Consider the following 53373-nt stretch of genomic DNA (forward strand, 5'->3'; position numbering starts at 1 on the left):
TGGTCACGGCCGACAACTGGTCTTCCAGTGTCAGCCGTGGATCCAGGAGGACCCCCAGATTGCGCACCCTCTCCGAGGGAGCCAAAATTTCGCCCCCTATAGTCAGCGATGGAGTCAGCTGACTATGCCGAGGCGCCGGCAGCCACAGCCACTCGGTCTTGGAAGGGTTGAGCCTGAGTCTGTTCCTCCCCATCCAGACTCCTTTTTTTTGCAGTGCGCGGTCTAGTAGTATGGCAGAAAAAGATCTTTGGGCACACTTGGGTCACAGAAGTCTTGCTTTGCTATTCCCCCCATTTTTGGGGGGGAGCAGAAAGGTAACCTTATAGATCCAGCCAAGCACAGCCAAAATCAGCATTTTGGTGCCCTGTAGCAGAGGGACAGGCTGTTTCGTTCTTTTTTAATTTTGCTTATTTTATTTTTTATTTATTTTTATTTTGCCTCTACTTCTGCACAGGCCAAAGCCAGCTCCATAGACCCAGGAGAATGCTGAGGCCTATTTAAGTTTGCTTTGTGGTGGGTTTTTTTTCCTATTTTTACCACATGGAGCCCGCCCCAAACGGCCCAGCAACTAGGCCGAGTGGGCAGTGGGAGCAAGATGATGGCAGGTGAGGTAGGGTAGTAGAGCTTAGGGCAGCAGGGGGCAAAAAGACATAGATGGCGGGAGCGAGATAGGTAGGTGCTAGGAATTGTAGCACCCTTGTGGCCGTAAGCGCAGATGGGCTGCTATGTGCCCTGATTCTGGTCATGTGACCATCGGTAAGGTGACCAATCGTCCTCCTTTAGGGAGGACAGTCCTTCTTTTGTAAGTTCTGTCCTCTGTCGAAAATTGTTCTCCTACATGTCCTCCTTTTCGATATTTGAAGACTAATCTGTAAATCTCCGTATTTGATCGATGCCGATCCGATCCGTTGCATGTGATGTGACATATTTGTATTTGACATGACGATTCGTCAAGGCTCAGTACAGTGCGGCGAGATGTGATTATGAGACGCATGCGCTCCACACAGAATTGTTTTGAGACAGTGCGCCGCGCGCAAGAGTGCGCCGTATGCAAGTGGCTTTGTTTACTTCTTACCGAAACACGACACGGCACACACGCACGCATTAGACTCACTTTTTTTTCTTCAATTTATTTGTGTCCTCCTTCTCATTGTAAAAAAGTTGGTCACCTTAGTTATGTTGTGTATCCCTGACCTTCTTGTAAGCACAATTTTAGCACTTTCCTCCCTTCTTCAAATTTGCTGATTTATTCTACAGCAGTGATGGCAAACCTTTTAGAGACCCAGTGCCCAAACTGCAACCCAACCCCCCTTATTTATCACTGGGTGCTGGGTGGGCATGGCCGCGGTGGTCATGGCAGACTGGGTGAGTGGGGCCTGGGTGGCGGAGGCCAGTCCCTCACCATCTCCAGGGCACGGCACGCATGCCCACAGAGAGGGTTCTGAGTGCTGCCTCTGGTTCGTGCCATAGGTTCGCCACCACTGTTCTACAGCATTTTAAAAATATTTTTTGTAAACTATTTAAGCCATTGTGCAAATGCACATTCATATTGAAATAGTATGTCTGTGTAAAGAGGAAACAAATAGATTAAAATCCCTGCGGTGAATGGTTCAGGCTTCAACTCATTGTAGTTAAATAATGCCTGTTATGTACAGGTTGTTGTTGTTAATTGCGAAGTCGTGTCCGACCCATCGCGACCCCATGGACAACGTTCCTCCAGGTCTTCCTATCCTCTACCATCTTCTGGAGTCCATTTAAGCTCACGCTTACTGCTCCAGTGTACAGGTAGTCCTTCTTTATTGACCACAGTTGGGACTGGCAACAGTCATTAAGCAAAGTGGTCACTAAATGAATCTATTACTGTGCTTAAGATCTTACTTTAGTTTCCTTTCTTTTACAGACCTTTAAAGGCCTTTACAGTCACAAAGTTACTTCGTCATCATTGATGTAACTGTGAATGGTTGTTGAAACAAGAACTTCCTGAATTGCTACGATGAAAATGAATATATTACCAAAAATATTATTTTTATTTCAAATGATACCTATAAAACTGGAGAAAAAATTCTTTGAAGATTTAAACTCTCTAATTCAAAAATTTATCTGGCAAGGAAAGAAAGCTAGAATTAAATTGAAAATGTTACAAGAAGCCAAGGGAAATGGAGGCTTTGGCTTGCCAGATTGGGTTTTATATTATCAAGCATCAGTGTTAACATGGATAAAAGAATGGATAGCTCTTAAAAATAAAAGATTGCTATATATGGAGGGACATGACCTGCAACTTGGTTGGCATGCTTTTCTATGATACGGGAAAAATAAAATACATAAATACTTCCATAACCACTACATTAGAAATGCATTATTATTAACTTGGGGAAAAAATAAAATGTAAAATTTATTTGAAAATTCCAGGATGGCTTTCAACAATGGAAGCATTCATACATCCAAATCTAGTCAGTCTCGATAAAATATGGACATACAAGATATTCTAAATTCTGAAGGGAACTTAGGCAAGAGATGGAAAATCAGGGCTTCGATTTAACATGGTGGTCACATTTACAAATGCAAGTCAGATATGATAAAGATATTAAACAGTATGGATTTTACAAAGAATAGACTATGTTTGATCAGACATTATTAACTTCTGATGAAAAGTTAATTAAAAATGTACAATTTCTTATTAAATTTCAAAATGGAAGATGAACAAGTAAAAGAGACAATGATAGTATGGGCAAAGAATTTTGGATATAATATAGACTTAGAAAAGTGGCAAAGTTTGTGGGAAAGAAACTATAAATTGACAATGTCAGCTTCATACAAAGAAAACGTATATAAAATGTTTTATAGATGGCATTTGCCACCAACAAGATTAGCAAAAATGTTTAAAAACATGTCAGAGAAATGTTGGAAATGTAAACACAAACCAGGTACTTATTATCATGTGGTGGACATGTTTAAAGCAAGGAGATATTGGACAATAATGCACACTTGGTTAGAAAAAATGTTAGAGAAACATATAGACTATAAACCTAATTGTTTTTACTAGGTATAATGCAAAGTACATATTTGATTCTATATGTGATAACAGCAGCAAGAATTGGAAGAACAAAGAAATACCACCAGAAGAAATAATCAAAAAAATATTAGACTGTACGGAAATGGACAGACTTACTTTAAGGTTGAAAGAAAAAGAAGAAACAGAATATTTTCAAACTTGGGACCTATTTTATCAATGGTTAGAGAAAAGATTTAGGGATTAGGAATTTAATTTGTATTAGTGAATAAGATACTCAGACAACACGTTTTTGTTGAATAATTATTGAACTCTGTTAAAAATAATAATAATAAAACTTTAAAAAAAAGAAACAAGAACTTCCTGCAGTTAGAACAGAGGTGTCAAACTTGTTGCATCACGTGACATGTTGCGACGTATCACGACTTTTTTCCCATTGCCGGAACTGGGGTGGGTGCGGCTTCCGCGTGACGCATCCAGCCCACGGGCTGGTAGTTTGACACCCAAATTAGAATGTGCAGGCTGTAAACCTAGATGGAGGGCCTCTCCCTTTGCCAAAATATAAATAAATCAGTTGCTATATTTAACTTTCAGCAGAAAAGCAATGCTTAGATAGCATTTGGAGTTGCCAATAGAGGCATCCCATACTTTCACAGTCCCAGCCTGATCAACACATGTCTATATACAGTAACTTTTGACAGGAATCAATTTTAATGCCATTTAGTTTTACTACATGGTACAAAGAGCCATGGAAAGATACATGCTCGGCATTACAAGACAAGATAGAAAGACCTACACATGGATTAGAGAACAAACAACAGTATACGATATCATCAAGAGAGTAAAAGAATTGAAATGGAAATGGGCTGATCACATAGCAAGAACTGAGGGCAGGTGGACCATGAAAAAGACCTAAAACAAGATGGATCGGCGACATCAGCAAGCATGGCGGGCCCAATTGGCAAAAGAAAGCTCGGGACCGTATATGGCTGGAAACATGCGGAAGATATCTTCATCCTGCAGTGGATAGACAATGGCTAAAATGATGATGATGATGAATTTTACTACAGAGATGAGAACTCTTCATGAGCAGAATGCTCTTTTCTCAAAAGCTCAAGGCCACCCAAGTATTTTATAATCCAGGAAAGGACAAAGTGCTCCCTTGCTCCCAATTCCTTGAATCAAAACAAAAAGCAAACAATTAAGCCTTAGAGAAATATGAAGACTAATTCTTTTGACAAGAGGATACCTAGATAGCTGAGGGGGAAGGGGCAACGTGCTGAATGGTGGTGCTCGGCCTGCATTCATGCTCCAGGCAACACAAATGCTTTGTCTCCTCTATATTTTGTCAGGGAACATGTGGGCATACAAATGCCAGTGGAGGTGCTCTTGGTGTCATGTGGTTGTGGGCAGTCATGAAGAATTATCATCAGAATCAGTATTATCCAGTGCAGAGTAGAAAACACTCTGGCTTGGCCTCATTTCACAAATATGGATGGGGAGGGTAGCAAGAGCTGAAGAAGGAAGCAGCAACTCTGAGCCCCAGTTCAGACAGCTTTGATATCCTGCCCCATATATGTGCATGACATCTGGTCAGACAATCCTGGGAATGGTGTAACCGTCATATAGGCATTTTGTAAGATCCTGAAATATCCTGGTCTCAGCCATGTTTGTGTCTTAACCTCACCCATGGTACTTCACCATCCAGCCCACTCAGTCCCCATCACCTCCCCCTCTGAGTTAGTTGTGATCCCTGTCATCTAAAGCAGTTCTCAACCTTTTATTCACCATGGACCCCTTTAAATATCTTTTGTGGTCATGACTATGGCCACAGACCAGCAAGATTTAACTCAAGATTTAACTCATAAGATTTTTTCAAGCTTTGGCAGACCCTCTGTGACAACATCATGCGATGGAGAGGAGAACAGGCCAGCTGCCCCTGGGACCCTTTTGTCATATTCTATCTAGGACATTCCTATGTAAAAGGATTCAGATATGCAAATGGAATGATTTCCCAAACAAGTTTCCTCAGGGTATTAAAAAGTTGTTCTGCAACCATGCATGCAGAAAAGCTTTTCACATTTAATCAAAATCATAGAACTATCAGTTCCTAGTATTGTCTGCAGAGAGCATAATAATTCAAGATCAGAGAAGACAGCATTGGTGGTGGAGGAATCTTGCTGAAAAAAAGAAAATGCTGGAGATTTTTTTTTGTCACGAGCCACTCCCAAATTAAAGCAGCAAAAAAATGGTGCCCGAGTACCTGCTTCACCTCCTCAAATCTTCTTCCATGGCTGCAGATTATCCAGCTGTATCATTCCCTTGATTTCATACACTCCAATTGTGAGCAGTAGGAACAAGGAGATAGGACAATTCTTTTAGGAACAATACATTAACGCTGTACCCAGGGAAGTGTGTATAATTGTGTTGTTGTTAGTTGTGAAGTTGTGTCTGACCCATCGCGACCCCATGGACAATGTTCCTCCAGGTCTTCCTGTCCTCTACCATCTTCTGGAGTCCATTTAAGCTCACTCCTACTGTTTAGTGACTCCATCCAGCCACCTCATTTTGTCGTCCCCTTCTTTTATTGCCCTCAATCTTTCCCAGCATTAGGTCCTTCCTTCTCATTAGGTGGCCAAAATATTTGAGTTTCAATTTCAGGATCTGGTCTCTTAAAGAGCAGTCAGGGTTGATCTCCTCTAGGACTGACCGGTTTGATCACCTTGCAGTCCAGGGGACTCGCAGGAGTCTTCTCCAGCACCATAGCTTAAAGGCCTCAATTCTTTGGCGCTCAGCCTTTCTTATGATCCAACTTTCACAGCCATACATTGCAACTGGGAAAACCATGGCCTTGACTATACGCACTTTTGTTGGCAGGGTGATGTCTCTGCTTTTTAGTATGCTGTCTAGATTTGCCATAGCTTTCCTCCCCAGGAGTGTCTTTCAATTTCTTGGCTGCAGTCCCCATCTGCGGTGATCTTGGAGCCCAGGAAAATAAAATCTGTCACTACCTCCATTTCTTCCCCATCTATTTGCCAGGAATTGACATTTACAATTGTATAATTGTAAAATTATACAAACATAAAAATTTCACTTTCATACATTTCTTTTGAAAAGTATAAGCAGCTTCAGGAATGGAAGTGTGAACAAGTGTTTGAAGTGGGTTTTTTTGGAAATTGTTATTGTATGTGGTATATAGTATCAGTCTAGCCCAGGGGTAGGCAACCTCGGCTCTTTTATGACTCATGGACTTCAACTCCCAGAATTCCCGAGTCAGCTATGCTGACTCGGGAATTCTGGGAGTTGAAGTCCATGAGTCATAAAAGAGCCGAGGTTGCCTAACCCTGGTCTAGCCATTCCCCCCTTCTTTCTGTTTTCTGTGCCACTCACACCATTGAGCGCAGATTTATATATTATTGGGGTGTGGGGATTACGTGTTAAGCAGCCCAGAAGCTTTAATAAGTAAAGCATTAAACGTCCTTCAAAATATCCTGATGGGGGTCACCCTATGACTAACCAGATGGAGAACCCGAGATGAATTCACCTTGATGAAGAAGTAATTCTGCTGGCTTTCAGAAGGAAAGCTGAGGTGAGCAGGATGTAAGATCTCAGTGGGGTGGATTTGGTTTGAGCAAAACAAAAATTGCAATGCATATTTTTGATTTACTAAATGAGGCAGGAAAGTGTGATAGTTGAAAGAAACGAACTGCTATAGACGTTTGAGATTGTTTCACATTACAGAGGATGGTTAGTTCTATGGAAAGAAGACACTTGAAATCCAATTCCTTGTAGTAAGGGATAGGAGACTACTCTTCTCATACTCAATGTGTATCTTCTGCTGCTTTGTTCAGGACTAATAAGATGTAATGGTGCAAAAGAAAAAGGTTTTTGTGTGTGTGTGTGTTTTTTTTTTTAAAAGCTTTTATTTTCCAAGTACCTTCCAATAAAATACTTGCTTGGACCAAATAATACAAACACAAGCAGGTTCATGTATAGTTTTCTCAAGACATAAACATATTACCTGAGTAATCATTTTTCTGGTAGTTAATATATTTGTTTATGTTTTCTAAACTGAAATTCACCCTTTTATACTCAGTGCATACATTTTAGGTCCCATAAGACACAGCCCTATATGCCCTAAAAAGTTTTATTTTTTTTTTAGCCCAAATATCATGGCTAAAAAAAATCAAACATGCATTTGTTCCTTATGCTCAACATTATCATACTTAAATATGACAGTCTTTGTGTGCAACATCTGATTTCTTCACTTGTTCACCAGCCCACCTGTACCTATACATTAGCAAACTAACCTTTGTATTTCCGTCACTTTTACGTAACAGGTTCCAGCCCTGTAAAAATCTTCTTACATTCCAGAATCTCACCTCTTTGAGCAAAAGGGTCACCGATTCAAGATTCTGTGAGACCTAACACATTTTTGCACATCCTCACTGTACAAATGATCAAAAACATTAGGATGGAGCTTTTTTTTTTTGGTTAAATCTTAGAGCCTGTATATAATTACCATATTTGAGTTGCCAAAATCTGGATGACCATTAGATGGGAGCTATCCTCTAGTGACCATCCTGATTTTTGCAGCTCAAATATGACAGCCTCATCTTTTATCTACCCAAGGACAAAGTCCCAAATTCACCCTTTCAAGAAATCTCACTAAATGTCCAGATATTTATAACATTTAAAGAAAATAAAAACAACAGTGAGAAACAAGGACCACTTAGTTACAGAATGCGTATTAAAAATTTCTACTAGTTAAAAGACGGAGAATGTGTGATCCACCAGATGTTGTGCAGCTATAGTATAAATTCCACTGCCTATAATATGGTTAAATTTGGCTGGAGTTCTTGGGAGTTATAGTTCCATAACAGCCAGTTGGGTGTAATTCCTTTACTTTATGCTATAAAATGGCTGAGGTTTGGACATTAAAAACAAAAACAAAAAAACAAACCTCCCAAGATTAGAGAGGAGTCAGAAGTAAAATTTCCAAACTGTATGGAAACAGAGTGAAAGCCAGAAAGAAACTAACAAAAGAGAGAGTCAGAACAGTATTTCTCAGCCTCCACAACTTTAAGATGGACTTCAGACTCCCAGAATTCCCCAGCCAGCATGTGAGTTAAAGTCTATACATCTTAAAATTGCTGAGGCTGAGAAACACTGGGTTAGAAGTTAGGATTTGGAGACGTTTCCTCAGAATCCCCTGGTGTTGAGTAGAATAGCCTAGGTGGCAATATTTTTAGGATGTCCAAATCACCTTGTCACAAAGCAGACCAAAAGTAGGGATTTCTGAGTTCAATCTCGGATTACTTCCTTCAATCCCCACCTAGTCATGACATATATCAAAATTAAAACTTAAACGGAGTCTTATTTGTTCCCTTAGCCTCCGGGGCCTATGATAGGGTTCCTTGCTATGGCAACATCACTTTGCCCTCTCATTCCTGCTGCTGGGGGTTCTCTGAAGCACCCTGTTTGCCTTTTGGGGAGCCCCATTTCCTCTTGGCCCCCAACACTGTTCCCAGCATGAGGAAAACCACAGCTCCCACATGGATGCAGTAATAGACTGAGCTCCAATAGTGAATGGTATCCTCAAAGGTAAGCAACACAAAACCCATACACATGTAGTCATAAGCCCTCATCTTCAGGAACCACTGTATCCAGTCACCCCAAAGACGCCCCGACGGGGAGAGGTGCCTCAAGAATCCACTCTCCATGGCTCCCTCAGCTGCTAAGCAGAGCGGGATGGTAAGGAAGCTGAGGTAGTACCCAGGGTGGATCCCATGCCAGTAGGCCGAGATAAGCATTGTCCAGGCACTCCTGAAAAGAAAAGAGCCTGGTCAGACCTCTATTCATCCCCTCAAGCAATCCAAGCACCCACCTATCCCCAAATCCTTCAAATGCCTGCTGATCATTTCCAACTCTGCTATGGCTCTTATTAAATTTAGCTACAGAAGTCTTGAACTTCAAGATCCCGGTCAATCTATGTTGGCTTGAGAACAATGGGAGCTGAAATCCCTATAGAGTCACCAAAGATGGGAAAGGGTGATGATGCAACATTTGTTTAATTTATGAACTGTGACTCAGTCAGTCCCATAGTCTTGTAGCGTTTATCTCAAGCAAGAGTCTCACTTAGATTTTCTGACTTATTCCTTCCCTAATAGCAGGTCGTTACTCTGTCTCGTCCCAAATCTGCCCAGTGTTCACCATGAGCCTTCAAAACAAGTGGCTCCTGTCCCAGAATCCTTGTTTCCACAAGATTTCTACAGCTTACTCTCATGCCAATCCAACTGACCGCGCGCCTCCAAGTTCACCTTCAAGCCCAGCCTATCACTTCCTCTTCAAAGACTATTTCTTGCCCTCAACAACACTTTATTTGAATCCAATGTCACTTGACGCACCTCAGGACGTAGGAGTGGAACGGTGCGCTTTTGTAGATGTATTGTGCCAACCACCACTGGACAGTCATGTTCCAATAGCGCATGCCATCCTTTACTTTGACACAAAAATCTGTCCCGTGCGGATCAATGTTTTTGATAGTCTCATAATCATAGACAACACTGGATGCTTCCCCGTCAGTTGATCTGCTTGCAAGAGAAGAGAAAACCAATTCTTTCATGCATTTTTCATGTCCAGAACTGCTCTAAAAATGTTCTCTGTATGGGGCTGACCTTAAAAATGTCAATTAGTTTGTTAACAGGCGGAATCTGTTAATACCTTTTCAAATGAACCGATTCTGATTGGGATTATCATAGACCAATGCAGCTTTCCTCCTACTGTGTTCATTAATGGGGTAACCTGCCATCTGTTTTGAACACCTTGTCTTTTGGAAGGGAAAATGGTATTGGCACAGACAAAACAAAAATCTGCAAATTTATATTCAGCTATTTAGAATCACAGAGTTGAAGGGACCTTGGAGGTCTTCAGGCAGGAGTCTCCATTTTTCATGGGGCGTTTAGCAACCGGTTGTAAGTGCAAACAGGTGCCATGTGGCTGAAATGTGGCAATGTGACCATGAGTGGGTGCTGTGAAATATTTTACAACAGCCAGAAGTGTTTTACAGGCTGTCAAGCACCATTCTGAGACTGCCATAACTTCAAATGGTTGTTCAACGACTGGTCATAAGTCAAGGACTACCTCTAGTGTCATGGAAAGGTTAGCTCTGTTAAACTGTGTTGTACTCTGTATTACTAATGAGTCTTTTGTTTGTGATCTTCAGACTTCTTAAAAATAGTAAATGAAGATAATTGTCTATGCAGGTAGTCCTTGAGTTATGATAATTGACCCCAACATTTCTGTTGTTAAGACATTTGTTAAGTGGGTTTCGCCCCATTTTATGACCTTGCCACAGTTGTTAAGTGAATCTGGCTTTCCCCCTTGACTTTGCTTGTCAGAATGTTGCAAAAGGCGATCACGTGACCTTGAGACACAGCAACGGTCATAAGTATGAACCAGTTGCCAAACATCTGAATTTTGATCACATGATCCTGGGGATGCTACAAAGGTTGTAACTGAGGAAAATGGTGGTAAATCACTTTTTTCAGTGCCGTTATAACTGAACGGTCACTAAATGAACAGGACTACCTGTACATATTTGGCAGTAGAACTTAGTTTTTACTTTTGGTATGGTCCCTAAGTAAATTTGCTAACCTAAAGCAAAGGGTGCTAGTCCTGCGCAACATTGGATATAGCTTCTGTCAATATGTAGCAGTTTTCAGCAGAACTAACATGCAAACAACCAGTGCTATTTAATTTCTCTCTCATAAGGAGTTCAGATAGTGGTTGTACAGGTAATCCCTGAATTGTGAACGTTCAAAGTTACGCAATAAGTGCCCCCTAGTGCTTACGAGCAAGTCCCGGAATTACAAATGTTGCCACACCACGACAGTTGTTCACCCTTATGAACGACCGCAGTGGCACTGCAACATTCACCCTGGTTATTCCCTCCCTTCCCCCCTGCCCCGGGTCTCCCTAGGCCAGGGGTAGGCAATCTTGGCTCTTTTATGACTTGTGGACTTCAACTCCCAGAATTCCTGAGCCAGTCTACAAGTCATAAAAGAGCCAAGGTTGCCTACCCCTGCCCTAGGCACTAGGCCAGGGGTAGTCAACCTTGTCTCTTTTATGACTCGTGGACTTCAACTCCCAGAATTCCTGAGCCTGCACTAGGCCTTCAATACTCACCCTGCGAAGAACGAGATCCTTCGCTTTCTTGGTTGCTCCAGGCCTTCAGTGAGTTTGCAAAGAACGGAGGCCTAAAGTAATGCAAGATCACACAAGATCAGTGGCGCCAGATCTCATGCTACTGATCTTGCGTGATCTCATGGTACTTTAGGCCTCTGTTCTCTGCAACAAAGAATGGAACTGAAGCCAGGGGGCACTTCCATGTGCCTCAGGAGGCCCGATCCAGGTGTCGGAGGCCTTTTCCAGGCTGCTGCCATCCAGATGTGAGGCTGGGGGACACTTCCACAGCCCTCCAGAGGCCTGATTCAGGCATCGGAGGCTTTTTCCAGGTTGCTGCCATCCGGAAGTGAGGCCGGGGGACGCTTCTGCGTGCCTCCAGAGGTCCAATCCAGGCGTCGGAGGCCTTTTCCAAGCTGCTGCCGCTCAGAAACGGGCCTCCGGAGGCACATGGAAGCATCCCCTGGCCTCAGATCTGGGTGGCAGTGGCCGTGAAAAGGCCTCCAACACCTGGATTGGGCCTCTGGAGGCACGCAGAAACGTCCCCCAGCCTCAGATCCGGGTGGCAGCAGGAACCGCAGCCAAGAGGAGACGGATCTTTTCAAGGTGAGTCTGGCGGGGCAGGAAGAGAGGGGGAAACATGAGGTATCTTAGTGGGGCGGGGAGGCCTTGGGGGCCTGTTCCATCACTAGGCCCTCCATGGCCTTCCCCACCCTGAGATACCTCATGTGCAGTTAACGAGCCACGCATTCACCCATGCATGTGGGCGAAAGCAGGGAGTAAATCCCATTCAAAGTACGAGAATCCTTGAGTTATGAATGGAATGAGTTTTGGAACAAACAGTATGTCCAGGCAAGCTAAGGGCCAGGAATTAGACCAATGTTGTACTACAGGGACCTCAGGTAAGTTTCATGCAAGAATCAGAACTGAGTTTTAAGTCAGTTACAATCATATGAACCAGAAAGAGATCAGCATCCTGAGAGAACAAATATATACCCCATTTCCATGCTATAATTAGTACACTTATTATTTGAGAAGGAACTTCTCATGACTCCAAAATTGGTCTGTAGAACTCAAACACACGAAGGCCCAATTTGTACATGTTCAATGAAAAATAAAGAGAAGGTGGACATAAAGCTTCTGCAAAGATCAGTGTGTCTGTTTCCCTTAAACTGTCCCAACCCCACAAATAAGGCGGAATATTTTAGCGCTGCTATATCTAAGGAATTGGTGGTGATTCTTTTGGCGAGAAGTGGCCCCAGGAAAGCACTTCTTATGAAGCCTGTGGTAACAATTCACTGTTATTAGTGCTGTGTGAAAACCAGAAGTATTTTAGAGAAGGCAGAGGCAAAGGAAGAGGTTCCTGACTTACCGACTTAAAGGCTCATATTCCACTGTAGGTCCCCCACCTGACCGAGATTTGGCAGTGACTGGATAGGCACCAAAAGCAGCAGCGATGCAGGCGCACTCGGCGCAAAGCCACGCAACATAGAAGCGCATCCGGAAGACGAAGAAGATGGGCACCATGTAGAAGAGGCGAAAAGGGAGTCCTCTCTCGTAGAAGGCGTTGCTTCGGACGTAATCAAGGGGGAAGAAGTGGGAGACAACCAGGAAAAATATTCCAAAGATCGGGATCATTCTGGATCTGGAAAGCATCGGCCGCCAGCTAGGGATAACAGAAGGCTCAATCTGGCTCAACCAGTCATGGTATGTACGATAGCGATAAAATGGGCCTGGGTACCAAAACAGAAAACAATGAAATATTAAGATCAAAGAGCAGAGGGAGAAGTATGCTTGAGGAAAAATAAAACAAGGCCAGAGAAAGCGTCACACATACACAGTTGAATTACTTAAGACACTGTTTCCATACCCTGATTTCCTCTAGTTGTGTTCACACTATTTCTCTTAATCCAAAGCCACTATAGGTAGTCCTCCATTTATGATCATAACTGGGGCCAGGATTTCTGTTGCTAAGCAAGGCAGTTCTTAGGTGAGCTATGTCCAATTTTATGTCCATTTTTGCTGCGAACCACTGAACTTATTACGTGAAACACAAGCTCATTAAGTAAATCTAGCTTACCCCATTGACTTTGCTTATGGAATGGAAGCCAGCTGAGGTCGGAAATAACAATCACCTGGGATGCTGCAACTACTATACACACATGCCCATTGCCAAACACCTGAATTTTGATCAAGTGACCATGGGAACACTGCAATGATCGTAAATGCAAAGACCGGTCGTAACTTTTTTCAGTGCCATTGTAATTTTGAACCACCGCTAAATGAACAATTGTTAACTTGAGAACTACCTGTAATTTAGTGGAGGGTTGTGAGAGATGGTATCCAACATGTTTTTGGGGCTTCTGTTTTGGATAGGCTTGATAGATTAAGGTTGTGTGTGATTTGGGAAGTACACAGGGATGTGCTAGTTGCACAATTTTATGATTTCCTGCAGATTCTGGCAACAAAAGCATAATGCCTGGTATCTTACTTTTTGCTGTAATTTCCTGTTTGCAGCAGCATTACATGATCATTTCTCATGCAATTCTCACAAAACAAAAAGGAGAAGCTGTAAAAGTGAAGTGTGTAGGCTAATGGGAAGAATAGTTATTTTTGTCTGATCAGCAAGGTAGTTTCAAACACACTTCTGCAAAAAATACAAGAGGCCAAATTTACACACAATGATCAGGCACAATACCAAGAGCAATAGGTGGCTGACATGAGAAGCAGATGAGAAGGTAAAAGTGGAATGGGCTTTATCGTTTTCAACTTGTTCTGATCTCTTAACCACCTTTTCCTTTAAAAAGAAATTGTAACAATACAGAGTAGCTCTTTAGCCCAATATTTTCCCTTACTGATATTTATACATGTGGTGAGAAGATGCCAACATTTTAAAATGTCCATAAAACCACTGCTCATAAGACTGTGAAAGGGAAGATGGATCACAGGTGTTTATACCTGTAGATATATTACACTTTCTATTAGCCAGCTCACCTTACCTGTCATAAGCCCCACATAGCAGTAACAATAGCACAGTATCTCCACCAACCCCGGTTTTTGGAGAACTGCACCAATCATCGGAGTTTTGGTAAAGGTTGTCACTTCCTGTTTCTTCGCCTGAATGAGTTCTTGTACCTCAATGGCTAAGCTCAGCAGCTGGGAGACAAAAGTTCCAGAAAAAAAAAGAACCTTAATTCCCCTTCAAGCTAAACACCCTTCCTTCCCATTATCCCAAGAATAGCCTGATACCTTAAGAGTGAGCAAAAGTTGCACAGCATTGGTGAATGGTGTTGGCTCTGGATAGTTGAAGTAAGTAACAGTGCGGAAAAAAAGTAAGTAGGAAAATGTCCATCCCAGTGTCAGGTGATGACAAGTCCTATTTTTTAAAAAAAGCAAAAAAAAAGCAGAGAGGTTATAATTATTAATTCTTTTTTTCTACACCAGTTTCAAAAGCATCACATGGGTATCCTTGCATTGATTGTCCCACAGAAACTAACCACTCTTCTAACCTACTGTTTCTCAACCTTAGCAACTTTTAAGATGCATGGACTGAAATTCTCAGAATTTTCCAGTCAACCTGCTGAGGTCATGTGGCAAGTGGAAACCACGTGATCTGTTTCAGCTGAGGTTATTTGAACAGACTGAATACAAGATTCTTGTATTCACTTGAGGGCATAGATAACCTTTAGAAACCAGAAATCCTAACATTAGAGGTGTCATAATGTGCTATGTTTGGTTTTGGTTTAGCATGGTCTGCAAAAATAGGGAGCGTGGCTTACAGTTTTATGTAAGCCAAAAAAGTATAGCTTACCACAATTAAGCAAATCACTGCTTAGCAGAATGTGTGAACTAGTCAAAACCTTAAGGAGCTGCATTTATGCAAGTTAAAAAGATCCAAGCAACATTTATTGCTCGTAAAGACATCATTAAAAACGGGTAAGGGAGAGAACTGTCCGATCAACAAGGCATCAAGAACATATGGCGAGAATATACAGAACAGCTGCATGCAGGTAGCAAAGGAGCCCAGTCTCAGGATGACAAGGAAAGAACTGATCGTCCTTGAGAAAGAGATTATTTGGGCAATGATCCAACTGCCAAACAATAAGACTCCAGATTTTGACACTATCCCTGCAGAATTACTGAGACCTGCATCACCCATCATTAGAGACCTGGGCCAGAAAATTCAGGAAACCGACACGTAGCCACAGGATTGGAAACAGTCAAGTGTTCATTCCACTGCCAAAAAGGGTGACTCTAAAGATTGCTCCAATTATGACACAATTGGTGTCATTGCTTGCATCAGAAAAATTTTGCTTAAAATTATACAGCAATGTCCAGCACCAACCATTAGAAGATAATTACCAGTTGTCCAAGCCGGCTTTCAAAGTGGTCATGACACCCATGACTATATTGCAGATCTGCACTGGATCATGGAAAAATCTTGTGAATATCAAAAGACCATTTACATGTGCTTCATCGACCACAAGAAAGCCTTCGATTGTGTTGATCATGAGAAGCTATGGAGAGACCTACAAGGCCTGAGCACATCTGGTCAAGTTGGTGCAATCACTGTAACACAAATCAGGAAGCCACTGTGTGAATATCATATGGAGACACCAATTGGTTTAAGATAGAGAAAGAAGTGCAACAGCACTGCATTCCCTTCCCTTTCTTATTCAAAATTATGAGAAAGTTAAACCCTGAAGAATACAAAATTGGGGTAAAGATTTGTGGAAGTAACATCAACAATCTTCAATATGCTGACAATACAACTTTCCTCTCAGAAACCAAAGAAGGCCTGGGACACCTGATCCAGAAAATCAAAGAAGTGAGAATTTTCTGAACATCAAAAAGACCAAGCTCATGACAATTGCAAGGGAAACATCCAAATAGAAATTGATGATGAAGATAGAAAGTGTGGAAAAAAATCACTTTCCTTGGACCGCAGATAGCTCAAAGCGATGAATGCAGTGCAGAAATAAAATGTTAGATTGCACTGGGTTGCACAGCAATGATGAACATGGGCTGATTATGGAAAAACAAGGACAAAATAGATTAGCTCACTCTATTTTGTTCCCCGTATGGTTGTGAAAATTGGACTTTAAAATAGCAAGATGGGAAGAAAATCAATTCATTTGAGCTGTGGCTCCTGTGTATTCCTTGGAAAGCAAAGGTGACTAACAAATACTGGAGGGCATAACACCAGACCGTGACATGCAGAGGAATTTATTAGAGAAAGCAATTACCATATTTTCCCATCTATATGATGCACCCGTGTATAAGACGCTCTCCGCGCTGATCAGCTGTTCGGTGGAGCACCAAACAGCTGAGTCCAAGTTCGGCGGGCAGAAGATCTTGCCCCCTCCCCCCTCCCGTTAGTGGCAAGCCCATAGGGGCTTGACACTTGCACCAGACGACATGGAACCACACAGGCATGCCCTGGGCTGCGAAGGTTACCATTATTTTTCCGTGTATAAGACGCACCTGATTTTTGAAGAGGGTGTTTGCAGGAAAAAATAGCGTCTTATACACGGAAAAATACGGTATGTTTGTAAGAGTTAGCGGTAAAAGAAAACCAGGCCACCAAGAGCATGATGGCTGGACACCATCAAAACTGATACCAGCCAGAGCATAGAAAAACTCAAAGAAATAGTGCAAGATCAGAAGATGTGCAGAGACCCAGCCCCTAGAATCAACAAGAGTTGGACTCAACTGGAGAACATCATCATCAGCTAAGGAGCTGAGGGTCTTTCTCCAAAATCTGGCACCTGCCTACCTACCTACACACACACAGAAAGAGAGAGAGAGAGAGGGAGAGAGAGTTGGATTTTAGGAAAATTAGGAAAGTTATAATCCCGTCTTTGCTTTTTAAACTCAGAGCATTTCTCTGCATCTGTCAGACCATCTTACAGCCACCGTATTTGTTAGATCACTTTACCTTGGTGAGATATTGATAATAAGCCACGTCCCCAGGATGGTGATAAGGGAGTGAAGGATGTGGATCTGGCAAGTCACCAGAATAAGGGCAAGTCCTACCACAGCTGCCCCATATTTTTTGGTCTTTGAACCTATTAAAAAAAAAGAAAGGAACACATTTTTCCATCGTCTAAAGATGTACACCCTGAACTGTGAGTTTGAGGCATACTTTATTTGCTTGCTTGAATGTACAACCTACCCAGATCTACCGTTTCTAAGAATCTACATCCAAATAAAACTTATAAAATTGCCTATGGAGATTCGCAATCAGCCAGGTCATGGTTGTCCCAAAGGCGCTTTTTCCAAAAGACAAAACGGGACTTTCTTAAGTTTTTTCTTTAAAAACGTTTCGCTTCTCATCCAAGAAGCTTCTTGGATCACGGCAAATAGCCAGGAATGTACAACCGTAACGGAATCTGCCCATTATGGTTGCCAGTCATGATGGCTGTAAAGCAGATCACCTATGTGACAGACCTGATTTTACAACCGCTTTTGCAGCATTTGTTAAGTGAATGCAATGGTTGTAAAGCAAACCCCATTGTTCGCTGTGGATCGTTTTTGCCAAAATCTGGAAATTTCAGTTTTCAGTAACACTGTTATAAAATACAATCCCATGTGACCAGGGAATGCTGCAAAAGGCTTTAAATGTGAGTCAGCTGCCGAGTGCCCAACATGCAATCATTTGACCATGGGAATGGGCCCTGCGGCTGTTAAAAGTTTGGAACCAGGTCATAACTACTCCTGGGGAAGTCCCTCATAACTTGGAACGGTTGCTAAGCCATCAGTCATAAGTCAAGGACTACCTGAAATATGCAGATCCCATGTATTGTTATTTCTCACCATCCCCATTTAAAAGGATTGACAACAGCTCCATTTCACATCCCGTCTTCTCAGAGTTCCTTTGGATATGCGCTTCTTACAACTTGGTTACTCAAACCAGGAAGCCCTTCAAGGAGTTGAGTTAAAGGCAAGGCCTTCTGACATGAACCCCAGGACAGTTTCTTATGAGGTACTGTTCTGATCCAAACAAGAGATTTGCTTTATTCCTGTTTGTCACAGACAGATTAACTCCAAAAACAGATTAATATTCAGATTATTTATTCTTCAGGAATCTCTAAACAATAACGCACAGTTAAGAAGAGTTCTTCTGAGGCACGTATCATAATCTGTCCGATCTTGTGTAAAAAATTAAAGGTAGATTCACCCCATGTTCGTTGGAGCAAAGGGTCCTGTGTCTGTACTACACAAAACTTTACATGCTGGCCCGTAGCCAGGAAATCCTGTCATAAAACATTAAAGTCCCTTCCAATGGCTAATTAAGACATAGAACTGACCAATTAGGACACAGATATAACCATGTAACAACTAAACTACATTTCCCAGAAGCCATCTCTTAAGGAGACAGCATTTAACCCCTTAAATGCTACTTATATCAGCTCTGGCCAGATGGTTATATACATACTGGTCCAGCACAGGTACCTAGCAGCATTTCCTTCTTCAGGTTTCACACTTACCCACTTTCTTGAAGAGGAAGCCAACAGGTATAGAGATGAGAAGGACTGCCAAGTAGACAATTTCATCAGGTGACATTGTAGCTGGCAAGAAATACAGAATTAGGTCAATCTGCATGGATCAAAGGGAGAAATACTGGAAATATGGAGCACAGGGCAGTGACACCGGCTCTGCACTTGATTTTTGAGAAAGAAGGGATATAAAGGGGAAAATAGGAAGTGATCTTGTGGTTTTTGATTGCATATACTACATGCTATGGAAAAGTAAAGCAGGTAGATCAGACCACCTGAGGTTGAGAACTTGATGACAGGGAAAAGGGATTATTATTTTGATACAAGAGATTAATAACGGATTTAAAAAGCAGTACTGGCCCAACAAGTATTTTCAGCAAATGTGTGGTTAACTTAGAGAACCAGTTTTGTATGATTAAAGCACCAGGCGACTGCGAGTTCTAGTTCTCTTAGCCAAGAAAGCCAGCTGCCCAAACTGCAACCCAAAACCCACTTATGCATCGTTGAGTGCCGGGTGGGTGTGGCCCATTGGGTGGGTGTGGCCCATTGGATGGGCGTGGCTGCAGTGGTAACAGCAGACTGGGTGGGGCTAAAAAGTTCAATCAATCAATTCCAACTTTGCAAGATCTTTTTTTTTTCCGCGAGAAGTTGAAATTGACTGATTTTTTTTGCACATGGCAGCGGAGGCCTAAAGCGAAACGGTTTTATAAAACCCAGCTGAAGGCCTAGGACTGGGTGACCATAGAGAGGGCTCTGAGTGCCACCTCTGGCACCCGTGCCATAGGTTCGCCACCACTGGGATATATGCAGTGTTATCTTTATTTTAGATGTCAAAAGGGTCTCTCTCTCTCTCCTTCTCTCTGCCCTTGGTCTGCCAGTCCTCTTCCCCCACTCAACGTGTGTGTGTGTGGGGGGGGGGGGTAAGAGAGAGAGAGAGAGGCACTTGCACTTTCCCCCTCTCTCTTTCTTTCTTTCCCTCCCTCTCTGTCTTTCTCCTCTCCCTCTTCTCTCTTTCTCTTTCCTCTCCCTCTTTTTCTTTCCTCTCTTTCCTCTCCCTTTCTTCTCCCTCTCTTTCCTCTCCCTCTTTCTCTTTCCTCTCCCCTCTCTCTCCTTCTCTCCCCCTCTCTCTCTTTGCTCTCTCTCTTTCTCTCCCTCTCTCTCTTTCTCTCCCCCCTCTCTCCCCCCCTCTCCCTCTCCGATCTTCTGCTCACTTGGCAAGCTGGCTTCAAGTTGTTCAGCAACAGGCTGGCTCTCTCCTCCCCTTCCTGCTTCCTGCAGAGATGTAGCAAAGGGAGGAGCCCTGCCCAATAAGCTTCTCAGCTCGTAGAACTCTTTTTACACACATACACACACACAGACAGAGAGAGGGGGGGAAGCACAAGAGAGGTACTCTCTCTGTTTCTCTCTGCAAATGGCAGAGGAGGCTGGGAGCTGTAGCAGAAGGCTCAAAGAGCCGCAGGTTGCTGATCTGAGGGCTAGTCGCTCTTTCTCTCAGACCACAACATCAGGCTTGGGCAACAAGCCGATTGGTCAATTCCTTTCACAACCAAGTTGATCAACATTTGGTTGATCCAAAATAAGCAGACCTGGCACTTGTGAGGAAACTCTACGAAGTAAAAATAAAAAGGTGTGGTTAATTTAATTTGCACTGTGAGATATGGTGATTATTTACTTATGTAGTCATAAAGACCAACTAAGTAAGTTGAGCAAGGCTAATAAAGCTTCATTCAAACTGAGGCCTCTTCTGAGACAATCCTCCACTTCTCACTGTAGCCTACAGCCCTCAGGCTACCTAAATGTTAATCAGGACTCATCATCTTTTTGGAATCAATTAAAGTAAACCAGTTGTTGCCAACATGCTCTGTGAGAGAAGCATGCATCAATAGCAAATATCACAGTCCCAACTGAGAAAGACTAAGACAAATCAATCAAGACTCAAATGCTGATTGGTTGTCTCCCCACCCCCCCTCCATCTCTGATGCCTCAGATCAGCAATGAATTCTTTTTATCTCCAGGCCTGCAAAAATACAACATCTCCTCTTACATACTTCTGTCTGCTTGGAAATCACTTGGGGTGGTTTTTTCAGCAATGAATCAGCAGGGTAATAAATTCTGTAATAATAAGGAAAGGGAATAAGGAATGCTACCAAGAGACATATGTGCTTTTTGAAATTAGCCTGAAGCATACTTTTGCTAAGACTGATCTTGTTGTATTAAATAGAAAAAGACAACTTAAGGGTGTTAAGAAGAAACATTTCTATTAATCTTGGACATCTTACTTCTCAGGACTAAACTGCAGAAAAGTGGAAAAGGAGAGAGCAGCTAAAAAAAAGGAACACATCACAAATAGTTTAAGACCACACTGTTGGATGTACCGGTGGTAGCAGCAGCAGCAGCAGCAGAGGATACTGAACGTTAAGAGTCAGGTAGAATTCAAGAATTCCTTGAATTCAAGAGAGTAAGAATGAGCAACATTTTCCCTCTTTTTTGAAATCCTTAAAAATATGGATTCCAAGCTTGTCTGCAAAAATCTTTGTTTCTCACTAGTGGAAAGTGATTGCACCCTTTTGGCGGGAGGGGGAGGTTTCAATATATTTTATTAAAAGTTTTACAAAGAACATAAAAACCAAAACTAATAAAGAATAAAAGTAGTAAAGGAAGGACGAAAAAAAGCAAAAGTGAAAAAGGAATAAAAAGAAATAGAAAGCTTCTGATTTCTTTCGTAGCAAATATACTGTAAGTAAAATTACAAAATAACCCTTTACTCTATGATTACAAAACAAACAAGCTCTTTCCTATTATTAGGATTACACCCTTTTGCATGCTCTTGCACAAGCCACTCCACTTCTACATCCAGCCTGCTTTTTCCCCAGCTGTACCTTACGAACATCTGTCTTCCCAAACTTTTGCTTCTCTCCCCTCAGGTCAGACTCCTTGATTTGTGTTAAAAGTAACGGTGCCACTGAATGTACCCAAGTGGCCAGATCAGAGTTCCAGAGAAACCAAGTTACCTTCCACTCATTTCTACCCTTCTCCAACTAGATAACAGTTTGGATGAAGGAAAGTCCAGAGGATCCAACACCCTGTGAGTCACTCAAACAGATTTTATACACACCCCTTTCTCCAGCTGGCTCTGAAAAACTCACTTAATGTAAAAAAAAAAAAAAAAACCAAGCAAGGAAGAAGGGGGAAGTGCCCTGTACAGGCAAAAAGAACAAACTGTATATAGATAGAGACTTTGTAATGCAAGAAAAATGCAAGTTATGGGCCCAGAGGTTAAAGGAAAGTACTGAGTTTGCGTTGCCAAAGATATGTGTCCAAAGGGGATATTGAAAACAAAATGAGAATTTCCTCTTCAGGTTAAATAGCCACAGAATTTGGAGGAATGGTAGAAGCGTATTTAATAACAGGACAAGCAAAACACTTCAGGGAATTTTTTTGCAATCGTATAAATTTCAAAAAGAAATAGAGGTATAATTTTTATGTCAAAGGGCAACGCAGTAAAAACAAGTACAGTATAATTTAAGGCCTGTCAAATTCTTCCTTGCCTGTTTCCAGTCCACTCAGAAGGTGCTCCGGGTCTCAGATTTATGCCTCTGAGGAGGGAGATGTAGAACACATTTTTTCCACAGTACAATAACTCAGTAACATTGGAGGAAAGGGCAAATCTTAGAAAATAATTTCTGAAACAAAATCTTTGATAGCCTGATGTTACTCATCAGGGGTTAAGGGATTCTGTTTACTTATTTATATCCTGCCTTTATTATTTTTATAAATAATTCAATGGGGTATAAACATGCCCAATAATCCTTATTTATATCCTGCCTGTATTTTTTTTTTAATTAACAGCTTAAAGGGGTAAACATGTCCAATAATCCTTCTACCTCCTATTTTCCCCACAACATCCCTGTGAGGTGGGCTGGCCTGGGCTGAGAGAGAATGCCCCAAAGTCACTCAGTCACCTTTTATGCCTACGGTGGGGACTAGAATTTAAAATCTCCTGGTTTCTAAAAATCTAAAATTCGAGGTTGGTTTCTAAAAATCTAAAATTCGAGATTTAGATAACCTAGAAATCTCGTTTAGTCTTTAAGTAACCAAATTTATATCTCGGATTACATAAAAACGCTTAACGCAGTTGTCTGAGCTCTATAAAAATACGATTGGCTCTTCAACAGTTGTCCTACACGTTTCAAGGCAAGCACTTCCCGCCTCTATCCGGCACCCGCCTGTTGCCCTGGATTGCAACATTGGCTGGGGACGAAGGGCATTGTAATCCATCTCATTTGGAGGATGCCGGGAACTTGGAAGGAGCCTGCTTAAATTAATCCGGGGTTGCAACCCTCGCCTAGAAGTTAGGGCCCCCATCCCATCCCCATCCCCAGCGTTAATCCTCCGGGGTTGCTTTCCACTCCACCCCCGATCCCGATCCCCCCCGTCCCTTCCTTAAATCTCCCCGTCCCGCGCGGGCAACTCACCCTGGGCAAGGGAGCCCTCTCCGCAACGCGCGAGCTGTCCCAAAGGGAGGGTGGCGTGGGGGCACTTTGCAGGGCGGGCAAAAGAGGCCGGAGGGTCTCAACTTCGTGCAACATGCAGGGCGAGGACGAGCAGAGCGAGACCCGCCTCCCCGGCTGGGATCCACACGCTTTGATTGGGGATCTCCCGCTCGCCTGCGCGCCTCCTGGCTTCCTGTCTCTCGCGCAATCGCTTCCTTCGCAAAAGCGAGCGTCTCTCTCTCTCTCTCGAGCGTGTCTGAAAGCGAGCGGCTCTTGTGTGTTTTTTTTTTCTCTTTCTAACCGCCCCCCCCCCCCAGTTCTCCTTGTCGTCCGCTCCCTCCTTCGCCTCGCGGAAACCAGCCGGTGGCCTTTGATTGCCTTGCGTATTGGTTCGGGGAGCCGTCCTTCCCAGCCGCTCGGCCGGTGGCTTAAAAGGTGATTGGTGGATTTCTGTAGCTCCGCGGGGGCGGGAGTCGGAGAGGGCCGGGCGGTGCGGTCTGCAAGACACGCGGGACGCTTGCGCTATGGGGGCAGAAGGGGCTTGAAAGTAACGGGAAGGGAGAGAAGCGCCTGGCTACGGTGAGCATCTTTTCTTGGGGGGGGGGGGGGGAAGAAAAAAAAGGCGCAAATCCGAAAGAGGCGCATAAAAGGGGGAGGAACTACGTTTATAACTTCGCTTTACAAAGGAGAATTCAAGAGCAAAACCAACAAGAAAAAAAATTACAAAACGCATATTCTTAATAAAAATATCTGAACTGGGAGCCAACTTGGTTTAGAGGTTAAAGCATCCGGCTAGAAACCAGGAGATTATGATCCAAAGATGTTTTTTTTCAAGAGGCAACTGGACTTTCTTCAGAAGCTGAAGAAGCTTCTTGGATGAGAAGCCAAACGTCTTCAAAGGAAAAACAAAGAAAGTTCAGTTGCCTCTTGAAAAAGCACCTTTGGGACAACCATGACCTGGATGACTGGGAATCTCTGTAGACATCAGGAGACTATGAATTCTTATCATAGTTTTGCCTTAGGCACGAAAACAGGTTGAGTAACTTTGGGCCAGTCTCTCTTTCAGCCCAACCCACCTCTCAGGGTTATTGTGGGGAAAGTAGGAGGAGAAAAGAATATTGGATATGTTCACTGCTTTGAGTTATTTATAAAAAAATAAAGGTGGGATACAAATAAAGCATAAGAAGCTATACAATTATTAGAAGCAAGTATCGGACAGGATTGTTTCTGTCAAACTGCATTTGTATAGTAAAACCGAAAGGTCTAAAATAAAGGACCAATGTGAGTTTTATGAAATAAAGGACTATCTTTTATAGGTAGTCCTTGACTTAAAACTATTTGTTTAGTGACTGTTCTAAGTTACAATGCCATTGAAAAAAGTGACTTATGACTGTTTTTCACACAACTGTTGCTGCATCCCTATGGTCACATGATGGTCACAAATTCAGATGCTTGGCAACTGACTCATGAAGGTTGCAGTGTCCTAGGGTCACGTGATTCCCTTTTGTGACCTTCTGACAAGCTAAGTCAATGGGGAAGCGAGATTCACTTAACAACCATGTTACTAACTTAACAACTGCAATTATTCACTTAACAACTATGGCAAGAAAGGTTGTAAAACGAGGCAAAACTCACTATTGCTATCTTGCTTAGCAATAGAAATCTGAGTTTAGGATTGGAGCTGGGACTGGAGGAACTAAGGCTCTGAGGTTCCCTTACAGGAGGAAATGGGGAGGTAACTTTTAACCCAATCTGATGCATTTTGTGTGGGTTACTTTTTTGAAGGATGGTTAAAGCTCTTCCTGTGATGGAAAACGACAGGATGCCCTGTATGTTTAGTAGAGTCTGCTAAAGTCCCAGCTAAGATGGATTTGATGCAGGGATTAATTGAATAATTTTGTAAAATGACTTATCAAGTAATATAGGCACAATCTTAACAAACAGGTAATCAGAAGCCAGCCCCCGACATTTAATGGCTCTTACTTTCAGGTAAATGTGCAAATTGGGACAATTTAGCTGCAGACACTTCTCCTTTTCTTCCTCCTCCTCCTTCATCTGTTAAGAGGTTAGCATGCAACCAAGCCATCTGGTGCATCCCCCATCCATAAGACTGTTACCTGTGGTTTATTCTTAGCTCTTAGTGGAATGTGTGGACTCCTTTTGATATATCTATTGCCTATTTCTCAGAAAAGAACTTTTGACAAGGCAGCTCTGAGAACAACTGACTCCAGTCTATTCAGCTAAGCCTAACCCAGATTGAAGGGCTCCTTAATAAAAATCTCAAGATCTGCAGTGGCCACTGGTAGCCTCATTAGTGAGCTTTCTAGTGGAAAGGAAAATGAGAGCCTTGTTTGTGTTAAAAACCGCCCTTTGGTTGTAAGCTTACTAGGAAATCCCCAGGAATAGCTGAACCTTCCACCTTCCATATCAAAAATACCTGAATAGCTTGTTACTTCAATCCTCTTCTGATGTTGCAGGCTCAGGCATGATCCGAATCTACCTCTTAGAGGGAAAGGCATTTGTGTGGAACTACGCAGACGCACGGCAAATCAGAGAGGAACATCGCATTGTTGGCGTGCTGGTGGGGGCATTGCCTCGGAAGCCACGGCAGAACGTGAGGCTTGGGCTGCCCTTGGAATTGCTTCCCGAAGAGGCTCGGCTGTTATTGGAAAAGGGGTTGGCAACCCTGGTTAGGAGCCCGACGTCTCAATCCCTTGGTGATGGGAAGAACCAGGTAATGGTTTAACCCACCTTTGACTTTTGACTTAGAAGTGAAGGATAAACTCCCCATTTCCCAAACTTTGCAAAGTGCAGAGATCAATCATCTACATCAGGGGTCCTCAAACTTGGCCACTTTAAGACTTGTGGACTTCAACTCCCAGAATTCCCCAGCCAGCCATGCTGGCTGGGGAATTCTGGGAGTTGAAGTCCACAAGTCTTAAAGTGGCCAAGTTTGAGGACCCCTGATCTACATGTTTCTGAGACATTCCTCTATTGGTAGGCTTTGACTGACAACCACAACTGAGCCCAAAATATCCATTGCAAAGCAAGGTGGTTGTTAAGTGAGCTGCACCCGGTGGTATGATCTTTTTTTGCCATAGTTGTTAAATGAATCATAGCAGTTATTAAGTGAATCACCACAGTCATTAAGTAAATCTGGCGGTCTCACATTGACTTTGCTTGTTGGAAGGTGACCGGGAAGGTCACAAATGGCAATCATGTGACCCCAGGATGGTACAACTGTCATAAATACATGCCAGTTGCCAAGCACCCAGATTTGATCACATGACCGTGGGACTCTGTGACAGTCACAAGTTTGAGGACCAGTTATAAGTCATTTTTTCAGTGCTGCTGTAACTTCGAATGGTCACTAAACAAACGGTTGTAACTCGAAGACTATTTGTAATTTCTTCCAGCAATGAAATTACGACGTAGTATCAGCTTTTTTTTCAACAGCCAGTTATCCCTTTTTTCTGCCCCTTCCTCCCCAGCTGTGTAATAAAGCAAAATAAGCTCAGACATCAGTATAACATCACAGCTGGAATATTCAAGAAGTTAGCACCAGTTTTATGTTTTATAGTTTCTCTTCCTGACCTATTTGTGCAGCAGAATTAAGTACTAATGGGTTTCAAGCTGCCAATTAGGAGCAGTTGTGTTTGTGTTTGGGGGGAAAAAAGAAGCTAGTAAAAATTCCAAAGCAATTTCAATAGACCCTTTTGTTTTATGTTACCTTTCAGCTGGCAGTGAATGTTTCCATGTATGATCCAGAGCAGAGGTCCCCAACCTTTTAGGCACCAGGGACCAGTTCCGTAGAGAGAGGTTTTTCTGTGGACCGGAGGGTTTTGTGTGTTGCCTGCGTGGTTTTGTGTGCTGCCTGCATCCCATGGATGGGGGTTTGCTTGTTTGTGCGGCCAGGTTGCTGGCATGCTGTGGCCCGGTACTGGTCCACAGACCAGGGGTTGGGGATCCCTGATCCACAGGGTGTATGTGTGTATAAAGAGGTACCTCATTTTGCTGCAAATAAGACAAGGCTTATTTTAGAGCTCTGACTTGGATTATTCTGGAGCTCAGAGAAAGGAATAATGTTTGTCAATCATGTCCCCTTCCAGTAACACTAACCAGCATGGCCAACCTGACTGCAAGGTTGCTTATGTTGACCACACTGAGCTTGCTGCTTTTGTGTCTTCAGGACACCTTATGCCCAGAGAAAGCGATTGCCTATGAGAAAGAGCTAGAGGAGAACTACCAGGAGCAGCTGAGGCTCTCTGCAGAACAGAAGAAAACCATACTGGAGTCTCTTGCAGACCATATAACCCAGGGCCGAGCAAAGAAATGGCAACGGAAAGGAGAAGGAGGAGGTGAGCTAATGTGTATATTTGGTTATTGTAATGTTTCATTTGGGGTTTAGGAACCCTGAAAGCCCATAAAACCACTGGACAGGTTGGACAATTTTTTCATTGTTAAATGAAGTTGGTGCTTAAGCAGAATAGGATGTCACTAATGAAGATGAATACACGTGACCGAGGATAATGTTGCAGGATCCAATCTGGATTGGTTACTGAGACCCGAAGGTTTTGCCTTCTGAGCTTTCAGACTTGTGTTGGAGCCCATCCTCAGGGAACTTCTCTTTAGCGGAGTGTCTGTTCTCTAGCAAACTTTGCTAGAAGAAGATCCCCGAGGATCGGCTCCAGCAGGAGTCTAAAAGCTCACAAGACAAAACCTCTGGTCTCGGTGACCGATCCAGATTGGATCCTGCAGACTAGGATGTCCCAAGAATTCTGCCTACATATTGTTAGAGCGAGCAGAGTCTTATTGTGTGAGTAAACAATGGTCTATATTAAACGGTGGTTTATTTTACACTATCTACAATATCATACACCAGGAACAATATACATACACGTGCTAATATAGCAGGATCCAACAAACCACAGTTACAGCAGGAAATGGAAGAGAGAGAACACATCAGCGGAGCCTTCCCTTTATACAAAGGCTCTTAAAGAGACACAGACCCTGCTGAGTCATTCCCATCATTCCATCTTAAATCTTATATAAGTTGGTTAGCTGTTCAATCAATACCTTGACACATATTTCTGCTCCCAAACTATTCTTCTGACAGCTCTTAGCATTATGAGCTGCTTGATGTAATATTCACACCCAGGAGCATATTTTGACCCATCACAGCAGTAGATCCAAGATTAGATTTAGCTATTGATATTTACTACTACTACTACCATAGAACCTCCTGCTCTACAGTTCTGCCCATGCTTTCGCCTATTTGACGTCACCGTTGCTAGCCTTGAATTTACAGTGACAGAGAGCTGGGCATACGAAGTGGAATTTTATTTATGACGAAAGTGACAAAATTCTTATTTTTCAATATTTGATTGAAAAAAAAATTACATACTCCACTAGTTACAACCATAATGAAGCCTGCTCATCATAGTCATAGCGTGGTTGTTTGTGATGGTCATTAAGCAAACACCAGGGTCATTAAGCAAACCAGTGGTTTGCTGTGGACACAATTTTGCTGAAAATTGGAAGTAAATGTCAGTTCTTGGCAAACCTGTCGTAAAATGAAGTCACATGACCCTGGGGCACTGCAAATGTGGCCCAGTTGTTGAACACTCAGTGTGGTCATGTGACAGGGGGCATCCAGATCTGTTAGAACATCGAACGGTTGCTAAGCTATTGGTTGTAAGTTGAGGACTACCTGTATGCAGAGGAAAATATAACTGTAGAAATTTGAGGGACTTTGGTTCAGCTGAATCCTGAGGAAAGGTGTTTTTTGTAAAGCCTATTGTGTCTGTGAGGGAATCTGTTCATTTACTAAAGACATTCAAATGAAAAATTAGATCACCTCTTCTTCCTTTCTTAGATCCCCTTGTACAGCCTGCAGAGTCTGGTTCCTGTTTTGTGTTTCCCAGAGAATCAATGATGATCCAGCTCCCCACTGAACGGACTCAGATAACTCAAGAAGAAAAAATAGACTGGCACGTAGCATCTCAGCTCTGGCCTTATGCTGGTCAAGAGCTTCACGAGATGCGCTACCGCATTTTCCAGGACCTGTGGGAACGAGGTTATTATGTCACAACTGGGAGCAAATTTGGAGGTGACTTCCTCGTTTATCCAGGTGAAGGCAAATTTCTCAAAGAGATTTTACAAGAATGTTTGCATTTGTGGAAACAGTATTGAAAAGTATTCACTCTTCAAGTGAAGAATGATGGCTTAAACTTTTTATCTGTGAGGAAAGGAAGTCAGATACAGCTAAACAGGTGTCCCTTCATTGTTGTCTCTGGTGCAAGTGTGAAGCCACAATACCCTTGGCTCGCCAACCTTTTAAGCTATAAATCATGGTTCGTAGTACACAGGGAATATAAACCAGAATATGGTACGCCAGAGCTACATTATGGCTTATTACAATGTTGCTGTCATTCTGTATATGAATTGTACAGATAGGAAAAGTAAAAAGGATATTGGAGTGGGAATGGGAATAGGGGCTTCACAAACATGGAATGAAATAGACTTCCTCAAAGACTGTTACAATCCATCTTCCTGAATTTGATATTCTCCAGATGTCCGAGACTTTATAATCTAGCAGACAAGACTGTCAAATAAAGGCATTCATAATAGGTGATTCCTCAAAGCTCATGTATTAAGGAATATCTGCCTCCTTTTTTCATTAATTTAACTATCTCTGGATATTAAAAGTTATCTATTTAACTGCCCCTATTCCAGGACATTTTAAAACCTGTGTTTGCACATCCAGATTATGAAGAGTTCCTCAGCAAACTGCTCCAGCAATTTTCTGGCAGGGCAAATAGCGATTAAGAAAATTGTTTGCTTTTCTATTATTGAGACATATGTAACGCAGGTTTTCTTCCATACTAATGAGCCAGTGTTGAAGAGACCATGTTGAGACCAGCCTCCTTGCTTTGCTAACTCTTCCCGCTCCTCTTTTGATAGGTGATCCCATGAGGTTCCATGCCCATTACATTGCGCTCTGTTTTTCCAAAGATGTACCCATCTCTCTGTGTGACATCATCAGTGCTGGACGCCTTGGCACCAGCGTCAAGAAGACTGTCTTGCTCTGTTCAGTGGACCAGGAGGGGACTATAGCATATACATCCCTACAGTGGAGCGGGATGTAGTGAGAGAGAAAAGGCTTGGATCTTAAGATTGCCATTTCCAACAGTGGTAAGGTCTGGCATTATTAAGATATGCTTTGACAACTGTTGTCACCTATTCTTTGTCTTCCAGAGCAAAGTGCCCTCCTAATACCTTGGATCACAATTGCTGCAATTTCTTGACCCATGTCACTTGGTGCTGAAGCCCGCAAGAGCTGTATATCTGTACATCTGTATTCAGGGGCAGTTGTTCCAAGTTGATGGCTGACCCCATCTTTCATGACTCCTGCTGGTTGGGAATGAGGAGAACTACTGCTCAACACATTCCCAGGGCAGTAGCTAGAAAGGCTGATCTTAGGTTAGATAGCACTGCTGCCAGCAACATAAAAGACATTTGGTCTTTTTCAAGTGTATCTTTGTATTTCAGACAGAGAAAGAGAAAAGGATTGTCCTGCAAGAAGCTCAAGCTTGGAATCTAATGACTAAGCGCAGGATGGAAAATAACACAAAAGCCAGCATTTACCTTCTATAGCTGGGGTAGGCAACCTTGACTCTTTTATGACTCGTGGACTTCAACTCCCAGAATTCCTGAGCCAGCATGGCTCAGCTTGGAAACCTCTCCCTTTCTCCTCAGCATGGCTGGCTCAGGAATTCTGGGAGTTGAAGTCCATGAGTCATAAAAGAGCCAAGGTTGCCTACCCCTGCTCTATACCAATGTTTCTCAAATGGGAATTCTGAGAGTTGAAGTCTACACATCTTAAAGTTGCCCAGGTTGAAAAACATTGCTCTACTATGCAATTAGTCCCTGATTGGCAACTATTCATCTAATGACTGTTTGAACTTAGTGACCCTGAAAAAAGTGACTTGTGACTAGTCCTCGCACTTACGAACCATCACAGCATCTCCATGGTCACATAATCAAAATGTGGGCGCTTGGCAACCGGCATCTATTTACAACAGTTGCAGCGTTCCAGGGTCACGTGATCACCATTTGTGACCTTCCCAGCTGGTTTCTGACAGTCAAAGTCAATGGAGGAAGCTGGAGTCCCTTAATGACTGCAGTGATTCACTCAACCGTGTGGGGGGGGGGGGAGGTTGTAAAATCAGCTATGATTCACTTAACAACAGCCTTAGCAATCGAAATTCTGGTCCCAAATGTTGTCGTAAGTCAAAGAATTAAATGTACCAAATAAAAGATTTTAACAGGAAGCATGTTTCCCTTTTCTGAAGATGTATTTCTCTTTAATACCAGGTCTTCAATGCACAACCTTAACGTTTCTGAACATCTGACAAAGCATGGGGGTTTTAATGCATCCATCCCAGCTCTTTCTCAAAACCCAGTCTCGGGAAGCTTGATCACAGAGTTTAACTTCCAAAATAATTTATATTTAAACACATTCTGTTTTGCAACTAGTTTAAAGTAGCTTCCTCCCCAGTGTACATTATGGATATAATACAGGTTCTCAACCTTTTTAATGCCGTGACCCCCAACCGGTCGTAAGTCAAGGACTAAACCGGTCGTAAGTCGAGGACTACCCAACCGGTCGTAAGTCGAGGGCTTTCCTTGCCCGGGAGCGCCGCGCATGCGTGGTTCCGCCCCCTGCGCCGGCCGAGGCGTAGCTGGTAAGCGGCAGAGACGGAGCAGGCCGACCACCAGCTGGCCCAACCGGAAAAGGGAAAAAAAAATGGCGGACAGCCTTGCTTGGCGACCCCCGTGAAATGGTCGATCAACCCCAAATGGGGTCGCGACCCATAGGTTGAGAATCGCTGATATAATAGATATACAGAAGCTGACATATTCACTGGGGCAGTTCTACAGACATAAAAAAGCCTGTTTTGAATTTTCTCTTTTCTATAGCAGAATGATCACTTTTTTATGCATGTATTGCACATGTAAAAGGGTGGCACCCATCTTGACCACCCCTCCCTGAATTTAGGTGGTTGCCATTTTGAAAGCCTCCCTCAGACACTGATGGTTCGAAAGATGTTGAATCCAGACAGGGCGGTGGTGATGAGAGTGCCAGGGCATTGTGGGTGCCAGTGCAGCTCCTTGATATCATTTTCTCCCTGGTGAACAAAGAGCAGCTGGGGTGGGATGGCAGCCAAGGCTGGGTCATCAGCTTCTCCTCCTTCGTCATGTTCCACCGCTAAGTCCCACTGGGTCACTTGGTCATCGGCCCCCGAGGCAGCAAAGACGCCGCTATCGGTGGGGTGCCATTCCACTGATGTGATAGGCGCAGTGTGTTGCTTGAAGGTAGCAACCGCTGAACCTTGCTGTGGGAAGAAAAAATCAAGCTCATAAAAATGGGAGCAGGAGGGAGCAATGTGCTAAGCCATGTTAGCTGAAGCAGAGTTCATTGAATGTCTGGAGATTCTCAGTCATCCAAGTCATGGTTGTCCCAAAGATGTTTTTCACGAGGCAACTGGACTTCCTTGGGGTTTTTTTGAAGACATTTCGCTTCTCATCCAAGAAGCTTCTTCAGCTCTTGACTGGATGGTGGGGAATGGAAGGATTTATATTCCTTGCAGACAGCTGGTCATTTGCATTCTTTTAGAGAGTCGTTGAGGCCACTTGGAGGTTTATCTGTGTCCTCAAGGTCACCTGAGTGGTGCAAATGGGTGTGTAGCCTTTTTGGAACTGCTGAAAGGACTATGTTGTAAACTGAAGATAGATGATGTCGTATCCCTCCCGCTCTGCTGAGAGAAGGCTTTGACACAGATGGCCTCTTTGACCCCTCTTTCAGACCAGCTATCTGCAAGGAGTATAAATCCTTCCATTTCCCCACCATCCCTGAAGAAACTTCTTGGATGAGAAGTGAATGGTCTTCAAAGAAAAACAACGTCCAGTTGCCTCGTGAAAAAGCCTCTTTGGGATAGAGGTCATTAAATAACCCAGTTACTCTGGGATTGCACAACACACTTAAGCCAAAAATTATTCTTTAAATTTATTTGTTGCCTATCTTGCCGTGGGGCTACTCTAGGTGACTCACAACAGATCAAAAGGAAAAAAATGAAAAGAAGAAAACTAATAGAATAATAAAAGGAAAAAGGAAACAATACATCAATATGATAGCAAAAGCCAGATGGGGTGGAAAGCAGAGAGCAAGGAAATGGGGCTTTTTGGCTTGAAGGCCACACCAGGTTTTGTGGGATATGTTGAGAGCCAGGCTCCCAAAGAGGGTGGGATGAAGCCCATTTTGGAAGTTTTAAGGCACAAAGTTTTAAGGCACTGGCAACTGTAAGTCGTAAACCCCCAAATTCAGAAGAGGTCAAATTTTGGACTTAGTATATGTGTAGAAGGTGGGGTTGGGTCACAAAACGAATGTGTGGCTTTTCATGCCCTAAACCATGAAACCCTAAACCAATGCTGGCTGAAGAATTCTGGGAGTTGAAGTCCACATGTCTTAAAACCACCAAGGTTGAGAAACTGCATCATTTCTATAGTAGTTGTGTTCCCATAAGACTCAAACCACCCAGATGGCACAGGGCAAGTCGTGACTGTCCCATACTTTATCTGACTGCAGGAATCCATTGGCTTACCTGGAACTGCCTCAGATCCCAAATCCTTAGGATCCCATCATCGCCACCACTGATAATGAAGGGCTCATTTCGGTTCCAACTGATCACATTGACATCTGCAGCATGCGCCTTGCTGGTGCTCAGCATGCAGGCTTTTCCTGGTGCGGCCCTTATGTCCCAGATGCGGATGGAGGCATCAGCCGAACACGAAGCGAAAACCTAATCCAGGCATAGTACAAAGCATTTCCTTTTCAAAAAGGGGAGTTAAGCCCTCTTATGTCCACAACAGATTTTCTCTGCTGCATATTCATAAAAGCAGATGAGATCTAATTTACTTTTGCATGTGAATGTCTTTAATAAATAAACTGATCTCCCTATAGACACAATGGGCTATTTTTTTTTAATCCAGACTATAGCTGAATTGAAGTTCCCTAGAATCTCCACAATTTCAAAAGGTTAGTGTATTAGTTTTATACAAATATAAGATACACTAATTTTTGGTCTGTATCTACTGCATCATTTTGCCATGTGCTATGAAGTTTATTTAGAAAGGAGAAGAGGGAAATAAAAATACAACTCATTGAGCACAATTAGGCATTCTTTCTCAGAAATGTGTCCTACTGTGTTCAGTGTTCCCAAATAAAAAAAAAAACTATAGGTCCAAAAACGTGGACAATATTAGCTAAGGAATTCTGGGACTTGGGGTCCATAGACCTGAATTTCCAGAGTGGAGAAACAACGACTTAACCAATCAGCTAAAGGGATTTTTTTTAAAAATTAAGGTAACTCTTAAAGTCTTTTGAAACCTCTCCTTTCTCTCTCTATAAGATTACTTGCACACATCATCGATAACTTACTGTAGCTTCATTTGGGGACCACTGTATGTCTTCCACTGAGGCTGTGTGGGCTGTGAACGGCCGCTGATCTATAAACCACGAACCATCCTCCTTGGGTGTCCACAGATGGATATTTTTATTGCAATCCCCTGTCAAAAGAGTGCCTACAAGAAGCAAGATCAAAAATATCATGAACTAGACTTCATCCATTCTCATCTCCTACATCCATCTTTCCCTTCTCTTCCCTCCTCTTATCACCTGGTTTCTTGGGTGACCAATCCATGGCAAAGCCCTCTGACATATGTCCAGTAAATGAAAAGATGGGTTTGATCTTGGCCTGCTCTTCTCGCAAGAAGACTGCCATCGCTTGGGAGTCAGAAACAGCCACTAAGAGACGCTGAAGATCATATATATCCACCTGCCCTTTCTCGGACCAAGCCGCAGCTATCTGAGTCTCGCCCAGCTCTGTCACCTATGGGGGAAAAAAGGGGAAATAACAGGGTAGCATTAAGGGGAAAATATCAAAGGGAGCAAAAATGAGAAAGACCAGCAGGAAACCTTCCATACTCGCACTCTGTTAATCCCTCCATAGTGGGGAACCATGGCCAGCTCTAGCTGGGGTTTCTTGTCTTCATCGTCATCTTCACTCTCTTCACTGCTACTGTCTGACCCAGAAGAATTTTTGCAAGCTGATTTGGTCCCATGGAGATTGTGCATTTTCATCACTAGCAACCTGTGGGTTTATTAGGATTAATTATTTGTCGGGGTGGGGGGAAGGGAAGAAAAAATGTTATTAAATGAATTTATAAGGTTAGGTCACATTTCTTCCCCAAACTTTCCCAATTGTGCTGGATTTCAGACTCCATCCTATAGTGGTGGGCCATGCCAGTTTGAGCAAGATGGGAGTTGAAATCAAATTCTTCTAGTAGTTATCAAGCTATGGAAGATTCTCTTCCTTAAATCATTCAGCTTAGCCTACAATACAGGTAGTCCTCAACTTAGGACCATTATTGGGACCTGAACTTCTGTGGCTAAGCAAGGCAATTGTTAAACGAGTCATATCCAAATTTTACAATCTTTTGCCATGGTTGTTAAGCAAATTGCTGCAGTTGTTAAGTGAATCATACAGTTGTTTAGTGAATTCAACTTCCCCATTGACTTTGCTTGTCTGAAGTCAGCTGGGATGGTAATCACATGACACTGCAACCGTCATAAATATCAGTTGCCAGTTGCCCAAATTTTTATCAAGTGGCTGCGGATAAGCTGTTAACAGTCGTAACTGTGAGAATTGGTTGTCACTTTTTCAGTTCCATTGTCACTTTGAACAGTTGCTAAAGTAATGGTTGTAAGTAGAGGATTACTTGTACTGACCCATCCCAAGCACTCACCTGTTCGCCTGGGCAGTTTCAGCCTGTGTTCCCGCACAAAGGAAAAGGCTCAGTGGGTAGCTAGTTCGGTTGTCTCCAAGGGCATCATGCAAAATGTCGAAGCTCAAGCAAGGCGCCCCTGAATTAATAGCAACAGAAGGACCTCATTTATCTGAACCATTTCTCTAGTTTTTTTATGTTTCATTTTTGCTGTCCTGTTCACAGCTTAACCTCATCTTCCTTCCTAATATGCAAACATTTGGTTGCATTTTATCAAACACAGTGAAAATGTGATTCTATTTGCAATGCAGATTCTACATATTCCAAAGCATTTGGAAGGCACTTTACCCGGCCCTCTGCCTGATACTTCAGGATTAAAAAGAATTTCTATTACAGGTAGTCCTTGACTTACGACCACATTTGAGCACAAAATTTCTGTTGGTAAATGAAATATTTAAGTGAATTTTGCCCCACTTTATAACCTTTCTTGCTGTACTTGTTAAGTAAATCACTGCAGTTGATCAGTTAGTTACATGGTTAAGTGAACCTGGACTTCCCATTGACTGTGCTTGTCAGAAGGTTGCAAACAGTGATCACATGATCTTGGGATATAACAACAGTCATAAATATGAACCAGTTGCCAAGCATCTGAATTTTGATCACATGATCATGGGGATGCTGTAAAGGTTGTAACTGTGAAAAACAGTCATAAGTCACATTTTTCAGTGCTTTTGTAACTTTGAACAGTCACTAAATGAACTGTCGTAAGTCGAATATTACCTGTATTGCCTTTTCCTATTTGATCCTTCCTTGATGTTCTAAAGCAGGGGTTCTCAACCTTGGCAACTTTAAAACTTGTGGACTTCAAGTTGAAGTCTACAAGTGTTAAAGTTGCCAAGGTTGGGGACCTCTGTTCTAAAGTTCAATTCTTGCAGGATAATCCAAAACTCAATCTTGGAATTATGGGAAGTCCAACAGACGTACAAGCCATAGCAACGGAGAAACTATCATCAGTTTTGGACCCCCACAGCTAAGTGATATTGTAAACTTCACAGTTTTCTCAGTAGGATCATAAGATATATTTATCACCAATCCTTTTGTGGCAGAAATAAAAATCCTCAACTAAATTTAGATTGCTAGCAAATGCCCAACCCTAGTTCTCCGTTTGCATTACTAGCGAGTCACACGCCCTGCTTTTCCCTCTTGCCCGCGATCACGTCCGTTTCCAATCTAACGTGAGAATTGCCTGTTTCTTCCTACCCGTGCCTGCCCGATGGTAGAGTCGATATGCGCCTTCGTCCATAACCAGCTCTTCTCCAGGGGCTAGTGGGGGACCTTTTCCCGGCACATAAGCTCCTGCTTGAGACTTTCCTTGCTTTTTCTCCTCTTTTTTCTCCATCTCCATGTCCTCCATTTCATCGCTGCTGCCGCTGCTGCCGCTGCTAGAAGCAGAGTTCTCCTCTTCCCACGTGCAGGATTCCTCCATCTTGAAAAAGGGCGCAAGCTCCACCCATCACGTCGCGCTTTGACTTCAGCTTCGTAGAGATAGGACGCCCGTAAGACATTTAGCAAAGACAGAGATGAAAAACGGACCACGGAGATGCAAAGGTTTAAAAAGACTGGAGTACTTTAAAGAAATTACTGGCTTCCGAAATAGAACATATTTCAAAGATAGAGATGCAGAGGTTTGATGAACTCTTTAGCTCACGGAAAACAGGAGTAACGCAGAGAGTGCAACGAAAGGAGGTTGAGGTGCATCTGTTATTTTTAAGTCCTCGAGTTCTGGAAAATCCTTTGAAGTGACAATTTTGTTGCCAGTGAAATACGCGTGTGTATGTATGTGTGTGATTTTAATTGCAAGCCGCTCAGAGTCGCTTTTCAGAGATGGGCGGCATAGTAGAAATTGAATAAATAAATAAAACTGTGTTCAGTATACATACATATGTAAATAGGAGGAGGTTTCGAAGTATTTATAGTAGAACTACTAGATTCTGTAACAGCTTTGTTCCTTATGCTATCTGTCTTGTAAATTCGCAGGATTCTTTTTTTCGCCATGTATTCGCCATATACATTTCAAATAGACTGTGATGTTTCTCTGTGTCATATATATATATGTGTGTGGGGGTACATGCATAATGGTATTTTTTTGAGAGCTGAATGCAATGAAATTTCATTTTAATGTATGCTGATTAATGTACATTTAAAGCAGGGGTAGTCAACCTTGGCTCTTTTATGACTGGACTTCAACTCCCAGAATTCCTGAGCCAGCCATGCTGGCTCAGGAATTCTGGGAATTGAAGTCCACAAGTCATAAAAGAGCCAAGGTTGACTACCCCTGATTTAAAGTGACAATAAAGGTTCTATTCTATTCTATTCTATTCTATTCTATTCTATTCTATTCTATTCTATTCTATTCTATTCTATTCTATTCTATTCTTCTATAGTTATCACATGCAACTATTTATTATGCACATTAGGCGGGTTTTTTTTAAAAAAATCATTTGACTAGGTCCGAGTGTGGCTGTAATTCCCACTCCTTGGCTTTCATCCTTTGAAGATACTGAAGGCTGGTTCTTGGGTCAAAGTTCGAACAAGGACGTCAGGCATCACTTGCAATCCGACACCAGGCAAGCGTCCCTCTGGCTATCCAGCCTTGCCTCCAGCCCCTCTCTCCTTAGGAGCAAGGCCCAGAGCCCCATTCTTTTCCCTGGCCTCATATGGCCAACATAAATTGAGACGGGCTGGACTTCAATTTGCAGCGGAGAAATGTTGAAACACTTTTCAGCTACATAGGTGAATCATGGGACCATGAACTCTTATGTTTAGTTTTAGAGAAGTGGTGCAGCCCCCGCACCAAAGTCCTCTGATCTTTCTCCATTTCCTGCNCCTACCTACCTACCTACCTACCTACCTACCAATCTATCTATCTATCTATCTATCTATCTATCTATCTATCTATCTATCTATCTATCTATCTATCTATCTATCTATCTATCATCTATCTATCCCTCTGTTTATCATCTATCATCTGTCTGTCTGTCTGTCTGTCTCTATTCATCCATCCATCTATCATCTATCACAGTGTGTAAGCATCACTTAGTCTCCCTCCCTCTTGAGATTCCAAATAAGACTTTCAAGGTAGTACCTTCACATCACTTAACGGAAAAGAGACAGCACCATACTTGTTAGGGCAAACTCTTTGCATGGTAAGTGTATTTGCTCAAGGGAATCACAGGACAATCCTCAAAAAGTCATTGTCTCATCCTTCCAGGAATGAATACTTCCCATTCATTTTCGAAAACCTTAAAACACTACACCATTTTGATTGTGGGCAGGTGGTGCCTGCCTTGTTTTGAAAGGCCGCCATCTTAGAAAAGGGCAGTAGGCAGCCATCTTTGAAAAAAAGGGTTCTGTAATACTTTTACTTTTACAGATACAAATATTCACGGAGGCCATTTTCAATGTGGGCAGAGACAAGAAACGGCATTTTGGGAAAGGGCAGATGATTCCACTGCAACTTAGATACCCCGAGAAGTCCAGTTGGTTTAATCTCCATGGTAACAGAGAGTTCACCTCAGCCATATCAATTAGGTTTAAAAGGGCTGCTGAATGGCTTGCGGTATTTCCCACTTGAGATTTTCTTCTCAGGCTCAGCTGTTAATGTTTTCCAGCTAAACATTTTGCATTAATAATAGCACTAATTATCTGTTTGCTTTAGCATCATCTTGCAGCGGTTTCCTCTCATCTCTGAGCTTGAATGGAAATGCTATATATGTATAATATATACAATACAGCACAATACATAAAATACAATATATAAAGCAAAATGCAATTCTGAGCCAAGGCAGTCAATTATATCATATAGCTAGGGGTTTCTTTGATCATTATTTAGTGGACAACAGCAAAGTCCAGATCAAAGGATTGGGTGTTGCCAAGATTATTTATATGTGTACGAACCATTTGGATAGAAATACAAAATTAACAAACTGCATCAATATAAGTGACAAAAAGCTTCAAAGCTCATAATGCACGCCAGCAGTGACAGAGGAATAGGTGTCTCTGAATATGTACAGCACCGGGTGCCCTTATGCAACCCCAATTTTCAGATATTTTGGAGAAAAAAAACCTATTTCTTCATTGAAGGTTGTGTTTTCTGTGTACGTTTGAACCCACTCTATTACTTTCTGAGAAATGAAGCTGCTATTGCAAGAATGTATACTTAATAAAAGAAAAAAATGCTCATTCTTTTCTACTTCCAGCAAAATCTCAAGCAGCATTTCTCAACCTTATCAACTTTAAAATGTGGGGACTTAAACTCCAGCATGTTGGCTGGGGATTCTGAGAGTTGAAGTCCACCATTTTCTTGTTGCAGTTGAGGAACATTATCTAAAGAATAGCTATCCTCTTCACCATAAAGCCTACCTTAGGCTCCAGTCTTTGCAGTTTATCCAGACTGAGCTGTCCTGATTCATGGGATTTAGTTCTTATAGATGTAAATGCTTTCTTAGCCTCTCACAACTATTCCCCCTTTTCTTGCGTAAAGATCCATCTTCTGAATTCAAGCATGACATATAAAGTGGTTTGTTTCCTGTTGGAGTTATGCTATATTAGGAAACCAGGGAGTTGCCAGTGATTAGGACTGTTTATAAGTAATAGGGTTTAGAACAGTGGTTCTCAACCTTTTTAATGCCGCGACCCCCAACCGGTTGTAAGTCGAGGACTAAACCGGTCGTAAGTCGAGGATTAAACCAGTCATAAGTCGAGGACTACCCAACCAGTCGTAAGTCGAGGACTTTCCCTGCCCGGGAGCGCCGTGCAAGCGTGGTTCCGCCCCCTGCGCTGGCCGAGGCGTAGCTGGCAAGCGGCAGAGACGGAGCAGGCCGACCACCAACTGGCCCAGTCCAAGGGAGGTAAGGCACCCGCCGGAAAAGGGGAAAAAATGGCGGACAGCCTTGCTTGGCGACCCCCGTGAAATGGTCGATCGACCCCAAATGGGGTTGTGACCCATAGGTTGAGAACCGCTGGTTTAGAAGTTATTTGTACAATGTTGACAATCATATTTCTGGATGATCACCTAACCTTGGTTGAATTATAAACATAGACTGAATTAGAGCATTATTTCTCAAGCTGGGTGGAAAATTCTGGGAATGGAAATACACCTATCTTAACGTTGCCGAGGTTGAAAAACATTGAATTAGAGCGTCTGTCTCTTGAAATTAAACACTCTTGGTGCTGAATGTGAAGCTTGTGAAGTACCATGAACCATTACGAACAATCTCCTGTGGTTTAGAGACACTTTGGAGGATTGAAACAACCTTCAGATTTATAGTTTTTTTAAAAAGGGGAAGTTGACTTGGCAAAGAAACAGTTACATGGCAAGTTGGAATGACCAAGGAGCAGGAAAAATTGGAATAAAGGTTTTATCTCTTCTTATATGGACATCAAATATTCTTCTATATGGCAGTCTTAAGCAACTGTTTTTGCTGTTCACATCAACTGGAACAGAAGATATCTTAAGGAACTATGGTCAAGATCATCTTTTTTTCTTCCTTCCATCTTCCATTATTGACAGTTTTAAAGAAGAGATTGGACAGCCATTTTTTCGGAATGATATAGATCTCCTGCTTGAACAGGGGGTTGGACTAGAAGACCTCCAAGGTTCCTTCCAACTTTGCTTCTGTTTTGTTCTGTTCTGGCAATAATGTTGACCATCACCTGTGTTGGGAAAGCAATTATTTTCATGGACTTTTCTTTGGGAACCCATGGATTCAATTGTTGGAGCCATCTTCAGTTGTTTCCCCTCATACTGGATGTTTCTCCATCCAGCAGGTTAACTGAGAAAAGCATACACATACTGTACACCATAATTATGTCTTTTTTTCTGACACTTGCCTAGAAGGGGAAGTGTGGAGGAGGAGGAGGAGGAAGAGGAAGAGGAAGAGGAGGATTGGTTTTACTGGTCCACCATTGGAGGGGGAAAGACCAATTGTTCACTAGTCTTCCTGACCAGATATTGCTTGCTCTAACTCATAAAACACAGCAAGGCTTTATTTATTTGTTTGTTTATAAAATTTATTTGCCTGGCCATCTCGTATCCAATGATTCTGAGTGGCTTACAACATAGAAAGATTGAAAAACATTAAAACCATACATCATTAAAAACACACCAACCCCCCCCCCCCATGAACAGATAAAATCATGGACACAAGATGGCAAAGAGGGGTGCTGGACACATGGGGGGTGAGGTGGGGTTCAATTTAATTAACCTCCTCCAATATGAAGTTCCCCCATCTAGCAGAGCCAGGTCTTCATGCACCTTCCTTGGACACAAACGTCCAAAAATAACTAGTGGGAAGAGGAACAGCTCTATATAGTGACCAATAGGAGGGCAGATTTCCATAAATCAAATTAAAGAAAGAGAGAGAAGTTGCATAGTTCAGCTCCTGCTAGCACAAACTTGCCTAGTGTTAGTGGCTCATACAGACCAAATCCTAACATGTATGTCTTTAACAGTTGTATGACAGGAAGACATTAATTGGAGACAACTTTTCTTTACAATTCAGTGGTGGGGAAAGCTGGCCCTGTTGAATGTCTCCCTGTCATATAATTCTTAAAGTCACAAAGAACACAAGTAGACTGACAACCATTCGTTTAATGACCATTCAAAGTTGTAACAGCACTGAAAAAGTGACTTATGACTAGTTCTCATACTTATGACTGCTGCAGCATTCCCACAATCATGTGATCAAACTTCAGGTGCCTGGCTACTGGCTTGTATCTATGATGGTTGCAGTGTCCCAGGGTCCTGGATTGTCATTTGCAACTTTCCTAGGAAGCTTCTTATAAGCCAGGGGTAGGCAACCTTGGCTCTTTTATGACTCATGGACTTCAGCTCCCAGAATTCCTGAGCCAGCATGGCTCATCTTGGAAACCTCTCCCTTTCCCCTCAGCATGGCTGGCTCAGGAATTCTGGGAGTTGAAGTCCACAAGTCATAAAAGAGCCAAGGTTGCCTACCCCTGTTATAAGCAAAGTCAATGGGGGAAGCCAGATTTGCTTAACAACCAGTTCACTTAATTGTAATGATTTGCTTAACAACCATGGTAAAAAGGCCATAAAATGGGGAATGACTCACTTAACAACTGCCTTACCTAGGGATGGAAATTTTGGACTCAGATGTAGTTGTAAGTCAAGAACTACCTCTATCTATATAAATAAAAATGTAAATGTTCGTTTGTTCAAAATCTTAAACCTCCGAAAGTTCTTCACCGATTGCTTTGAAATTTTGACACAACGTTGCATTCAAATATGCGCGTGTTTTTATATACCTATGTTATATAGATGTCACACCTGTGACAGGTAAAAACATGCTTTTTTGAAAAACAGCACCATCTGTTGGATGTAAAAGCAACACACGCTTTTACCAGACTGAGCCACAGCAACGCGTGGCTGGGTACAGCTAGTTTGCCAATAAAAAGAAAGATGGCAACACAAAATGTCCAAGAATATACTCAGCTACCCTCAGTATCACATCTTCAAACATTTTGGATTGGAACTTCCTAGATTTTCACCTGATTTACTCAAAGCCACCTAGGAAGAGCTGCTAATTGCAGAAGACAGCAAAGCTCCTTCCTCCCTGTCAGTTGGAGGTAGATGGCAAACTGCCTATCCCAGTGGTTCTCAACCTGTGGGTCGGGACCCCATTTGGGGTCGATCGACCATTTCATGGGGGTCACCAAGCAAGGCTGTCCGCCATTTTTTTTGTCTGCCATTTTTTCCCCCCTTTTCCGGCGGGTGCCTTACCTCCCTTGGGCTGGGCCAGCTGGTGGTCGGCCTGCTCCGTCTCTGCCGCTTGCCAGCTACGCCTCGGCCGGCGTAGGGGGCGGAACCACGCATGCGCGACGCTCCCGGGCAGGGAAAGTCCTCGACTTACGACCGGTTGGGTAGTCCTCGACTTACAACCGGTTTAGTCCTCGACTTACAACCGGTTGGGGGTCGCGGCATTAAAAAGGTTGAGAACCACTGGCCTATCCTACAATATTCCACACATGAAAATAGGGACAAACTTGCAGTTCTGCTTGTCTGTGAACCTGCTGGTTTCCCCTACTTTTAATACATTACTTGTCAACAACACTAAATCTAAGTGTATTCCAATCTTCGGGTTTTTTTTCCAGAATTTGTAAAATTAAATTTCAAAGCTAAAAGGTTAAAATATAAAATTACAAAAAAAGGGGGAAAAGGGAGGGGGAACCAAAGTGACACACACAAAAAAACCCAAAAGCAACATAAAAAACTTATTTCCAACCCTCTTGAATAAGGATACAATTACAGAATAAAATAATCTCTTGTCTTAGTTTAAAAAAAAAGATACAAAGCTAAAATATATACGATATACCTATCTAATAATAAAATAACACTAATATATAATACCATAGTCTTTACTCTAACATATAAGCCAAAAATGCATTATAATAACAATTCTACTAAAGGACATAATATATACATAAGTCTGTAGTCAAATATCTGTAATATCTACTTTAAATTTAAATTAATACATAAACATAAAATATATATCTGTTAAACTCCAACAATACAGAATATTTCTATAATCATAACAAATCTAATCATCAAATCCCAGAATCAGCATATTCCAATCATAACTGAAATAATTCATAGGAAAAGTATATGACATAATGAATTCTATCCATAAATAATAAAATACTTTTGCCAATAAGTCTACAAGAATTCATAACCTACTACAATATTATGCCTTTCTTCAAACTGTTAGGATAAGCTTATTATATTTGGGTTGCAAAGATCAGAACATCCATTAAATAGCAAAGCAATTTTTCTGTTCTCTCTGCTAATGATTATCCTGATTTTTGTAGCCCAGATGTAGTGTACCCATTCAGAATTAGGAGGAAAATTCAAATTAACTATTGTCTACTAGCTTGCAAAAATTCTGGGCGTTTTGCTTTTCTAAAGGTGATCCTGACTTACCATCAGTGCTTCATCAAGACTATACAGATCATAGATGCCAGGGATTTAATCATATTGAGTCAACCCATTAACACTATCTCTTTCCTTTAATATACATACTTTAAACATAACTATATTTGGATCCACTTTGGGATCCTTAGTTGTGTAGCTTATCAAACTGTACTAAGAACAGACATTCCCTGGAATTCTTATCCCGCCATTCCTGGATCCTTCCTAGAGCCAAGTCTTTCCATTTAGTTTTCTTGGTCATCATAATAAAACAGGGAGCCTAGAGAATAATGGCATAGATGTACTAACAAAAAATCATGTTTGGTAGTACATCCTTTAACCAAGTGAAGAAACGTGTATCAGGTGGATGAATTCCCAGTCCCAATGGCTTCTTGTTTTGAACCCAATTTCCATCTTGACTAAATATTTCCACCACAGAACCATCTGCTCCCCGTGCTTCCCGAAGACAATTCGTTCCCTCCTGCTTTTGTTCTGGAGATCACAGCCCTGCCTGTTTCTCGTGAAGTCTAGCCCCACAGGCTGCCATCTATCCACAGCAGGATCATAAATTGCTAACAAGCATGTCCCGAAGCCTGCCGGCTGCTGCAGCTCAGCCAGAGACTTGCTATGTGCAGCCGAGCGGGAGGGTCTCATCCCATCATGTGAAAAAGCAGGCAGCACGCAGGCAGATTCGGATGGCAGGCAGCAGAAGCTGGCTGCTGTTGGCGGCAATGATTGGATGGTGCCAGAGCCAGCCAGCAATGGAGGGTGGGAGGATTTGAGAAAGGGAGGAAGAGCAACAGCCAGAGATGAAGGAGGTTGGGGAGGGGGGCTTTGATAGTGGTTGCTGCAGGGAAAGTAGCACAGAGGTAATGCTAGTTTACACACGGGTAACAAAAAACTTCCTTGCCTTGAAGGGAGGTTGCGATTTGTCAGAGCTCAGATTGCTGGCACTAACATTCAAAGAAGGTGAGGTGGTGGCAGGTTGTAAGTCCCCTTCAAAGGTAATTTAAAACCGTGTCATCATATATGCTTATCTCCCAGGTTGACACCTTTTGGTGGTTTTATTTTGATTTCTCTCAGAGAGCAAAGGAAAGGGACCCTTTCTGGCAGGGTGAAGTGTCACCGGGTGCTGGACATTATAGTAGTAACCAAAAAAAAAAAAAAAAAAATCTTGGAAGGGTTTCAGTCGTTTGGATGCTGTTATTTCTTTCAGCACAGCTCAAATGCCCCAAAAACATAAAGACAAGAGCGTCCTTAGTTTGATTATAGCAAAGGGGAATAGTTGAATTTCTGTCTATGATGCAGCTGTGAAAATCATAACAGCCCCTATAATGCCAAGACAATTCTTGTGCTCTCCGGGTATGTTGGATTACAGTCTCTGTCATCCACAGTTGCTGCCCATGCTCCTTGTGAGGGACAGGCATTTTAAAAGTCCAAAAGATCTAAAAGGCACCGGTAGAATAAATATCAGGAAATCTCTTTATCTTGGTACTAAACCAAGTTTTGAAACAGGTTGCCTGAGAAGGTGGTGCACCTGCTGCTTCTTAGTAAAAAAAAAAACCTGGCTGGTTAAAGACCCAAACATATTCTCTCTCTCTCTCTCTCTCTCTCTCTCTCTCTCTCTCTCTCTCTCTCTCTCTCTCTCTCTCTCTCTCTCTCTCTCTCTCTCTCTCTCTCTCTCTCTCTCTCTCTCTCCCTCTCCCTCCAACATGGCTGAGCAGGAAGGTGAAAAGCAGATCATATTCTGGGGTTGTGTGCACTGACTATGGTTTCCGAGAATCTCTGCACATGGATAGGAAAGGTAGATTCCCTGTGAAAGTGACTTTGACACTAGCCTGATGCCCATCCAGTGATGCATAAACCAGGCCATCCTTGACTGGACATTTTGCATTGCCAAACCAGTGCAGGCTGAATCTTGCTTGGACACTGGATCAGAGATTCCAAAAGATTCCAGGCTGCTTGCTGTCTTCTCTGGAGATTTGTTCCTCTGTTGGAAGCGAACAGCAGCAATACCTCCCTTAAATACAAAACTCTTTGAAGCATGTGAATAAATTCCTTATCTAAACTTAAATAAATTCCTTATTTAAGGAAAAAGGGGCTTCCAAAGAGTTGGTTCCCTAAAGCTAACAGCTTATTCTCTTGAGCACAGAACACCTTGTATCCAATTAGAGTAAACCAAGAAGAAGTTTCTTTAGGTTAACAGGCCATTGGGCACTGGAAAAGGAATACAAATGAAACAAATGAAGGAAAAAAGTGATTTCAGTTTTTAGCCCACCTCACTGCTCTATGAATTAACTTATTTTTTAAAACAACAACAACAAAATCAGGGTTTGAATCTTACCCATCTTCTTTTATTTGCACAGTCTGGGATATTGCCTGTAACCCATCTGTGGCACATTTTCTATCTACATTGGCAGTGGTTCTTGTTATTCACATAAGGATGATTGGAATAACAGTGCAGCAGGAAATAGGGACTGGCAATTAGGATTACTGACTGGGTTCATATATAGCACTAAACCCTGGTTTGTTTAATCATGGTTTGTCAAATAAACCACAGTTGAGTTCAAACAATACCTTAAGCTATAATATTTGGTTTAGAAATAAAAATAGCTGATTCATACAACACATTGAGAAACAGCCAGACTAGATATTGGTTTGGCTTAATATGTGAACCTATCCATTGGAGGATCTCTTAGTTGGAGGACCCACTTAGAAGTTCCCAGTCTTAATCCTCGTTATCGCAAATAGCTGTACTGAGAAAAACCCACTCTTTGGGATATTAAAGTGCTATTGGTACTCAGAGTAGGCACTAGAGAGTACAAAACAATGACTTCAGATACAGATTCTGCTGCTGCCCTAACAAATCAGTGTCAATTGGGAGAGTTGGGAAGTGCTTAATACTAAAACTATCACATCTGAGTAGCAAAAATCCAAAGGATCATTACATGGCAACAAAAAAATAGAATTTATTTCCCGTCTGCACCTTTTTGCTTCCATCAACTGCAGCCCACATTTGATAGCCTTATCTTATATCAAGTCACAACATTGGTCTGGAATTCATTGCTAGTTCAGAAATACTTCTGTTGCCTGTCAGACAAGGTTCTTTAAAAGCATGAACTCTACTACTGAATTATGAGACTTCCCAGAAGTTCTATTTCTTTTAGTGTTTGACACGAGGCCTTTGTCCTTTGCTTGGATCGGCCCTTTGTTCAATCCAGCACCCCTTCCTTTGCCAGCCGGCAAATTCATTCCCGGGGTGTAGGCCAGACAGTGACTTCACCCCTGCTGTTCAAATGCAGGCGGCTTGCCCACCTGGATTGGCAGGGAAGCTAATGAATTAAGGAGAAAGGCTGGATTAGTTCAGCTACCGTGGCCAATTAACTGAGGTGACAGGGACATGTTCAGAGGACTGGATGGGTGTCATAGCAAACAAGCTCAGTGTAGAATTAATTATGGTTTGTAATATGCATATACACTTAACAAATTGAATCTGTGCCAGCTAGAAAGTCTGAGTTCTACTGCATCTCTCTCTCATCTGAGAGGTGAGAATTCTTTCTGAAAATATCAGCTGAGGAGAAAATTTAAACCAGCATTGCAGGCTGAGGTCCACTAGGTGGCAATCTTATTTCACAACCACACTGCAAGTAAGAATATCTGAACTCACAATCCTGTTGCCTGCTGCATCAAAGCAGCTGGCTAGTTGGAATCTCTGCAGAGCCTGTATGTTTGGGACAAAAAGTCCCATCAGTCTCCAATCGGGGCCAGCTGTATCCATAGCTACTCCCTTTCCCATACCTAGAACATAATAACCTCAAGCCTGATTTATTCTCTCACCATCACAGCTTTCATTCAACTCTCACAAGCCTCCCTTCCCCTTATCTCAGCCCAGGGTGCCTTACAGATGTAGAGCTGTAGCATACTGGGTTAATTTAATGGATTCCTCTTGGGACTGCAGGACTATTTATGATGTAGCTTTTCTGCTGATTTCCCAATTTGATATGAAAGCTAAATTAAGCAGTGGCAGGGTTGCAGGTCTCGCCCACTGCATACCAGGGAAGCGTTGGCACCTCACGGGTTTGCAGCAAGCTTCCCCTGGGACCTGCCACCTGTTAGGGCTGCAGCAGCATGAAAATTAACACTAGTCACTAAAAAGAAGAAGAAGAAGGGGAGGAAAGGACTCCATCCTGGAACCAGGCAGATGGAGAAAGGAGAAAAGAAGGGAGAGTGTGAGGACTGTGAACTTGAGGGCATTCAGATGTTTTAAAAGATGTAAAAGACAAAAAAAAAAAAAAGGTGGATGGGAGAGATTCGTGGACCAGCTGAATAAGTTGCTGAAAGGATAGGTTTCAGTATCATAGGTTCCTGTGGACAATTTCCTGTATCAAGGAAAAAATCATAACATTTAACCAATAGAGCCAGGTTCTATTTCTGCTAATGTTGCTGCTAATGTGCCAAAGCTTCTTTGTGACTGTTGCATGAGGTCAAAACTCAGATTTGGCATCCCTGCAACAGATCCCAAAGGTTATAGAAATTTGCAAAGCTAGGTATGTTAGTGGATGCACATGTGTCTGGCTTAAAATGATTTTAGCTTGCAATCTGCTTTTTAAAAATTCTGAACGGAAAGATGCCAATACTTGCATGGCTTTGAAGTAACATTTCCTGATGACAGTCAGTTTTCATTAACAGGCTTCCTAGACTACTTTTTCTCCTTGTAAAGAGTGTGCAATGTCCAGATTCTGTGCATATGTGTGCGCATGCACATTTTGTATTTCTTTGCCGAGTACTAGCAGCATGATTGGATGATGGGCTTCTTCTCATTATTGTGTTTAAATCCACATTATTGTGTTTGAGTCCACATTAGTGGTAGTTTTTTGATAGCTACAAAGCCATTGTGAATTTCATGATGATATTTGTGATGTTCCATTGTCTTTAAAATGTTGCACTAAGAGTGGGCTTGACAGATATGTTCTAAGTCAAGATCCTTTGGTGTCATTCTAACACTAGTTTTAATGGAGGGATGGTTTAATACAATTCACATTGTATTTGTGCATTTCCTGTAAAAATGAGCGTGGTTATCTCTTTCCACAAATGTGAATTCTTTCGCAGATATCCAATGGAGAACGGATTGAATGGAACACTTGTCTGTGATGGGGATAGATATCTTACTTTATGTATTGCAACACTTACATTGATGTAGCTGGAGCCACATCTTGAGGGAGACTTCCCAAAGGTGTTTTTTTGTCTGTCTGCTATGAGAAAGGATTGGACTAAGGTGCCACCATCTTCAGTTTTGTTTGATGTCAGTGGTGCTGGAGTTTGTGTGTCTCTCTCAACATCTCATTTGCACCTTGAAGTTTCCAAGGAGTCAAGATGCAGCTGACCTGGGGAGTGTTGCATGGGAATCCTCTACAAAATAGCAGCAACGTTCATCTGCATCAGCAGGGAAGGAGTGACTGAGGGAATCATTTTCTATCTCTGAGCTGTTAATAACTTGGCGCCTTCGAGCCAAGACGTGTGGCGACGTTGAAGATTAAAACAGAAAAGTTGCAGGGGAGGGGGAGAAGAGAGAGAATGAATGAGAAAGGAGAACTGAGGGAAGAGGAATGAATCTGTTGTAGACGGTGTTAAGTCCGGAGAATAATGGCGCTTGAGACGAAGCATTTCTAACAAGTCTTTATTCTCTGCTTCCATTTTACGAACAACATGAGCAGAGGCACGCAGGCCTCTATTTATACCTTCAGATCCCCGGGCAAATTCAACCAATCACAATACTATCTTTTCCCGCCTTGCGCATGTGCGCAAGGCCGGCGCCACTCAGTCTGGTCCCGGGCAGCTTCTGCAAATGCCCGGGACTCTTGCAATGTCCCGAGCCTGCCTTTGCAGGCTCAGGACACAACACCCCTTCCCCCTAGATGAAATAATACTGCGCCCACATGGACGCCATCCAAGTGATGGTAGAAATAATTAATAATGAGTTAATGTCACACAGTGCATAAGGTGTGGGACTGTTCCTTTGAACCGGACCCAGTGGCCCCCAACCTTGTTTCCTTACAGTCAACCAGCTTGGACCCTTAGTTCAGTTATTGCTATTAACCTGCTCACCTTACGTAATCGGCTAGGTATTTGGGAGGGCCTCTTACCCTGAGCGACCTTCTCGGACCTGGGGAGTCTGTATTGTTTTTCCCGTTACTTCTTGCACTAGGTGAGTTGCCCTGTGTATGACTGGTGACTTCAGTTTGACTTTCCAGCCCGTCTCCTGTATTCGAGCAGTCAGGGCCCTGATGATCGCTAAACCTGGTTGACCTACCCTCTATGGAGTTGTCTAACCCCTCTGAACTCATGCCCGTGTTTCCTGACGGAGTGCGGTTTTCCTGGCTCGTTTCTGTAGTGATAGGGTCTAGGGATGCCTCCCTGTTAGCCCTGATGCGTGAGGACATCCTTCTATGAGCCATTTCAGCAAGGGACGTGTTCCCCCTTTGTTTTGCCTGCTCTCTTGCATGTTGTGAGTTGTGAGTATGCTCCCAGGTATTCTCCGTGTCTGGAGTATTGCTTGTTAGGGGTGGATAATTAGTCTGCCACCGGTGGGACTCCCAGGCTGGAGTGTGTGTGTGGGTGTCTGTGTACCCCCTTTCCCAAGAACTGCTACCTGAAGCACCTGTGGAGCTTGGGTGTTGAGTACCCGATTCACTCCCCACAGCCATCGTTGGCTGTTGATTTTGATTCCCAGAATGCATTGCCCATTCCTCCTCCCCCCCTAGAGGAGACTGAGAAGGAACCATAGGTGAGTCCCGTCTCACACGTAGTTGATCAATGTGGCGGCGAAGCACGCGGCCATCTGTAAGGGACACCTCGTAGGACAGAGGCCCCGAGACCTTACAGACCACCGCCGGGACCCAGAGGTGGCCAGGCCCGTAATTCCTGGCCCAGAAAGGATCACCTTCACATAGGACCCTTGGTGGGTGTGGCTGAGACACCTGTGCAGCTACACGTTCCGGATGCAGCCTGTCCAATTTAGTCACGAGCCGACGACCCCAGCGGAGTTCGGCTGGGCACTTACCCGTGGCAGTGCACGGAGTAGTACGATGTGCCAGAAGAAAGTCAGCCAACCTGTGATGCCAATTGCCGTAAGTCAGCTTCTTGAGGGCGTCCTTGGCGACGCGGACCATCCATTCAGCCAGACCGTTGGTGGAAGGATGGAAGGGAGCCGAAGCAGCATGGCGGATCATGTTGGTCCGAAGAAATCCCTGAAACTCAGTAGAAGTAAATTGAGGACTGTTATCTGACACTAGAACATCTGGCAACCCGTGTGCAGCAAAAATGTTTCTCAACACTTGAATAGTCTTGGCGGCTGTGGTAGAAGACACAGGCATGACCTCCAGCCATTTGGAATGGCTATCAACAACAACCAGGAAGAATTGACCCTGAAAGGGCCCAGCGTAATCTACATGCATTCTAGACCATGGAGTGTGTGTTTCCTCCCACCTGTGTACAGGGGCCTGGGGCATTTCAGGCCTGGACTGTTGGCAGGCATGACACCCATGGACTTGGGACTCGATGGCCCGGTCAATGCCAGGCCACCACAGATGGCTGCATGCAAGCGCCTTCATCCTGACAATTCCAGGGTGGCCCTCATGTAATGAAATCAAGATTCTAGCCCTCAATGAGGCCGGGATCACAACTCTCGATCCCCAGAGGAGGCAGCCATTGAAAGTGGACAACTCGTGCTTCTTGACCCAAAAACGTTGAAAATCCTCAGCAGGGCACCTGTCAGGCCACCCAGATAGAACCCATGACAGCACGCATTTGAGCGTGTGGTCAGTGGCAGTTTCAGCAGCCACATCCCTAGCATTGAGGGGACATTCAGGCAACTCCTGAATGGACAATATGTGTACAGCAGGAGCAGGATCAGGCTCCACAGTAGGTAATGGCAGCCTACTTAAAGCATCTGCATGACCCATTTCCTTGCCAGGCTTATGGACCAGTGAATAGTCATAAGCTGAGAGGAAGATGGACCAACGCAGCATACGAGGGGATAGGATATGAGGAATTTGTTTGGAGGTAGTGAATAGCCCCAGCAAAGGCTTGTGGTCAGTGAAGACCGTAAAATGGTGGCCATAGATAAAGTCATGGAACTTTTTAATGCCAGCCACTAGAGCCAAAGCCTCCCTATCAATTTGAGCATAGTTGCGCTCAGCAGCAGATAAGGTCCTAGAGTAGTAAGCCACAGGGACCTGAGTCCCATCAGCCGTCAAATGGCTAAGAACAGCGCCCACACCGTAGGGTGAGGCATCACAAGCCAGACACACTGGCAACTGCTCATTAAAATGAGCCAACACCGCATTGGATGTAAGC

The 53373-nt window shown here is 42.9% G+C and overlaps 3 protein-coding genes across 4 annotated transcripts; 1 reads left to right on the forward strand and 2 right to left on the reverse strand.

Moving 5' to 3' along the window:
• Window positions 1-8177: 8177 nt before the first annotated feature.
• MBOAT7 (membrane bound O-acyltransferase domain containing 7) lies at window positions 8178-23256 on the reverse strand. Of its 2 annotated transcripts, XM_015810322.1 has the most exons (8): window positions 23169-23256; window positions 18685-18765; window positions 17133-17262; window positions 14444-14570; window positions 14194-14350; window positions 12567-12927; window positions 9418-9603; window positions 8178-8836 (listed from the first exon to the last, which is right to left on the reverse strand). In XM_015810322.1, the coding sequence occupies exons 2-8, from the start codon at window positions 18758-18760 to the stop codon at window positions 8455-8457; spliced, it is 1419 nt and encodes a 472-aa protein (XP_015665808.1). In that variant the 5' UTR covers window positions 18761-18765; window positions 23169-23256; the 3' UTR covers window positions 8178-8454. The 2 variants fall into 2 exon arrangements, with proteins under 2 accessions (XP_015665808.1, XP_015665807.1); XM_015810321.1 differs by lacking the exon at window positions 23169-23256 and having other exon boundaries at window positions 9418-9600; window positions 18685-18783.
• Window positions 23257-23682: 426 nt separating this feature from the next.
• On the forward strand, window positions 23683-30839 carry TSEN34 (tRNA splicing endonuclease subunit 34). The gene is made up of 5 exons (XM_015810323.1): window positions 23683-23765; window positions 25664-25920; window positions 27376-27544; window positions 29062-29316; window positions 30150-30839. Exons 2-5 carry the CDS (start codon window positions 25672-25674, stop codon window positions 30332-30334), a joined length of 858 nt encoding a protein of 285 aa, XP_015665809.1. The 5' UTR covers window positions 23683-23765; window positions 25664-25671; the 3' UTR covers window positions 30335-30839.
• A 1317-nt stretch (window positions 30840-32156) lies between these two features.
• GRWD1 (glutamate rich WD repeat containing 1) lies at window positions 32157-37522 on the reverse strand. Its single transcript, XM_015810324.1, has 7 exons — window positions 37293-37522; window positions 36054-36171; window positions 35233-35398; window positions 34924-35137; window positions 34687-34829; window positions 33851-34048; window positions 32157-32584 (listed from the first exon to the last, which is right to left on the reverse strand). Exons 1-7 carry the CDS (start codon window positions 37516-37518, stop codon window positions 32273-32275), a joined length of 1377 nt encoding a protein of 458 aa, XP_015665810.1. The 5' UTR covers window positions 37519-37522; the 3' UTR covers window positions 32157-32272.
• Window positions 37523-53373: the final 15851 nt, after the last annotated feature.

The sequence above is a fragment of the Protobothrops mucrosquamatus genome, unplaced genomic scaffold (genome assembly GCF_001527695.2).
Source record: "Protobothrops mucrosquamatus isolate PMUCROS unplaced genomic scaffold, P.Mucros_1.0 scaffold8, whole genome shotgun sequence".
Taxonomy (NCBI): Eukaryota; Metazoa; Chordata; class Lepidosauria; order Squamata; family Viperidae; genus Protobothrops; species Protobothrops mucrosquamatus.

Excerpts from the sequence above, each read along its gene's own strand:
- MBOAT7 (XM_015810322.1), bottom strand. The coding sequence starts at position 18,760 with ATGTCACCTGATGAAATTGTCTACTTGGCAGTCCTTCTCATCTCTATA. Across the intron at positions 12,928-14,193 it reads CTATGTGGGGCTTATGACAG|GCCCATTTTATCGCTATCGT; the intron begins GTAAGGTGAGCT and ends TTTGGTACCCAG. Across the intron at positions 9,604-12,566 it reads GAATATGAGCCTTTAAGTCG|CAGATCAACTGACGGGGAAG; the intron begins GTAAGTCAGGAA and ends TTCTCTTGCAAG.
- TSEN34 (XM_015810323.1), top strand. The coding sequence starts at position 25,672 with ATGATCCGAATCTACCTCTTAGAGGGAAAGGCATTTGTGTGGAACTAC. Across the intron at positions 27,545-29,061 it reads ACGGAAAGGAGAAGGAGGAG|ATCCCCTTGTACAGCCTGCA; the intron begins GTGAGCTAATGT and ends TTCCTTTCTTAG. Across the intron at positions 29,317-30,149 it reads TGACTTCCTCGTTTATCCAG|GTGATCCCATGAGGTTCCAT; the intron begins GTGAAGGCAAAT and ends CTCTTTTGATAG.
- GRWD1 (XM_015810324.1), bottom strand. The coding sequence starts at position 37,518 with ATGGAGGAATCCTGCACGTGGGAAGAGGAGAACTCTGCTTCTAGCAGC. Across the intron at positions 34,830-34,923 it reads TTGGTCACCCAAGAAACCAG|GCACTCTTTTGACAGGGGAT; the intron begins GTGATAAGAGGA and ends TGCTTCTTGTAG. Across the intron at positions 34,049-34,686 it reads GGTCCCCAAATGAAGCTACA|GTTTTCGCTTCGTGTTCGGC; the intron begins GTAAGTTATCGA and ends TGCCTGGATTAG.